This window comes from Theropithecus gelada, chromosome 6 (assembly GCF_003255815.1).
Source record: "Theropithecus gelada isolate Dixy chromosome 6, Tgel_1.0, whole genome shotgun sequence".
NCBI lineage: Eukaryota > Metazoa > Chordata > Mammalia > Primates > Cercopithecidae > Theropithecus > Theropithecus gelada.
The window spans coordinates 153,562,125-153,633,794 of record NC_037673.1 but is presented as its reverse complement, the minus strand read 5'-3'; the positions used below and the strand labels follow the sequence as shown (position 1 = coordinate 153,633,794).

General features: G+C 43.4%; 2 protein-coding genes across 2 annotated transcripts in view; both read left to right on the top strand.

The window, feature by feature from the left end:
• Positions 1-5,839, top strand: part of HAVCR2 (hepatitis A virus cellular receptor 2) — a 21,705-nt gene extending 15,866 nt beyond the window's left edge. The window contains exons 6-7 of the mRNA XM_025387911.1: positions 3,946-3,982; positions 5,633-5,839. Coding sequence (XP_025243696.1) covers positions 3,946-3,982; positions 5,633-5,825 — 230 coding nt within the window. The 3' untranslated portion in view covers positions 5,826-5,839. The remainder of the gene's footprint in view (positions 1-3,945; positions 3,983-5,632) is intronic.
• A 26,394-nt stretch (positions 5,840-32,233) lies between these two features.
• On the top strand, positions 32,234-61,732 carry HAVCR1 (hepatitis A virus cellular receptor 1). The gene is made up of 8 exons (XM_025388586.1): positions 32,234-32,564; positions 36,331-36,663; positions 39,210-39,566; positions 43,140-43,247; positions 49,003-49,058; positions 54,194-54,308; positions 58,494-58,527; positions 61,588-61,732. The coding sequence occupies exons 1-8, from the start codon at positions 32,519-32,521 to the stop codon at positions 61,730-61,732; spliced, it is 1,194 nt and encodes a 397-aa protein (XP_025244371.1). The 5' UTR covers positions 32,234-32,518.
• The last annotated feature ends 9,938 nt before the right edge of the window (positions 61,733-71,670 follow it).

Sequence of the window (71,670 nt, the reverse complement as noted above, 5' to 3'; positions counted from 1 at the left end):
TCTCAAAAAAAAAAAAAAACAAAACAAAACACTGAGTCATGATTGGGGTTACAGAATGTTTTCCTCCATCATGGTACGTAGCACATAGCTTTTTCTAAGTACTTGTCCTTAAAAAAAAAAACCCACAAAAACAGAAAAACAACAACAACAACAAAAAAAAACAGGCCCTGCGTGGTGGCTTACGCCTGTAATCCCAGCACTTTGGGAGACTGAGGCAGGTGGATCATTTGAGGTCAGGAGTTCAAGACCAGCTTGGCCAACATGGTGAGACCCCATCTCTACTAAAAATACAAAATTAATCGGGTGTGGTGGCGCATGCCTATAATCCCAGCTACGCGGGAGGCTGAGGCAGGGGAATCACTTGAACCTGGCAGGTAGAGGTTGAAGTGAGCTCAGATCATGCTACTGCATGCCAGCCTGGGCGAAAGAGTGAGACTCTGTCTTAAAAAAATAATAGTAATAAAATATAAATAAATAAGCAAATAAATAAATAAATAAATACAATGGCCGGGTGCAGTGGCTCATGCCTGTAATTTCAACACTTTCGGAGGCTGAGGTGAGAGGATCAGTTGAGCCCAGGTGTTTGAGACCAAGATCAGCATGGGCAGCAAAGCAGGATGCTGTCTGTACACAGTAATAATAATAATAACGAGGTGAGCATGGTGGCACACACCTGTAGTCCCATTTACTCAGGAGGCTGAGGTGGGAGGATCACTTGAGCCCAGGAGGCTGCAGTGAGCTGTGATTGCATCTTTGCAGTCCAGCCTGGGCCACAGAGTGAGACAGTCTCCAAAAAAAAAAAAAAAGTGTGTTCAAGTTGATGAATTTTGATGAAGAATTACAGTAGGAAGCCATCACCACAATCAAGATCTAAATAATACTTCCATTACCCCCAAAACCTCGCACACTTTTCTTTCTTTCTTTCTCTTTCTTTCTTTCTTTCTTTCTTTCTTTCTTTCTTTCTTTCTTTCTTTCTTTCTTTCTTTCTTTCTTTCTTTCTTTCTTTCTTTCTTTCTTTCTTTCGATGGAGGCTGGAGTGCAGTGGCGCGATCTCAGCTCACTGCAACCTCCGCCTCCTGGGTTCAAGTGTTTCTCCTGACTCAGCTTCCACAGTAGCTGTGACAACAGGTGCGTACCACCAGGCCCCAGAGTGTAATACAACATAGCAGCCTTTCTTACTAATACGCAAACAGGGACTGTCCGTGTGGAGTGAGCAATCACCTCAGACTGGCTTAAGACTAAAGGGTGTTCCTAAGACGTGTGAGACTTCTAGAGCTAAAACTGGAACAGCCCAAGAAAAACAGGGATGAGTTGGTCACCCCACTAACTGTGGACTGAAGCTGCTAAGTGCTTTACGTGCATTAAATTCTCGTAACTACCCTATGTTTCTAATGGAGAATCAGCATGCTAAAAGGTTAGGTCACTTGCCTGCATTACACAGTTAATTGATAGATATAGGAATTGAAACCAGGACTGTCCTGCTCCTCACCGTTATGGTTTCTGCCACTCTTGTTGCCCAGGCTGGAGTGTAATGGTGCAATCTTGACTCACTGTAACCTCCACCTCCTGGATTCAAGTGATTCTTCCACCTCAGCCTTCTGAGTAGCTGGGATTTCAGGCATGCACCACTACTCCTGGCTAACTTTGTATTTTTAGTAGATGGGGGTTTCACCATGTTGGCCAGGCTGGTCTCAAACTCTTGACCTCAGGTGATCCACCCACCTTGGCCTCCCAAAGTGCTGGGATTATAGGCGTGAGCCACCGTTCCCAGCCTGATACCTTTATCTTTATTATAGTCAGCCTTTTAAGTTGATCACTCATTCTGGAAAGTCGTCCTTCTCTTGGCTTCTGAAATGACATTCTCCTATTTGATCCATTGCTTTTCAGTTCTTCTGCCTGATCCTTAGATGTTGAGATTCCTTAGGGCTGGGTATGGTGGTGGACGCCTATAGTCCCAGCTACTCAGGAGCCTGAAGCAGGAGGATCACTTGAGCCCAGGAGTTTGAGGCTGTGAACTAGGATCTTGCTGTTGCATTCCAGCCTGGGTGACACAGGGAGACTCCGTCTCAAAGAAAAACAACAACAAAAGATTCCTGCAGTCTTCCTCCAACATATATCTAAAGTAGTTTCATTGTTCTGCATCTCTTTTGGCCATTACCTTACTCCAAGGCATCATTATCTCTACTTAATTTATCTTCTCATTTCTTTATTCCTCCTTCTAATCCAATATTAAAACCCAAATCAATATCTGAGCACAATGGTTCATGCCTATAATCCTAAGACTTGGGGAGGCCAAGACAGGAGAGTCAGTTGAGGCCAGGAGTTTGAGACTAGCCTGGGCAACATATTGAGATTCACCCAGGCTGCACTGCAGTGGTGCGATCCCAGCTCACTCTACCTCCCGAGTTCGAGTGACCCACCTGCCTCCGCCTCCAAGTAGCTTGGACCACAGGCATGTGCCAGCACACCTGGCTAGTTTTTGTATTTTTAGTAGAGATGAGGTTTTGCCATGTTGCCCAGGCTGGTCTCGAACTCCCAAGCTCAAGAAATCTGCCTGCCTTGCCTCCCAAAGTGTTAGGATCACAGGCGTGAGCCACTGCATCTAGCTCAAAAACATTTAAAAAATTATCCAGCTGTGGTGGTGTGCACCTATATTCTAGCTATTCAGAAGCTGAGATGGGTAGAACCCTTGAGCCCAGGAGTTCAAAGTTGCAATTGGATATGATCTTGCCACTGCATTCCAGCCTGGCCAATAAAGCACGACCCTGTCTCCAAAAAAAAAAAAAAAAAAAAAAGAGAAAAAGAAAAATTTTCAGTTTCAAATATTTGAAACTGCATCCCCGGAAGATACCTTGAAAGAGATCATGAAAGACCTTGATCCAGAGGTACCCAGTAAGCCACACCTGAATTCCTGACGCACAACATGGAAATTATGAGATAAGGAAGTTGTTTTCAGCGGCTAAAAGAAACCCAAGACAAATAAGGATCACATCTCTGCCCTTTAAGGAAATCTAAGTTTCCTACAGGTCTTAGAATCGAATACAGATTCCTGATTATGGCTGGAAAGGTCTTGTTAGACCTAGCCCCAGCCTACCTTTCAGACCTTATCTTGGGCCCCTCCCTTAGTCCAGCCATGTTTTCAGTTTCAGGCATTCAGCAAGATCTTTACAGAGGGTTCCCTCGTCCTGGAATGCTCCTTCTGGCTCTCTACTTGGCTGACTCATTTCAGAAGTGAGCTTAAAGGTCATCTCTGAGGTTCCTTCCCTGACCACCCTCTCTATTATCTGTTTCAATATGATGTTGGTTTCCTTTATAATACATCATAATTTGAAATTTTTTTTTTTTTTCCTTTTTACTTTTTCCCTTTTTTTTTTTTTTTTTTTTTTCTGAGATGGAGTTTCGCTCTTGTTGCCCAGGCTGGAGTGCAATGGCTCATTCTTGGTTCACCGCAACCTCCGCCTCCCGGGTTCATGCGATTCTCCTGCCTCAGCCTCCCGAATAGCTGGGATTACAAGCATGGGCCACCACACCCGGCTAATTTTGTATTTTTAGTAGAGACGGGGTTTCTCCATGTTGGTCAGGCTGGTCTTGGGTCTGGGGTACTGTTTTCTTTTACTTCTTTGGTCTCCCACAGGAGAACGTAAGCTTCATGAAATTAGGGCTCACAATTCACTTTTACGTTCCTGTGTTCCTCATGCCAAGCAAACTGCCAGACACATAGTAGAGGCCTCATAATTGTTAAATAAGAAAAATGCATCTTTATTATTATTTTCTAGCCAGTCCATATAATTATCTAAGGCACATATTGAGAGTTTCATTCAACTCAATCTAAGGTGAGACCAGATTTCCCTGAACAATGCATGCCTCCAGTGAGCCTGTTTGATTTCTTGTCTCATTTATTTTATGAAGGCATTTTTATTGACTTTTCTTTCCCCCTTTATCTAGGGTATTCTCATAGCAAAGAGAAGACACAGAATTTAAGGTAAGAATAATGGAATGGGGTTGGGGAAAGGTGAGAATCTTGGCAGTCCATACTCTTAACATGTCTGATCTTTACTCTGAGAAGTCCTGTCCTGGGGCTTTGAGATCTGAGTTTATACTTCCTTTTTCCTCTAGGTCTAGTTATGAAGAGAAAATGTAACATACTGCTGTGTTTACTTCCTGATACCTTTAGCTTCTTTAGTTCTAAAGTTAAGGTATACAATTTATCTCCCTAATAATACAACATGCTTATTCATCTCGATATTAATGGTTTTTCCAATGAACTGAAACATCAACGGATTGAGCTCCTATTATATCCAGGGTCTGGGCTGAACTTTGGCATTAGAGAAGTGAGCAAGACACCCAGTATCTGTTCTCAGCATTTCTGTAAACCAGCCCAGGCATTTTCAACTTTGGTTTCCTATTAGAATCACCCGGGCACCGAAGTGTACTAATGCAGGGCCAACCCCAGAGCAACAGAGTCAGAATCTCTGGGGATGAAGCCTAAGCATAGATAATGTACTAAAAGCTCTCCAGGTGATTCTAATGAACAGTCAGGGTTAAGAACTGCTAGTCTATTACAGACTCCTGTCTTAACCTTCATTCCTGATTATGCACACACACACATCCCTTTCAAATAGGTATGGCTTACGTAACTTACTAGATTTTAGACTTTTAGTGATGTTTGGCACACGAATGGGATGCAATATATTTGGATTACAAAAATGACTCTGGGCCAGGTGCTGTGGCTTACACTTATAAGCCCAGGACTTTGGGAGGCTGAGGTGGGAGGATCACATGAGCCCAGGAGTTCGAGACCAGCCTGGGCAACATAATGAGACCTCTTCTTTACAAAAAATAGAAAAATTAGGTGGAAAGATTGCTGGAGCACAGGAGATGAAGGCTGCAATGAGCCATGATTGTGCCACTACACTCCCACTTGGGTGACAGAGAAAGACCCGTATCAAATAAAACAAAACAAAAACTTCTGAACATTGAATGCTATCTAAAGCATTAATAATTTTTTTTTTTTTTTTTTTTTGAGACAGGGTCTTGCTGTGTCACCCAGGCTGGAGTGCAGTAGTGTGATCTCTGCTTACTGTAACCTCTGCCTCCTGGGTTCAAGTGATTCTCTGCATCAGCCTCCCGAGTGGCTGGGATTACAAGTGCACGCCACCACGCTGGCTAATTTTTTTGTATCTTTAGTAGAGGTGGGGTTTCACCATGTTGGCCAGGCTGGTCTCGAACTCCTGACCTCGTGATCCACCCACCTCAGCCTCCCAAAGTGCTAGGATTACAGGCGTGAGCCATGGTGCCAAGCCCATTTTAAAAAAATCTAAATGTGTACATAATTGCAGACATCTTGACACTTCACCTAAACTTCAGCGTGCAACTCCTAGAAATAAAGATATTCTCTGAGCTATCACAATGCTATTATTATACCTAAGAAAATTAAAATTAATGGGAATTTTCTCAATTGTTTCCCCATAGTATTTTATTGCTGTTTCTTGGCTTTTCCCCTTGTTCAGCATCTGATCAAAGATCATGCACTGTATTTAGTTGCTGTCTCTTTGGGAAAGCCTATTCTCTTAACTCGATTCCGTGTTACCTGGGAAATGCTTAACTCAGCTTCAACACTTTATTTCCACAGCCTCATCTCTTTGGCCAACATCCCTCCCTCAGGATTGGCAAATGCAGTAGCAGAGGGAATTCGCTCAGAAGAAAACATCTATACCATTGAGGAGGACGTATATGAAGTGGAGGAGCCCAATGAGTATTACTGCTATGTCAGCAGTGGGCAGCAACCCTCACAACCTTCGGGTTGTCGCTTTGCAATGCCATAGATCCAACCACCTTATTTTTGAGCTTTGTATTGTCTTTTTCAGAAACTGTGGGCTGTGTCAGCTGACTGGTTTTGGAGGTTCTGTCCCCTGCCATGGAGCAGAGTTTTCCCATTTTCGGAAGATAATGAGTCACATGGGAATTGAACTGGGACCTGCCCTGAACTTAAACAGGCATGTCATTGCCTCTGTATTTAAACCAACAGAGTTACCCAACCCAGAGACTGTTAATCATGGATGTTAGAGCTCAAACGGGCTTTTATATACACTAGGAATTCTTGACGTGGGGTCTCTGGAGCTCCGGGAAATTAGGGCACATCTTATGTCCATGAAACTTCAGATAAACTAGGGAAAACTAGGTGCTGGGGTGAATGCATAACTTTTTTGGCACAGAAAGTCTAAAGGGGCCACTGATTTTCAAAGAGATCTGTGATCCATTTTTTTTTGTTGTTTTTTTGAGACGGAGTCTCGCTGTGTTGCCCAGGCTGGAGTGCAATGGCACAATCTTGGCTCACTGCGACCTCTGCCTCCTGGGTTCAAGTGATTCTGCTGCCTCAGCCTCCCCAGTAGCTGGGATTACAGGCATGCACTAACACACCCAACTAATTTTTTGTATTTTTAGTAGAGACAGGGTTTCACCATGTTGGACAGGCTGGTCTCGAACTTCTGACCTCGTGATCCACCCGCCTGAGCCTCCCAAAGCACTGGGATTACAGGCGTGAGCCACTGCATCCGGCCAGGTCTACCTTGATCTTGAAGATTCCTTCAGAATATTGAGGTTTAGGCTTCTTTGAGCACTACCTGTCCAACTGTCAGTGGCAGTGCACAACCCTTCTTTTGCCTCCCTTATGAAGACTGCCCTGCAGGGCTGAGATGTGGCAGGAGCTCCCGGGGAAAAAGGAAGTGCATTCAATTAGTGTGTATTGCCAAGTTTTACTTGTTGTGCTCTTGAAAGAAAATATCTCTGACCAACTTCTGTATTTGTGGACCAAACTGAAGCTATATTTTTTGCAGAAGAAGAAGCAGTGACTGGGACACAAATTCTGTTGTCTGGTGGAAAGAAGGCAAAGGCCTTCAGCAATCTATACTGCCAGCGCCGGATCCTTTGATAGAGAGTGGTCCTTAAACTTAAATTTTAAGGTGGTAAAGACTTGGTCTGTCTTGCTTATTGTTGCTCCCAGTGCCTGGCACATTGTGACACACAATTGGAACTTACTAAAAAATTTTTTTACTGTTTTTTGTTTGTTTGTTTGTTTTTTGAGATAGAATCTCACTCCGTCGCCCAGGCTGGAGTGCAGTGGCATGATCTTCATTCACTGCAGCCTTGACCTCCTGGGTACAATTCATTCTTTGGCCTCAGCCTCCCCAGTAGCTGGGACTATAGCCATGCACCACCACGCTAGGCTAATTTGCACAGTTTTGGAAGAGACAAGGTTTCACCATGTTGGCTAGGCTGGTCTCAAATTCCTGGGCTCAAGCGATCCCCCCTGCCTCAACTTCCCAAAGTGCTGAGATTTTAGGTGTGAGCCACCATGCCCGGCCTAAATATTTCTGGAGCAAAAAAATTAATCAGAAAGGTAACTTTCTGGAAGACTTCCATTAGAGTGCTCAGAGTGTGACTCTGCAAGTTCACTTCTTAGAGAACTCACAAATACCCGGAAGCTTCCATATTCACTCTTTGTTTTGAGACAGAGTCTCACTCTGTTGCCCAGGCTGTAGTGCAGTGGCACAAGCTCGGCTCACTGCAACCTGCGCCTCCTGGGTTCAAGAAATTCTCCTGCCTCAGCCTCCTGAGTAGCGGGGACTACAGGCGTGCACCACCACACCCAGCTAATTTTTGTATTTTTATTAGAGATGGGGTTCACTATGTTGGCCAGGCTGGTCCCAAATTCCTGAATGCGTGATCCTCCCACCTCGACCTCCCAAAGTGCTGGGATTACAGTTGTGACCCACTGCTCTCAGACCCACATTAACTCTCATCCAGGCCAAAGTGGCCTTTGTTTTTCAACATTGTTCAGCTCAGGCCTTTGTTGGGGTCTTACTCTTTTGTCTAGTTCCCTTTTTCTGCTGAGCCATCCTCAGCACATAGGAATGAATTAACAATGTGGGCCTATCACCGCCTAAAAACTGCTCCTCCCCAGGTGATGACTAAGCTGTGATTGTGTTGTATGCAGAAGATGTTGGCCAGCAAGGCTGTAGCCAGCCTGCTTGTTTCTGGAAGTCTTTCTGACAGTCTTGTGTGAATTAGAGTGTCGGGCTGCATCTAGATAGTTTTGGGAGGGACTGGCATTCTGTAGGGAGATACGTAAGGGAGATCATTTTACAAAATTAATTATAGGGAGCAGCTCATACAGGCTAAAAAATTAATCTTAAGTGTCTTTTTAATTTTTTTGACATAGAGTCTTGCTCTGTCACCCAGGCTGGAGTGCAATGGTATAATCTCGGCTCACTGCAACCTCCACCTCCTGAGTTCAAGCGATTCTCCTACCTAAGCCTCCCGGATAGCTGGGATTACAGGTACATATCACCACACTCAGTTAATTTTTTGTATTTTTAGTAGAGATGGAGTTTACCCTGTTGGCCAGGCTGGTCTCGAAGTCATGACCTCAGGTGATCCACTCGCCTCTGCCTCCCAAAGTGCTGGGATTACAGGCGTGAGTTATCGTGCCCAGCCCATAAGTGTCTTAAGGTTGTGAAATTCTAGTGAGAAGAAACTTCAGGACACATTTGAAGCAGATCGATGGTCCCTCTCAAAAGACATTCTTATCCTACCAAAATCCTTAAATAAGGGTATGTGTACAAGGCCGATCATTGCAATGGTGTTTGCGGAGATTTTTACAATCAATAAGGGAATCATTGATTATAGTGTTATGTCAATACACTGGTGCAAGTAAAAAGAATTAGGTTGCTTTGTCATTATGCTTTTTTGCTAATTCAACAAATACTTATTAAGTGCTTACTATGTGCAAAGCACTATGTACTTCTTTTTTTTTTCCTGTCAGATCAACTAGGAGTTCCATGGAACCAGGAATGTGTCTATTGGGTCCCCTTCTGTTTTGTTTTGTTTTTGTTTTTTTATTTTTATTTTTTTTTGAGACAGAGTCTCACTCTGTTGCTCAGGCTGGAGTGCAGTGGTGCAATCTTGGCTCACTGCAGCCTTCGCCTCCTGGGTTTAAGCGATTCTCCTGCCCAGATGCTCACTGGAGTAGCTGGAATTACAGGCGTGCACCACCGTGACTGGCTAATTTTTGTGTTTTTAATAGAGACAGGGTTTCACCACGTTGGTCAGGCTGATCTTGAACTCCTGGCCTCAAGTGACCTGCTCGCCTTGGCCTCTCAAAGTGCTAGGATTCCAGCCGTGAGCCACCACGCCCAGCGCATTCAGTGAATATTTATTGGCACCTACTTTATGCCAAACACTATTCTGGTCTCCAGAAATATAGCAGTGAATGAAGCAGTCAAAATCCTTGCTGTCATGGAACTTACTTATCAGAGAATGCTATGTAGTTAAGTTCAAAGGAAAAAAAAAAAGGTTCCATAATGGTATATATAACTGTTGAATTTGATTTTGCCTTAGAATATACCCAAATGAATATGGTTACCAATGGAGACAAATAGTGAAGACTCACTTTTCCCTTTTTCATGTTTCTGCTATAGTTTGAATTATTTTCTCCATTTTCTTTTGTAATAAAAAAAAAATTTTAAGCACTATAGCAATGTTTTTCTGTCCGCCCTCCTCATCAAAGAAATAAATGAAGAAAGGTCAAGGTCAAGATCAAGGTCATCAGTAGAGTGTGGCAGCAAACCAGGACTGGAACCCTGGTTTTCAAGGTGGAATCTCCCTTTACATCAACTATTTGGAATGCGAAAGATGGACACAGAAAAACAAAAAAGGGAGGGGAATTACTACAAAGGGCCCAGGAGATGGCAAATGATAACTTAGAGAATTAAAAACAGCCGGGCGAGGTGGCTCACGCCTGTAACCCCAGCACTTTGGGAGGTCGAGGTGAGTGGATCACCTGAGGCCAGGAGTTCGAGACCAGCCTGGCCAGCATGATGAAACCCCATCTCTATTAAAAGATACAAAAATTAGCCAGGCATGGTGGCAGGCACCTTAATTCCAGCTACTTGGGAGGCTGAGGCAGGAGAATCACTTGAACCTGACAGGCGGAGGCTGCAGTGAGCCAAGATCATGCCATTGCACTCTAGCCTGGGGACAAGAGCAAAACTGTCTCAAAAAAAAAAAAACAAAAAAACAAAAAAACAAAACAAAAAAAAGAATTAGAGACAGTGCAATATAGACCAGCATTGGGGAGCCATGTATACGCTGCCTCAGGCCACACCCGGTGTTCTGCACAGCAGTTCCCAAGCATGTGAGACAGATACAGTCTAAGGGAAGAGGCCCATGTGCCTGTCTTTTGCTGTATAAGCAAGGCTCTTCTAGCAATACTAGATCCCACTGAGAAACTCCCACCCTGGCATCTGAGCTCCTGATAGGCTGCTGGAGCTCCTGATTTGACAAAGGAGCTTGCCTTCTTTGAATGACCTAGAGCACAGGGAGGAACTTGTCCATTAATTTGGCACTGTGTTCTTCATAAAGACTGCGGCAAGCAAGTGCCGTGAAATAACATCTTAGTCCCTTCGTGTGTGTGTGTGTGTGTGTTTTTTAATATATTTTGAGAATAAAACTTCATATAACATTAAAATAAAAAAACAATGCGTTAAAATTGGATGTGTGGTTTGCTCTTAGAAATGCCTTAGGATTTTTCTTCCAGAGCTGCCCACAGAAAGCCCACAGGCTCTGGAAAGGGGGAGAGTCCCCGATCTTTTTAGACTGAAAAAAGTAAAGTCGACTGTGTTTTATCTGCCCATGGCTTCTAGATTTAGAATTCCTAAGGCAGAAATTCCAAGCAGGTCAATTGCTCAGTAATCGATTCAGATAACATCAAATCAATTTATATAAATGAAAATTGTTTTCTTTTTTTTAATGTTATGAGCGAATGTATATATGGAAATCAGTTATTGAATTTTTGTTTTTATTAATTTTATTCATTCTGCAGTCATGCGGATAAATTTTTAAACAGGTACAATTTACATACAATAAAATGCTCTCTTTTTTTCCTTTTTTCTTTGAGACAGAGTTTCCCTCTGTCTCTGAGGCTAGAGTGCAGTGGCTAATTTCTGTATTTTAGTATAGACAGGGTTTTGCCATGTTGGCCAGGTTGGTCTCAAACTCCTGGCCTCAAGTGATCTGCCCACCTTGGCCTCCCAAAGTGCTGGGATTATAGTCATGAGCCACCACACCTGGCCAAAATGTTCTCATTTTAAGCAGACAATTTAAATTACGCAAATAGGCCAGGCGCAGTGGCTCATGCCTATAATCCCTGCACTTTGGGAGGCCGAGGTGGGAGGATCACCTGAGGTCAGGAGTTCGAGACCAGCCTGGCCAACATGGTGAAACTCTGTCTCTACTAAAAATACAAAAATTAGCCGGGCGTGGTGGCAGGCGATTGTAATCCCAGCTACTCGGGAGGCTGACGCAGGAGAACTTCTTGAACTCAGGAGGTGGAGGTTGCAGTGAGCCGAGATCGTACCATTGCACTCCAGCCTGGGGGACAAAAGCGACACTTCATCTCAAAAGAAATACATAAATAAATAAATAAAATAAATTCCACAAATATACACCTATGTTAATATCACCCCAAGCAAGATATAAAACATTTCCACCATCTCGAAATATATTTGGAAGTTCAAAGGGTCCTCCTGTCTACTTCCAATGATAATGTATTGATTTAAAAAATTAAACTGAACACAAATTAATTTTGTCTCCTGATTTCTATTGAAAAAGTCTGGATGCTTCTAGAGATAAGTAGAGATGCCCTAGAGCAGTCACTTTTGAGATTTTCTATCATCATTTTCTGGAACTCAGTTGGAAAGTGGGACAAAGGAGACAGGCAGCTACCCAGTTTGCTGGGAGGTTCTTAAGCTTTAGGAGGGCTTGGATTTTGCTTGATTTTTAGTGGAAAAGCGGTGCAAGGGAGAGTATCAATCAGAAATGTTAATTTTAGGCTTCTATTAGGTTGGTGCAAAAAGTACTGCAGTTTTTGCCATCGAAAGTAATGGCAAAAACCGTAATAACTTTTGCACCAACCTAATAGAGCCTCTGTATCTTTTCCTCAGCCATATAGACTGCATTTGCAAAGGTTATTCCAAGTCACTCACCTACTCATAGTCATGAATCTCTTGTGAATTAACATTCCAATTTCTTCTGCTTAAGGTGTGACTCTTTTTACAAAAAGAGCAGTGAGATTGAAAAAAATAAAAGGCTATTTAAACTATTCACATGTGGTGGTGGTGGTATGAGCTCATCTATTTAAATGTGCATATTATTATTATTACTTAATTTTAATTTTTTTTTTGAGACAGAGTCTTGCTTTATCACCCAGGCTGGAGTGCAGTGGTGGGATTCGGCTCACCGTATCCTCCACCTCCTGGGTTCAAGCATTTCTCCTGCCTCAGCCTCCTGAGTAGCTGGGATTACAGGCACGCGCCACCCCACACCCAGCTAATTTTTGTATTTTTAGTAGAGACGGGATTTCACCATGCTGGTCAGGGTGGTCTCAAACTCCTGACTTTGTGATCCGCCTGCCTAGACCTCCCAAAGTGCTGGGATTACAGGTGTGAGCCACTGCACCTGGCCGTGAAATTAATTTTAAGAATATATTTTATTTAACTCCATTCATCTAAACTATTATCATTACAACATGGAATAAAGATAAAAATAATTAATGAGGGCTGGGCGTGATGGTGCACACCTGTGATCCCAGCACTTTGGGAGCCTGAGATGAGCAGACTGCTTGAATCCAGGAGTTTGAGACCAGCCTGGGCAGCATGGCAAAACCCCATCTCTACAAAAATACAAAAATTAGCCTGGTATGGTGATATGTGCCTCTAGTTTCAGCTACCTGAGCGACTGAGAGGTAGGAGGATTGCTTGAGCCTGGGAGGTCAAGGCTGCAGTGAGCCAAGATCGCGCCATTGCACTCCAACCTTGGTGACACAGGAAGACCCTGTCTCAAAAAAGAAAATGGGGGAGAGAGTTTATGTTCTTTCATTGTAAGTTTTCAGAATTCAGTAAAAATTCAGTATGCACTTTACGTTTAAAGCACATCTCAGTTCTGACTAGCTGCATTTTAAGTGCTCGGTAGCGACGTGTGGCTAGTGGTTACGGTATTAGCGCAGATCTGCACCATTCTCTATTCTCACTCTCTCTCACTCTCTCTCTCATTTATTTATTATTATTATTTTTTGAGACGGAGTCTCCCTCTGTTGCCCAGGCTGGAGTGCAATGGTGCGATCTTGGCTCTCTGCAATCTTTGCCTACCAGGTTCAAGTGATTCTCCTGTCTCAGCCTCCCAAGTAGTTGGAATTACAGGCACCTGCCACCACACCTGGATAATTTTTATATTTTTAGCAGGGACAGGGTTTCAACATGTTGGCCAGGCTGGTCTCAAACTCCTGACCTCAAGTGATCCTCCCACCTCGGCTTCCTAAAGTGCTGGTATTACAGGCGTGAGTCACTGCACCTGGCCCTGTTTTTTAAAAATAGAGATGGGGGTCTCACTATGTTGCTTAGGATGGCCTTTAACTCCTGGGCTCAAGCAGTTCTCCCACCTCAGCCTCTTAAAATACTGAGATTGCATAGTAGCTCTTGGGTAGAAGTTAAAAAAGCCAAACCAAAACCAGAACCTCCAAAAATAACAAAGTGCTGGATTACAGGCATGAGTCACAGTGAACCACGATGCCCAGTCTCTCTCTCTCACACACACACATACACACAAACAAATATAGGTTGTAACGTACTTTTTTTTTTTTTAAGAGACGGAGCCTCACCCTATCACCCAGGCTGGAGTGCAGTGGTGCGATCTCGGCTCACTGCAAGCTCCGCCTCCTGGGTTCACACCATTCTCCTGCCTCAGCCTCCCGAGTAGCTGGGACCACAGGCACCTGCCACCGCACCCAGCTAATTTTTTGTATTTTTAGTAGAGGCGGGGTTTCACTGTGTTCGTCAGAATGGTCTCGATCTCCTGACCTTGTGATCCGCCTGCCTTGGCCTCCCGAAGTGCTGGAATTACAGGTGTGAGCCACTGAGCCCGGCCTTTTTTTTTTTTTTTTTTTTTAACTATTTGTGGAAGGCTATTAGTCTATGTCAGAATATTTGGGAGAATACCTTTTACTTAGATAGCTATATAGTATTGAGTAGAATAAACATATATGTTCTATTAAATCATTTCCCTATTGAAAGATATTTATTGTCTTTCTTTGTTTCAAATAAGGCTACAAGGAACATCCTTTATACAGAAACTTACGTGCATTTGTGTATTTTCAAGGTATAGAGTTCTAGATATAGAATTGCTTTGTCAAAGGTTATGATGCTGGTAGAAGCATTATGACTATAAAACAGTAATATATATTTTAAACCAATATGCCAGCAAGTGTATAGCTAAATATATACCATCTGTTTCAAGGTAATCATTTTAGAAAACCACATTTTAATTCCAGCATGTTCCTTCACTAAAAATAATTTGATTTTGCTTTTTGAAATTTGACTTAAAAACCAGTTTAAGCTAAAAAATCTAGGTCAAGTGACTGTCATGAGGCTTGCTCTTTTGTTATTTTTATTTTTTGAGGCAAGATCTTGCTCTATGACTCAGGCTGGAGTGCAGGGGCTTGATCATGGCTTACTGCAAACTCCACCTCCTGGGCTCAGGCAATCCTCCAGCCTCAGCCTCCTAAGTAGCTGAGACTACAGGTACTCACCACCATGCCTGGCTAATTTTTGTATTTTTTGTAAAGACAGGGTTTGCCATGTTGGCCAGGCTTGTCCTGAACTCCTAAACTCAAGTAATCCACTCACCTCAGCTTCCAAAAGTGCTGGGATTACAGGTGTGAGCCACCGGGCCCAACCTGTAATCAGTTATTTTTGTCTCTCATTCATTCATCTGTTTCTTTCTTTCCTCCCTTCTCTCTTTCCTTCCTTCCTTCCTTCCTTCCTTCCTTCCTTCCTTCCTTCCTTCCTTCCTTCCTTCCTTCCTTCCTTCCTTCCTTCCTTCCTTCCTTCCTTCCATTTGTCCATGGATCCATCCAAGAAATGGCTTCCTAATTGGTAGTCACCTAGTCCACTTTTGCTCTCTTGGTAGTTCATTCTCTTCACACAGTAGCCTAAGTATTTTCTTTTTCGTTTTCATTTTTCTTTTTTTTTTTTGACAAAGTCTCACTCTGTCTCCTAGGCTGAAGTGTAGTGGCACCATCTCTGCTCACTGCAAGCTACGCCTCCCAGGTTCAAGCGATTCTCCTGCCTCAGCCTCCTGAATAACTGGGACTACAGGCACACACCTCCATACCCAGCTAATTTTTGTATTTTTAGTAGAGATGGTGTTTCACTATGTTGGCCAGGCTGGTCTCGTACTCCTGACCTCGTGATCTGCCTGCCTAGGCCTTGCAAAGTGTTGGGATTACAGGCGTGAGCCACCGTGCCTGTCGTTCTTTTTCTTTCTTAAATCATTAACTGGATTCAATTACTCTTATTTAAAACCTTTCAATAGCTTGCCATTGAACTGAAATTCTGCTGACCTCACCAACCACTCCTTACTCTCTGTTTCAGCCACACTGATGTTTCTGCTTCTAGAACAGCCCAAGTTCTTTCTGATTCCAGCCCCTTTTCAACGGCCATTTCCTCTCTTCGGAATACTTCTCTCAGACTGTAAAAAACTTCCCCTTTATCATCTTTTGGTTTCTAGTTTAAATTTCTTTTTTTTTTTTTTTTATTTTTTGTATTTTTAATAGAGATGGGGTTTCCCCGTGTTGCCCAGGCTGGTCTCGAACTCCTTGCCTCAAGTGATCTGCCCGCCTCGGCCTCCCAAAGTGCTGGAGTTACAGGTGTGAGCCACTGTGCCCAACCTAAATTTCATCTAAGAGCGTTTCCCCAACCACCAAATCTAAGTAACTATCTTCCCATCTCTAATTCAGTTTATTTCCTACATAGCTTGTTCCAATCTAAAATTCTCTTGCTTAGATTTTTCTATGTGTGTGATGTATCCACCCCAACCCTCAACTGGAAAGTAAACTCTATCATTCATGTCCTATCCCAGGGGCCTAGTACAATGCTTGCCTCACCGCGGGTGTGGAATAAGTATCTGTAGACTAAATGAATGAATGAACATATGCCTGCTGTATTGCAGACACAAGCTGTGACACAGGCACCACAAAAAGGTTTACGTTTTTCCTTCAAGGAAGTCAGAATATAGCAGGGCAGCCTGATCCCCAAGAATATAGTTATAATAAAAGGCAATAAACCTATAGCAGACCCACACGCTGATTCTAAATGATACAGAAAAGGGCTTTTTGGTGATGTCTTTAAATAAAAATTTCTGGAAATACAAATCCTTAGCTTTACCACTTTGCCTAACTTAACTCTGTAAAACTGCAAATGAGTCTCATAGAATAAGGTTGCCTGGCACATAGCAAGTGTTCAGTAAATATAAATGGGTGAATGCATAAAGTGACAGAGGTGACGCAGATTCTAACAGCAGTCCCTGAAATAAATATACATAGTTGACTCTTGAACAATATGGGGGCTAGTGGCACCAATCCCCTGTGCAGTTGAAAATATGCATATAACTTTTTTTTCTCTCTCTCTTTTTGAGATGGTCTCACTCTCTTGCTCAGGCTGGAGTGCGGTGGGATGATCACTGCTTACTGCAGGCTTGACCTCCCTGGGCTCAAGCAATTTTCCTACCTCACCCTCTTTAGTAGCTGAAACTATAGGTGTGTGTCACCATGCTTGGCTAATTGTTGTTTTTTTTGTAGAGATAGGGTTTTGCCATGTTGCCGAGGCTGGTCTTAAACACCTAGGCTCGCCGGGCGCGGTGGCTCAAGCCTGTAATCCCAGCACTTTGGGAGGCCGAGACGGGCGGATCACGAGGTCAGGAGATCGAGACCATCCTGGCTAACATGGTGAAACCCCGTCTCTACTAAAAATACAAAAAACTAGCTGGGCGAGGTGGCGGCGCCTGTAGTCCCAGCTACTCGGGAGGCTGAGGCAGGAGCATGGCGTGAACCCGGGAGGCGGAGCTTGCAGTGAGCTGAGATCCAGCCACTGCACTCCAGCAGCCTGGGCGACAGAGCGAGACTCCGTCTCAAAAAAGAAAAAAAACAAAAACAAAAACAAAAACAAAAACAAAACACCTAGGCTCAAGTGATCTTCCTGCCTTGGCCTCCCAAAGTGCTGGGACTACAGGCATGAACCATTGTGCCCAGGCTGCATATAACTTTTGACTCTCCAAAAATTTGCTAACAGCCTACTGTTGACAGGAAGCTTTACAGATAATGTAAACAGCCTATTAAAACACATTTTTGTATATTTTATATATTATATGCTATATTCTTAAAGTAAGCTAGAGAAAAGAAAATATTACTAAGAAATCCTCTGGAAGATGAAATATATTTACTGCTCATCATCAGGATCATCCTCATCATCTTTCCACTGAGTAAACTCAATGTGAAGGAGGAGGAGGAAGGGGAGGAGTCGGTCTTGCTGTCCCAGAGGGAGTAGAGGTGAAAGACGTAGAGATGGAAGGTGAGGCAGGAAAGGCAGGCACACTTGGTATAACTTTTATTGAAAAAAGTCTGAGAATAAGTGGACCCCTGCAGTTCGAAGCCATGTTGTTCAAGGGTCAACTATAGTGAGCCAATGTATTTTCTTTGTAGAAGAACATGTGCTTTGTGGTGTAGCGCTTCTATGTTTATTAAAGCATTATTTCATAATCTTCCGTTTTTCTAGATGCTTGGTGATGTCCAAGTCTAGCTTCTGGCAACTTCAGTTGCTATCTTTTCTCTCTGTCTTTCTGGGTTAAAGAAAAGGATGATTGTAGTTAGGCTGTGAAAAATGAAGTATATTATGTGAATGTAAAAGAACTTCCACTGATGGTTGGGCGTGGTAGCTCACACCTGTAATCCCAGCACTTTGGGAGGCCAAGACAGGAGGATTGCTTGAGCTTGAGCCCAGGAGTTTCAGAACAGCCTGGGCAACATAGTGGGACCTTGTCTCTACAAAATATAAAAAAATTAGCAGAGTGTGGTGGCTGGTGGCATGTGCCTGTCCTTCCAGCTACTCAGGAGGTTGAGGTGGGAGAATTGGTTGAGCCCAGGAAGTCGAGGCCACAGTGAGCCATGTTTGTGTCACTGCACTCCACCCTGGGTGACAGACAAATACCCTGTCTCAGAAAAAAAAAAAAAAAAAAAAAAAAAGATCTCTACTTTTGCAAGAATGTACAGTTTTGGGATTGGGTTTTGCTTTTTGTTGTTGTTGTTAAAACACTTTGCATGCATTATAGTATATAAACAGTACATAGTTTATACTATATAAACAGTATATAAACAGTAAACAGTTTATAGTATATAAACAGTACATAGTATATAAACAAGAATGTAAAATACTGAAATGGTACATAAATGGCTGGGCCCGGTGGCTCACACCTGTAATCCCAGCACTTTGAGAAGCCAAGGTGGGCGGATCACCTGAGGTCGGGAGTTTGAGACCAGCCTGATCACATGGAGAAACCCCGTCTCTACTAAAAATACAAAATTAGCCGGGTTGCGGCAGAGGTTGCGTGAGGTGAGATCGTGCTATGGCACTCCAGCCTAGGCAACAAGAGTGAAACTCCATCTCAAAACAAACAAACAAATAAATATATAGCCTCAAACTGAAAGTTCCTCTTTTCTCAGCCTGCTACTCTACCAGATAGGATATGCTGACCTGACTAGTTTCGTAGATTCTTTCCCGTAACTTTTCCACATAGGTACATATGCATATATACATACATATGCTGTCACTTCATTGTAGTGTTTTTGCAAAAATGGATTCCTATAAAATAGGTGGTGGTGGTGGTGGTGGTGGTTGTGTGTGTGTGTGTTTTAAATTGTGTTTTCCTCTCACCTCAGCCTCTCAAGTATCTGGGACTACAGGCACACGCCACCACACCCAGCTAATTTTTGTTTATTTTTCGTAGATGCAAAGTCTCACTGCATTGCCCTGGTTGGTCTCAAACTCCTGGACTCAGTGATCTTCCCACCTCAGCCTCCTAAAGTGCTGAGATAACAGGCAGGAGCCACCGTGTTGTTGTTTTTGATCTAATATTTCCTTTTTTTGTTTGTTTTTGTATTTTTTGGAGACAGGGTCTCCCTCTGTCACCCAGGCTGGAGTGCAGTGGTGCAATAACAGCTCACTGCAGCCTCAACCTGTTGGGCTCAAGCGATCCTCCTGCCTCCGCCTCTCTAGTAGCTGGGACTACAGACACATGCCACCATGCCCGGCCTAATTTAATATTTCCTGGAAATACTTCTTTTCTTTTTCTTTTTAAACAGAGTCTCACTCTGTCACCCAGGCTGTAGTGTAGTGGTGCAATCTTGGCTCATTGCAACCTTGCCTCCTGGGTTCAAACAATTTTTGTGGCTCAGCCTTCAGAGTAACTGGAATTACAGTCATGTGGCACAACTGTCGGCTATTTTTCTTCTTTTTTTTAGTAGTGTCTAAAATACTAAATACTGGCCGGGCCCAGTGGCTCATACCTGTAATCCCAGCACTTTGGAAGGCTGAGGTGGGTGGAACACCTGAGATTAGGAGTTAGAGACCAGCCTGGCCAACATGGTGAAACCCCATCTTTACTAAAAATATTCAAATTAGCCAGGTGTGGTGGCAAAAGCCTGTAGTTCCAGCTACTTGGGAGGCTGAGGCAGGAGAATCGCTTGAACGTGGGAGGCAGAGGTTGTAGTGAGCCGAAATTGTGTCACTGCACTCCAGCCTAGGTGACAGAGTTACACTTTGTCTCAAAAATAAATAAAATAAAATAAAATAAAATAAAATAAAATAAAATAAAATAAAATACTAAATACTAAGTTCATCATGTTGGCCAGGCTGGACTCGAACTCTTGGTTTCAAGTGATCCTCCCACCTTAGCCTCCAAAGTTCTGGGATTACAGGTGTGAACCACCGCACCCAGCCATATGTTTTGAAAATATTTCTATGTCTAAGTTCCCAATAAAAAGCTGGCATTTTATTAACATATATCATTATTAAGCAGAATCAACATTTTTAAAAGCCACAATGCCTACCACTAGCACAATGTTTTGATAGAACTCAGCATACATTTTATATAGTCGTTACTTAATGTCATAGGCAGTTCAACACGGTGTCCAGGTCCTGTGGTGGTCTTGGTTTGGGAGTGTACAGAGTTCTTTAAAAAAACTTCTCTAATCCCATCTGGTAAAAGCTGCATGCCACAACCTACGGTGAATTCATTTTCGACAAAGGTGCCAAGAACATGCACCCTGTTCTTGGGGGTGAGAATGCTTAATGGGTTAAAAAAAAAATAGAAAGAATGAATAAGAAGGCTGGACATGGTGGCTCACACGCATAATCCCAGAACTTTAGGAGGCCAAGGTGGGATGAGTGCTTGAGCTACTCAGGAGACTGAGGCAGAAGGATCGCTTGAGCTGGGGTAGTCAAGGCTGCAGTGAACCATGAATGTGCCACTGCACTCCAGCTTGGGCAACAGAACAAGACCCTGTCTCAATAAATAAATAAATAAATAAAAGAAAGAAAGAAAGAAAAGAAAAATCAAAATGTTCCATTCTTCGCATGGGGTGCTCAATAAATATTTATTGAAGTACTGTTTGTTGTGTAACAAGAACAGTGGAATAGGAAAAGTTAACCTGGCTTTTACTTCTGCCTCTGCCTCCAGTGGCTTCTATGGGTCCCACACTCTATTCCACTGTTTGGACCTTGGTTTATTCACTATAAATTGAGGAAACTTGGCCTCAGGTAGTTTAAAGTCCTTTCCTACACCAGCGTTCACAAAATCTGTATCGTTTTTCAATCCTGGAGTCTGACCTAACATCCAGATCTTAGCTGAATCTTTAAAAATAGCCCAGCAGAGTGTGGTGGCTCCCGCCTGTAATCCCAGAACTTTGGGAGGTCAAGGAGGGTGGATCACTGGAGGTCAGGAGTTAGTGACCAGCCTGGCCAACATGGTGAAACCCTGACTCTACTAAAAATACAAAAATTAGCCAGGCATGGTAGCGAGTGCCTATAGTCCCAGCTACTTGGGAGGCTGAGGCAGGAGAATCACTTGAATCCGGGAGGCGGAGGTTGCAGTGAGTGGAGATTGCACCACTGCACTCCAATCTGGGCGACGGAGCAAGACTCTGTCTCAAAAAAAAAAAAAAACAAAAAAAAACAAAAAACCAACCAACCAAACAAAAAAACCCCAAAAAACAAAACAAAACAAATGCCCAGTAGAGAACAAGTACTGTAACAATCTCCCTGTAATCTGTTTAAATTTGTAAGTGGATCAAGTCCAGTAAAAAATCAGCCAACTGGAGAAATGTAATGTTCAAACGTGCTTCCCAGTATTCTTATGTGAGGGTGTGGCAAAGAGATAAAGAATGGAATTCTGGGTGAATGTAGTCTTAATCTAGAAAGATCTTTGGAGCAGGGCTACAAACAGACTAGGAGGAGGGAGGAGAAGCTGGGAAACTGCCTTCTAACTAACTGGTAAGTGCGGTCCTCTGGAAACTTATGACAAAGAGAAAACCAGGATATAATTGCTCGGACTTTCGCAGTTTTAAATGAGAGGTAAGGACAATAATGATTGAGCCAAGAAATTTAAGGGAAATTTACATAAAATAGAGTTTTTTGGATTTCCTGAGAAATTGACTTTTATTTAAATGGAATCATGGACTGCAATAGTGGCCTTATTTAAACTTTACCTGCGCAAGTTTAGTGTGAGAAATAGGATGAAGAAATAAAACTGCAGAAAATTGTGTGGTACATTTGTGTCAAGCCATATGTATTCAGGCTGACTTGAAACTGTGACTTTAGGTGCAACACATACTTTTGGTGAGCCTCTCCTTATCTGTAAAATGGGTATTATGCAATAATGTGGAACTGCTGAGGGCATAGCTCTGTTAGTAGTTTTATGATTTGTAAAGTAAAAATATTAGGGGGCGTGGTGGCTCATGCCTGTAATCCCAACGCGCTGGGAGGCTGAAGCAGGGGGATTGCTTGAGCCCAGGAATCCGAGACTAGCCTAGTTAACACAGGGAGATCTATCTGAAAAATAATAGAAAAATTTGCTGAGTGTGGTGGCACATGCTTGCAGTCTCAGTTACTGGAGAGGCTGAGGCAGGAGGATGGATTGAGCCTGGGAGGTGGAGGATGAAGTGAGCCATAAAAGTCTGTCTCAAAAAAAATTGTAAAAAAAAAAAAAACCCATATAAAGATAATGTTCAGTAAAGCAGAAGCTTAGTACTGGCTGCTGACTTTTGTGACAGTCTTGCTTTGTCACACAGGCTGGAGTGTGGTGGCTCAATCATAGCTCACTGTAACCTTGAACTCTTGAGCCTAAGCTATCCTCCCACCCCAACCTCCTGAGTAGCTGGGACTACTTGAGTGCATCACCATGCCCAGCTAATTTTTATAACTTTTTTTTTTTTTTTTTTGAGATGGAGTCTTGCTCTGTCGCCCAGGCTGGAGTGCAGTGGCCGGATCTCAGCTCACTGCAAGCTCCGCCTCCCAGGTTTATGCCATTCTCCTGCCTCAGCCTCCCGAGTAGCTGGGACTACAGGCGCCCGCCACCTCGCCCGGCTAGTTTTTTTTTTTTTTGTATTTTTTAGTAGAGACGGGGTTTCACCGAGTTAGCCAGGATGGTCTCGATCTCCTGACCTTGTGATCCGCCTGTCTCGGCCTCCCAAAGTGCTGGGATTACAGGCTTGAGCCACCGCGCCCGGCCTTACAACTTTTTTTATAGAGATATGGTTTCACTATGTTGCCCAGGCTGGTCTCAAACTTATGGGCTCAAGCGATCCACTTGCCTTGGCCTCCCAAAGGGCTGGGCCTACAGGCGTGAGCCACAGCACCCAGCCTTGCTGCTGACTTTTTGTTTTGTTTTGTTTTTTTGACAGTCTTGCTCTGTTGCCCAGGCTGGGGTGGAATGGCTCCATCTCAGCTCACTGCAACCTCTGCCTCCTGGGTTCAAGCGATTCTCCTGCCTCAGCCTCCTGAGTAGCTAGGACTACAGGCGCCTGCCACCATGCCTGGCTAATTGTTTTTTGTATGTTTAGTAGAGACAGGGTTTCACCATGTTGGCCAGGCTGGTCTGGAACTCCTGATCTCAAGTGATCTGTCTACCTTGGCCTCCCAAAGTGCTGGGATTACACGCCCGGCTGTTCTGTTTTGTTTTGAGAAAGGGTCTTGCTCACCGGGCATGGTGGCTCATGCCTGTAATCCCAACACTTTGGGAGGCCGAGGTAGGCAGATCACCTGAGGTTGGGAGATGGAGACCATCCTGGCTAACATGGTGAAACCCTGCCTCTACTAAAAATACAAAAAATTAGTTGTGCATGGTGGCACATGCCAGTAATCCCAGCTACTTGGGAAGCTGACACAGGAGAATTGCTTTAACCTGGGAGGTGGAGGTTGCAGTGGGCCGAGATCGAGCCATTGCACTCCAGCCTGGGCAACAACAGTGAAACTCCATCTCAAAAAATAAAAATAAAGAAAAGAAAAAGAGAGAGAGAGAGAGAGAGAGAGAGAGAGAGAGAGAGAGAGAAAGGGTCTTGCTCTGCTGCCCAGGCTGGAATGCAGTGGTACAATCACAGCTCCTTGCAGCCTTGACCCAGGCTCAATTGGTCCTTCAACCTCAGCCTTCCAAATACTTGAGACCACACACTTGTGCAATCATGCACAGCTAATTTTTTTTTTTTTTTCATAGAGATGGGGACTCATTCTGTTGCCCAGGCTGGGTTTCTGATTTTTGAAGGCTTGTAGTAGTTTCATGTGTTAGAAATTATTAAGCTTGCAAAGATTAGTGAGTATAAGCAATTTGGTTTGTTTGGAACTTTGTGAGGCTTAGAGTGACAGGGTGTGACCAGCCTGGGAAGGTGGGCAGCTTTTAGAGTATGGACTTTGCCTTAAAGGCACTGGCAAATGCCTTTGAAGGGGAAATGATGTTTAGAGAAATACTTGGGAAGATTAAGAAGTTATCTGCTGATGTGTGTCCTCTTCGTTCCCCATTGCCTGCAGCTGCAGGTAGCTACAGAGCATCAACCTCATGACCTCCTACTTCCAGTGATAACCTGAGTGCTGCCAGGTGGTGGAACATTTGTCCCTACTTCATTTGCTCTCCTAAAGCTGTCTTCAAATTCCCCAAACCTCTTCCCCATCCTTACTGCTAACTTTTTTTTTTTTTTGAGACGGAGTTTTGATCTTGTTGCCCAGACTGGAGTGCAATGGTGCAATCTCAGTTTACTACAACCTCCGCCTCCTGAGTTCAAGTGATTCTCATGCCTCAGCCTCCCGAGTAGCTGGGATTACAGGCATGTACCACTATGCCCGGCTAATTTTGTATTTTTAGTAGAGACGGTGTTTCTCTGTGTTGGTCAGGCTAGTCTTGAACTCCTGACCTCTGGTGATCCGCCCGCCTCGGCCTCCCAAAGTGCTGGGATTACAGGCGTGAGCCACCGCGCCCGGCCCTTACTGCTAACTTTTAACTGTTTCCTACTTCACTGAGGAAGCAGTCAACCTGGAGCTTCCCCAGACATATGTGTTTGCTTAGCGTGTGCACCAACAAGATATTCCTGGTTGTGAATTAGAACCTTCTAACTGGGCAAAGGATCACACTCTTCTGTTGACTTGTTGCCGCAGCAAATTTTCCCTTTCTTCCTCTTGATTGTCTCCAGATCATACAAACATGGTGTTATCTTTATCACTTAAAAAAACACCCAGGATTTTCTCCTTCCATTTTTGCAAAACTCTTTTTTTTTTTTTTTTTGAAGACAGGGACTCACAGGATATAGAGCTACCATATCTCACTGCAGCCTCAAACTCCTGGGCTCAAGTGATCCCTCCCCGTTAGCCTCCCAAATGGCTGAGACTATAGGCACTCATGTCCAACTACTTTTTTCAGTGCAAACTCCTTGAAAGCGTTCCCTGTATTCAATTATCTCCTGATTTTCCTCCTTGTAATCTTTTTACTGCAGTATAAAGTACTGTGCTCACTGATAATCTCCAGCTTGCTCAGTCTATGACAAATCTTATCCCTTTCCTTTGCAGCATTTGACTCATGATTGCTGCCTGTTCTTTGATGCATTTGCTTCACTTGGCTTCCAGGACCTTTTTGCTTTTTCTCTTACCTCCTTGGGCTGCTTCCATTTCTGTGTTGGTGCCTCTTCCACCTCAGCCTTTAAAAAAATTTTTTCAATTAATTATTATTATTATTATTATTATTACTATTTTGAGACGGAGTCTTGCTCTGTCACCCAAGCTGGAGTGCAGTGGCATGATCTCGGCTTATTGCGACCTCTGCTTCCCAGGTTCAAGCAATTCTCCTGCCTCAGCCTCCTGAGTAGCTGGGATTACAGGCATGCGCCACCACGCCCGGCTAATTTTTGTATTTTTAGTAGAGACGGAGTTTCACCATGCTGGCCAGGCTGGCCTGGAGCTCCTGACCTCAAATGATCAGCCCACCTTGGCCTCCCAAAGTGCTAAGATTGCAGGCATGAGTCACCACGCCCGGCCTTAAAATTTATTTTTATGTAGAGATGGTGTTTCACCACGTTGGCCAGGCTGTCCTGGAACTCCTCACCTTAAGTTATCAGCCTGCCCCAGTCTCCCGAAGTGTTGGGATTACTGGCATGAGTCAACATGCTTGGCCCCATTTTAACCTTTTAATGCTGGAAGTCCCCAGGATCTAGTCCTTAGCATCAAGCATTCCTTTGAATCTCATCCTTTGAATTCCTACCTCATTCAGGCTCCTGGCTTTAAAATACCGTTTCTAAGCCAATAACTCGTAACTGCATCTTTAGTTCAGACCTCCCTCCTGAACTCCAGCAGTCTCCACATGGGTCTAAGACATGTCAAACTCAACATACTTAAAACCCTGAATATTTCCTCTAAAACCTGTGGTCATGCAGGGTTTTTTTTTTTTTTTGAGACAGAGTCTTGCTATGTTGCCCAGGCTAGAGTGCAGTGTCATGATCTTGGCTCACTCCAACCTCTGCCTCCTGGGTTCAATCCATTCTCCTGCTTCAGCCTCCTGAGTAGCTGGGATTACAGGCACCCACCACCATGCCTGGCTAATTTTTTGTATTTTTAGTAGAGACAGGGTTTTGCCATGTTGGCCAGGTTGGTCTTGAATTCCTGACCTCAGGTGATCCGCCCGCTTTGGCCTCCCAAGGTGTTAGGATTACAGGTGCGAGCCACTGAGCCCAGCCTTTGCAGCTTTCCTTGTCTCAATTGGTTAGCACCTCCAGCTGTTCCAGTGGCTCAGGCCGAAACCCTTGGAGTCATCTTAGGCCCTTTCTCCTCATATCCTACAGGAAATCCTGTTTGCTCCACCTTCTGCACCTCCTTGGCTCAAGCCATTCTCCTGCCTCAGCCTCCTCTTTAGTAGCTGGGACTACAAGTTGCATGCCAGCATGCCTGGCTAATTTTTCTTTTTCTTTTTCTTTTTCTTTTTTTTGTAGAAATGAGGTCTCGCTATGTTGCCCTGGCTGGTCTGAGCTCCTGGGCTCAAGCAATCCTCCCACCTTGGCCTTCCAAAGTCCCGGGATTACAGCTGTGAGCCATCACATCTGGCTACTCTAGCTTGAGCGAGGAAAGTTCATTGACCACTTCCACTGCTAACCCATCTCTTCTGGAATCTTGCCATAGTCTCCTGATAGGTCTCCCTGCTTCTCAATCTAGCAGCCACAGTGGTCCTTGTCAAACGAAGTTAGATCTTATCACCCTATGCCCCTGCAGTGGTGCTTCCTTTCATGTGGGATGAAAGCCTATGTCCTCAGAAAATGGTTCCTAAGCCCCACGTGTTTGTGCTGTGCCCTCACTCCTCTGTGATCCCTGTCCCTCGCTCAGTTGCAGTCACGCTGGCCTCTCTTGCTCTATGAACACACCAGGCACCCTCCTGCTTTAGGACCTTTGCCCTTCCTGCCTGTCTCCATGGAAAGCTTTTCCTGTCTTGGCTAACTCCCTTGTTCTTTGTCTTAGTTCAAATAATCAACTTCTTGGTGAAAGTAGTAGACACGATTCAAACCTGACCACCTTAAAATTGCAACTCAGTGCCTCCTCAACCCTCCACTCCCAACCACCTTCACCCTGCTTTTGCGTATCCTTTTGCCTTTTTTGCATTAGCATTCATCAACTTGTAATATGCTGATAAATTACATTTTAGTGATGTTTTAAAAATCTGTATATTTATTTTTCAGTTAAATGTAAGTTACATGAGGCCAGGCGTGGTGGCTCACACCTATAATCCCAGCACTTTGGGAGGCCAAGGCAGGTGGATCACTTGAGGTCAGGAGTTCGTGACCAGCGTGTCTAATATGGTAAAACCCCGTCTCTACTAATATTACAAAAATTAGCTGGTGTGGTGGTGCATGCCTGTAATCCCAGCTTCTTGGGAGGCTGAGGCAGGAGAATCGCTTGAAGCCGGGAGGCAGAGGTTGCAGTGAGCTGAGATCGTGCCATTGCCCTCCAGCCTGGGCAACAAGAGCGAAACTCCATCTTAAAAAAAAAAAAAGGTAAGTTACATGAAGCCAGGGGTCTTTGGTTCATTGGTACATTCCAGAAAAATAGGATCATTTCTAACATATTGCAGATCATCAACAAATAATTGTTAAACGAGTACACTTTTGGTATTTTTATAGTTTTTTTTTTCTTTTTTTTTGAGACAGAATGTCACTCTGTCACCCAGGCTGGAATGCAGTGGTGTGATCTCAGCTCACTGCAGCCTCCATCTCTCAGGTTCAAGCGATTTTCTTGCCTCAGCCTCCCTAGTATCTGAGACTACAGGCATGAGCCACCATGCCTGGCTAATTTTTGTAGTTTTAGTAGAGACGGGGTTTGCCATGTTGGCCAGGCTGGTCTTGAACTCCTGACCTCAAGTGATCTTCCTGCCTTGGCCTCCCAAAGTGCTGGGATTGCAGGTGTGAGCCACCATGCCTGGCCTTTTTTATGTTTTCTATGGTAAACATAGGTACCTTGTAATTTTTATATCTTTGTAAAAGATATATAAAAAAGAAGCATCATATTACTTGTTATGAAATCAGAGGAGTAAGTGAAGGAAAATAACTAGCTTAGGGCAGTGGGCAGGGGAGGAAGAGAAGGGAAAGGTAGGAAGACAGTTTTGGAGGGAATTGTAGAAGTCTGGATTATGGAGGCCTAATATAAAGTGATGGGGATGAGGAAGAGCCTTACAGGTACAATGACGTGGAGTTGGTGAGTCCGTAGTTGTGGAGGGGGCCTAAGAAGATCTTGCTGTGGTGAAAGCATGGGGAATATGAGCAGCTGAAGTGTCTTGCAGGAGGCCGGAGCTGGAGGTAAGGCGTGCGCTGAGATAGCAGGGAAGTAATGGTGGTTGCAGGAAAGAACAGTGAATTATTTTCCTTTCTGAGTTCTTTCTCTTTTTTTGAGACAGGGAGTCAGTCTGTTGTCCAGGCTGGAGTGCAGTGGCACAATCTCGGCTCACTGCACCCTCCGCCTCCCAGGTTCAAGCAATTCTCCTGCCTCAGCCTCCCGAGTAGCTGGGATTATAGGCACCTGCCACCACGCCCAGCCCATGTTCTGAATCATTTCAATTCACTGCCATTAATCTTGGTTTACACAGATGCAGCTCTCTAGTGAGCAGCCGGAAATTCAGCGTTGGTGCCAAAGTATTGTCACCTCCAGCTTTACCCCACAACTGGGATGCATCCTTCAGGGGGTCATGAAGTTTGCCCTAAAGAGTAGTGATTCATGGAGGTTGTATAGCTCATAAAAAAAAAACCCACTGTGCTGTATTATTTGGGAGTCTTTAGAACACAGGCGTCTCTCATGGGAGATGGTCGTGTGTCAGAAAATTCAATCCTATGGAATGTACAGTTAAGTAACATCTCAGAGTCTTGGCTCTCTCTGGCTCCTCATTTCCTCTACTTGAAACACCCTCCACCCATTCTTCTCACCCCCCACACCCCATCGTCAAAATGAATGGTCTTTCTCTATGGGTTTGTGTTTCCATTTGTTTATCTATTCAATTAATAACTTTGTTTTTTTTTTTAGAAGTCTCACTCTGTGGCCCAGGCCAGAGTGCAGTGGCATGATCTCGGCTCACGGCAACCTCCTCCTCTCGGGTTCAGGTGATTCTCCTCTCTCAGCCTCCTGAGTAGCTGGGATTACAGGCACCTGCAACCATGCCTGGCTAATTTTTGCATTTTTAGTAGAGATGGGGTTTCACCATGTTGGCCAGGCTGGTTTGGAACTCCTGACCTCAAGTGATCCTCCTGCCTCAGCCTCCTTTGGGAGGATTACAGGTGTGAGCAACCATGCCCGGTCTCAAGTAATACTTAAATTGCCTTAAAGGAGTTTATAGTCTGGAGTTGGGTGCCATGCAACACAGTTGCTATGTGTGACAATTTAAATTTTATTTTTTTATTTTTAATTAATTAATTTTTTTGAAAGCTCTGTCATCTAAGGCTTGAGTGTAGTGGTGCCATCTCAGCTCCCCGAAGACTGTCTCCTGGGCTCAAGCAATCTGAAATTTTAATTAAAATGAAATTAAATAAAAAATTTTAAGCCAGGCATGGCGGCTCATACCTGTAATCCCAGCACTTTTGGAAGTTGAGGTGAGGGGATCACTTGAGGCCAGGAGTTTGAGCCCAGCCTGGCCAACATGGTAAAACCCCACCTCTGCTAAAAATACAAAAATTAGCCAGGCATGGTGGCGTACGTCTGTAGTCCCAGCTACTCAGGAGACTGCGGCAAGAGAATCGCTTAAACCCAGGAGATGGAGGTTGCACTGAGCCGAGTTGTGACACTGCACTCCAGCCTGGGTGACACAGTCAGACTCTGTCTTGGGAAAAAACAAAAAACAAAAAACATTAAAAATGCCTTCATTGCCCTAGCCACATTTCAAGTGCTTAATAGTTATATGTGGCTAGTGGCTGCTGTAGTGCACGACACACAGAATAATTCCGTTACCAATATTCTACTGGAGACAGACTCGATCCTGTGGAATTCAAATTCAAATCTTATGGAATTGTACAGTTATGTAACATCTCAGAGCCTTGGCTCCGTATCCCTGTCTTGACTCTCTTTGGTTCATCAGTTCCAGAATAACTCCGTTACCAGAATAACTCCATTACCAAAATTCTACTGGGCAGCACTCTACAGGAGGGACTATAGTCAGACACCACATATACTGCACATACAGATAAAATGGAATAAGGGAAATAAGGTAATAATAGTAAGAGGGACTGCTTGGCTACTTTAGATTGAAGGACCAGTGAAATGTCCAGGGAGGTAACATTCAAGCCAGGATAAAAATGAAAAAGAAAAAAGTGAAAATGGTGGGACTGGGGTGCTAGCTGGAGAACACAGTCATGGAAAAGGCCTTAGGGTTGAGGCAAGTTGGAAAGAAAGCTCCAGTGGCTGGGGCTGAGTCAGCAGGGGAGAGAGTGGTAGAAGAAATCTGTGGGGTAGGTCAGGGCCAGATCACCAGGGCTTCAGTAATTTGAGTAAAGATTTAGGAATTATTATTATTATTTTTTCTGAGAGAGGTATGAGAGGGTTATAAGTGGGGGAATGACGTAATCTGATTATATATTTACCTTTACCTCACTCATCCTGATTTCATTAGTTGCTTACTTGCCCATGTCCCTGCCCGATTGCACAATTCTGGATTTTTCACGTCCTTAGTATATTGAGTCATGTCCCATCAACTCAATGTGTTAGTAATGACTGGTTGAATTGAATTAGCTTAATTTTTTGTTAAATCTTTTTTTTCCTTAAGAAACAGGGTCTTGCTCTGTCACCCAGGCTGGTATGCAGTGGCACAATCATAGCCTCCAACTGCTGGGCTCAAAAAATCCTCCTGCCTCAGCCTCCTGAGTAGCTGGGACTACAGTCATGTACACCAGGCCTGACTATTATTTTTTGTTTCTTGTTTTTTTTGCAGAGAGGGAGTCTTGCTATGTTGCCCAGGTTGGTCTCAAACTCCTGACCTCAGGTGATCCACTCGCCTTGGCCTCCCAAAGTGTTGGGATTACAGGCGTGAGCCACTGTGCCTGGCAAGAAATGAATTTTTATTTTTATTTTTGAGATGGAGTTTTGCTCTTGTCGCCCAGGCTAGAGTGCAATGGCTTGATCTCACTGCAACCTCCACCTTCCAGGTTCAAGCAATTCTTCTGCCTCAGCCTCCTAAGTAGCTGGGATTACAGACACCCGCCACCACGCCCAGCTAATGTTTGTATTTTTAGTAGAGACGGGGTTTCACCACGTTAGCCAGGCTGGTCTTGAACTCCCGACCTCAGGTGATTGGCCTACCTCGGCCTCCCAAAGTGCTGGCGTTACAGGGGCAAGCCACCGCGCCTGGTCAAGAAATGAATTTTTAAACGCTGCCATACAAAACGCTTGTAGGCCAAATAGTGTCTGGGTCACCAGTTAGTAGCATCAGACATCATGTCAGAGTACAGAGGCTGCTGGCTGCTGGAGTCAGGGGTTCCCACTCCTGGGAGCCTGTGACCCATGGCCACAGTAAGCCAAGACTACTTCCCCCATGAACCCTGTCATGAGATGCAAGATACAGAGCACCACTGCCTCCTTGGAAGTTACCGAAATCTCAGACCAGAAGAGGAGTTAATGAAGTACTAGGCAAGCTTACTTACGTTTGCATGGTTTAATGATTAAGAGCAGAAGTCAACAGCCTGATTTAACGCATGTGGGTGCTTGACACAGAGCCTGCTATATAGTATTCTCCAAAAACCTTAGCTAGTGCTGTTAGTGCCTACGTAGGTTTAGTTTTCGAAGTTCTTCCATGGCCCTTTTTGCTTATTATATCAATCCTTGGTGGGACACAGAGGAAGCATTTTTAGTGCTATTTTACAACTGAGGAAATAGAGGTTTGAAGAGAACTCAGGAAGGCTCAGGGTTATCCAGCATTGTGAGTGACAGAGCTTGGATCTGAACGTAAGTCTGCTCCAGACTTCTGTTTCCTGAAGCTTTCTCTTGAAATCCCATGGTAAGGAGCTGCAGTCTCAATCACGCTGTCCACGGGCATGAAAGGTTAGGCACAGTGATTCATATTCACTGTCAATTCCTCTTGCTAACGGCAAACTTGGCAATGTCACTGTTAAGGCTGGAGATGAATCGTTGTAGCCACTGAGCAGGAAAAGCCCCACGTCCACCAGAGGCCCAGTTTACTCTGAAAAGCAAGTGCAGCTCTGCCACTGGAAGGCTGGCCTTTGCTCTTGTGCTGCCATTGAGCCACGCTGGTTCTCTGCTTCCAGTTTCCTTTTTGTTTGTTCCCCGATCCCCTGTATCAGGACCAGGAGTCAGTTTGGAGCCTATGTGTGGGGAAGAAGCTGGGAAGTCAGGGGCTGTTTCTGTGGACCGCTTTCCTGGTCCTTTGGAAGGCACAGAGCTCTTAGCCGCAGGGAACTAACAGAGCTCGGAAGCTGTTGTATGTGGTCTCTCATTTCCATCAGAGCAGGCTCACATGAATCATCCAAAGATAAGTTGCAATCTGAGAATTAGGACTTGATCAGATACCATCTGGTGGGGTGTACCAACCAGCCTGTCTGCTCATTTTCCTTCAGGCTGATCCTATAATGCATCCTCAAGTGGTCATCTTAAGCCTCATCCTACATCTGGCAGGTAAGTGAGTAGGTGCCCTGGGCGGGAAGAAGGGAATAGAGGGGGGTTAGAAGCCCAGAGAATGGGGTAGGGGAAGGGGAGGGGATGGTGGTGGTGGATGAAAGTAGATGTTCTTTGTGCACTGTTGTATGGCTATGAATTAACCAGTGAGCAGGACCAGAATAGAGTTTTAGGCCAAAGAAATTGCTTAACTGCTATGAATTACAATATTCATGGCTAAATGAACAAGGCAAGATGCAGCACAGTGTGTCACATGCTGCCATTTGTGTTTAAACAAAAAGGGACTGGTTAGATGTATATGCATAGACACATGTATATAGGAAATAGTGACAGTGGGTACTGCGGGATGGGGGCGGAGGGTGGGAGGTGGAGGGAGGGTTAATCTTTATTGTATTCTTTTGTGCCATTCGATTTTTTCAGCCACATTCAATTCTTTCTTTCCTTCCTCCTTCCTTCCTTCCTTCCTTCCTTCCTTCCTTCCTTCCTTCCTTCCTTCCTTCCTTCCTTCCTTCCTTCCTTTTCTTTCTCTCTCTCTCTTCATGAGGTCTCACTCTGGAGTGCAGTTGGGGAATCTTTTTTTTTTTTTGAGACAGAGTCTCGCTGTGTTGCCCAGGTTAGAGTGCAGTGGTGTGATCTTGGCTCACTGCAACCTCTGCCCCCTAGGTTCAAGCAATTCTCTCTCAGTCTCCTGAGTAGCTGGGATTACAGGTACCTGCCACCACACCCAGCTAATTTTTTTGTATTTTTAGTAGAGACAAGCTTTCACCATCTTGACCAAGCTGATCTTGAACTCCTGACCTTGTGATCCACCTGTCTTGGCCTCCCAAAGTGCTGGGATTCCAGGTGTGAGTCACCGCGCCTGGCCTAGTTGGGCAATCTTGATTCACTGCAGCCTCCGCCTCCTGGGCTCAAGTGATCCTCCCACCTGAGTCTCCCAAAGTGCTGGCATTATAGGCGTGAGCCACCACACCTGGCCTAAGTATTTTATTTTGAAATAAACACTTTAATTCAAAACATTCTATGAGATAAGGAAAGATTGAAATAGGTATATCCTAAATTTTAAACACAAATTTCTGGAGTGATATGTGTCTTTGGGATTATGGGGGAAAGATAACCTCTCATTATATACTTCTATAACCAAATTGTAATAGCATGCATTGTATGTGTAATCAAAAAAAAAAAAAATGATACTAGTATTAGGCAAAAGTAAATAAGAATTTATTGGCGGCCAGGTGCGGTGGCTCATGCCTGTAATCCCAGCACTTTGGGAGGCTGAGGTGGGAGGATCATGAGGTCAGGAGATCGAGACCATTCTGGCTAACATGGTGAAACTCCACTACTAAAAATACAAAAAATTAGCCGGGTGTGGTGGCGGGCACCTGTAGTCCCGGCTACTCAGGAGGCTGAGGCAGGAGAATGGCGTGAACCCAGGAGGTGGAGCTTGCAGTGAGCCGAGATTGCACCACTGCACTCCAGCCTGGGCAACAGAGTGAGACTCCGTCTCAAAAAATAAATAAATAAATAAATAACTCGGCACTTTGGGAGGCTGAGGTGGGAGGATCACAGGTTCAGGAGTTCAAGATCAGCTTGGCCAAGATGGTGAAACCTTGTCTCTACGAAAAATACAAAAAATAATTTCTTTTTTTTTTTTGAGACGGAGTCTCCCTCTGTTGTCCAAACTGGAGGGCAATGTGCAATGGCATGATCTCACTCACTGCAACCTCTGCCTCCCAGGTTCAAGTGATCCTCCTGCCTCAGACTCCCGAGTAGCTGGGATTACAGGCATGCACCACCATGTCCAGCTAATTTTTTTTGTATTTTTTTTTTTTTTTTTTTTAGTAGAGACAGGGCTTACTATGTTGGCCAGGCTGGTCTGGAGCCCCTGACCTGAAGTGAGTGATCTGCCCGCCTTGGCCTCCCAAACTGCTGGGATTACAGGCGTAAGCCGCTGTGCCTGGACTAAGTTTTGTATTTTTAGTAGAGACAGGGTTTCACCATGTTGGCCAGGCTGGTCTCGAACTCCTGACCTCCAGTGATCCGCCTGCCTCAGCCTTCCAAAGTGCTGGGATTACAGGCATGAGCCACCGTGCCTGGCTGAAAATTAAAAATTTGAAATGTAAATGCAAATTTTAAAAAAAACTTTATTTTCTCTTTCCTTTTCTTTTTGGACATAAGGTCTTGCTCTGTCGTTCAGGCTGGAGTTCAGTGGGGCATTCTTGGCTCACTGCAACCTTGACCTCTCCAGGGCCCAAATGATCTCCCTACTTCAGCCTCCCAAATAGCTGGGATAAACTTCTGGGCTCAAGAGATCCTCCCACAGGCCTCTCAAAGTGCTGGGATTGCAGGGGTGAGACACTGTGCCCATCAAAAAGCTGTTTTCAACTAATGCAGCAATTGGATCTAGTAGAGCAGACTGGGGACTGGAGTGGGAGGGGGACTTTTCACTGTATGTCCTTTGGTGCTGTTTCATTTTGAAAAGCCACATGCATTTCTTACCTATTGAAAAATCAATGGTAAGCAGATATCTAACAAACACAGGGTGAAATACACACTCACATTACTTGAATGTTATTTGGTTCAAACCTTTTGGAAAGGATTTTGGCCATATTTATGAAAAAATGGAAAATGTTCCTGCGCTTTATACTGATAATCTCAGAATTATATCCTATTAAGAAAACTAAATGCAAAAAGTTTTGTGTAGAAAGGTTATGTGAAGTTATTTACACTGGTAAAAATGAGAAACAGCTTGAATATCACACAGTACAATAAAATGTTTTACTTGTAAATATATCCCCTGAGCAATACTGTTGGAGAATATGCTAAGCCAGGTGCAGCAGTTTATGCTTGTAATCCCAGCAACTCCAGAGGATCACTTGAGGCCAGGAGTTCAAGCAACATAGCAAGACTTTGTTTAAAAAAAAAAAAAAAAAAAAAAAATTAAAAGGATGGTAACATAAAAAAAATGCTTGTAATCTCAAATTTAAAACATTCCAGCTATATCAGCTAACTTGGAAAAAGGGGGAAAAAATTCCAGCTATAAAGTCAATTTACAAGGCTGGGCTTGGCAGCTCACGCCTGTGATCACAGCACTTTGGGAGGCTCAGATGGGCGGATCACTTGAGGTCAGAAGTTCAAGACCAGCCTGGCCAACATAGTGAAACCCTGTCTCTACTAAAAATACAAAAATTAGCCAGGCGTGGTGGCACATGCCTGTAATTCCAGTCACTCGGGAAGCTGATGCATGAGAATTTCTTCAACTTGGGAGGCGGGGGTAGCAGTGAGCCAAGATCTTTGCGCCACTGTACTACAACCTGGGTGACAGAGCAAGACTCTGTCTCTAAAAAATAAACAATTAAAAAATGAATAAAATATTTTTTTAAAGAAAGTAAAACAGGTAAAAAAATTTCAGAGAAAAAATTTTTTTGGGGGGGTGGGAGGACAGAGTCTGCTCTGTCGCCCAAGCTGGAGTGTAGTGGTGCGAGCTCAGCTTGCTGCAACCTCCGCCTCCTGGGTTCAAGCACTTCCCCCTGCCTCAGCCTCCTGAGTAGCTGGGATTCCACCACCACACCCCACTAATTTTTGTATTTTTTTTTTTTTGGTAGAGATTGGGTTTTGCCATGTTGGTTAGGCTGGTCTTGAACTCCTGACCTCGGTTGATCCGCCCGCCTTGGCCTCCCAAAGTTCTTGGATTACAGGCATGAGCCACCGTGCCCAGCCAAGAGGAAATGTTAAGGCTCATTCTCAGTTTGTCTTTTCTTCATTGCAGATTCTGTAGCTGATTCTGTAAATGTTGATGGAGTGGCAGGTCTACCTATCACACTGCCCTGCCGCTACAGCGGAGCTATCACATCCATGTGCTGGAATAGAGGCACATGTTCTGTTTTCTCATGCCCAGATGGCATTGTCTGGACCAATGGAACCCACGTCACCTATCGGAAGGAGACACGCTATACGCTATTGGGGAACCTTTCACGCAGGGATGTCTCTTTGACTATAGCAAATACAGCTGTGTCTGACAGTGGCATATATTGTTGCCGTGTTCAGCACAAGGGATGGTTCAATGACATGAAAATCACCATATCATTGAAGATTGGGCCACGTAAGTTTTTCTTTGACATTTCTTGCTAGTTAATTGAATTTTCTGTTTGGTAGTAATTTTCTTTTTTCTTATTAGGGAAAGAGGAGGTTCCTGTAAGTCCTGTTTTAAAATAAACTCTTGTTCTTGGGAAATAGAATAATTTTTGTGTAGATGAAGTTACAAGGCCAAGCATAATTCAAGGTCAGGCTAGAGTCAGCAAACTAGCTCCTAAAACAGTACAATTGTTCCTTGATATCCATGGGAAACTGGTTCCAGGACCCCCTTGATACCAAAATCTGCAGATGCTCAAGTCCCTTATGTAAAATGGTGCAGTATTTGCATGTAAACTATGCACATAGTCCCATATGCTTTAAATCACCTCTAGATTACTTATAACCCCTAATACAATGTAAATACTATGCAATTGGTTGTTATACTGCATTATTTAGGGAATAACGACCAACAAAAAAGTCCATATATGTTCAGTACAGCAGACAACATATCCTTCTTTTTCCCCTGTACATTTTCCCTCCAAAGTCTTGGTTGTATCTACGGATGTAGAACCCACAAATATGGAGGGCCGAATGTACTTCAAACAGAGTAATTGGTCCAAGAAATAGCATTTGCTGTTCCGTAGTAAAATACAGTGAATATTTTTATCAAGCTGAATTTATTCACCTTAAAGAACTGTCCTTTTTAATTAATTAATTTATTTTTTGAGACAGAGTCTCGCTGTTGCCCAGGCTGAAGTGCAGTGGCACAATTATGGCTCACTGCAACCCTCTGCCTCCCAGGTTCAAGCAATTCTCCTGCCTCAGCCTCCCGAGTAGCTGGGATTACAGGCAGGCGCCACCACACCCAGCTAATTTTTGTATTTTGTATTAGTAGAGATGGGTTTTCACCATGTTGGCCAGGCTGGTCTCGAACTCCTGACCTCAAATGATCCACCTGCCTCAGCCTCCCAAAGTGCTGGGATTATAGGCGTAAGCCACCACGCTGGGCTTTTTTTTTTTTTTTTTTCTCTTTTTGAGACGGAGTCTCACTCTGTTGCCCAGGTAGCAGGCTGGAGTGCAGTGGTGTGATTGCTACTCACTGCAACCCCCGCCTGCTGAGTTCAAGTGATTCTCCTGCCTCAACCTCCTGAGTAGCTGGGACTACAGGGGTGCCTCACCATGCCCGGCTAATTTTGAAAATTTTTTTTGTAGAGGTATGGTTTCACTGTGTTGCCCAGGTTGGTCTCAAACTTATGGGCTCAAGCGATCCACTTGTCTTGGCCTCCCAAAGGGCTGGGCCTACAGGCGTGAGCCACAGCACCCAGCCTTACTGCTGATTTTTTGTTTTGTTTTTTTTGAGACAGAGTCTTGCTCTGTCGCCCAGGCTGGGGTACAGTGGCTTCATCTCAGCTCACTGCAACCTCCAGCTCCTGGGTTCAAGCAATTCTCCTGCCTCGGCCTCCAGAGTAGCTGGACTACAGGCGCATGCCACCACGCCTGGCTAATTTTTGTATTTTTAGTAAAGATGGGGTTTCACCATGTTGGCCAGGCTGGTCTCAAACTTCTGACCTCAGGCGTTCTACCCGCCTTGGCTTCCCAAAGCGCTGGGATTACAGGCGTGAGCCACCGCGCCCAGCCATTGCTTTTTCTTAATAAATCTTCTTTCACTAAGGTCTTACAATGATAATAGAACCCAATACCTATGACCTTAATAAGCTATGTCTCTATTTTCGTTTTAAGTAAGAGGAACTTTAATTTGCAGTCTCTTAGCTTTTGGACTTGGATTGTTTCCTTCATAAGGGTGAGCAAGATAAGGTCAATTCTTTTTTTTTTTTTTGAAATAGGGTCTTGCTCTGTTTCTCAGGCTGGAGTGCAGTGGCCCAGTCTCTACTCACTGCAATCTCCACCTCTGGGGTTCAATCAATTCTTGTGCTTCAGTCTTTCAAGTAGCTGAGATTACAGGCATGTGTCACCACACTTGGCTATTTTTTGTAGAGATGTGGTTTCGCCCTGTTGCCCAGACTGGTCTTGAACTCTGAACTCCTGAGCTGAAGTAGTCCACCCACCTTGGCCCCACAAAGTGCTGGCGTTACAGGCATGAGCCACCATGCCCAGCCTCTACAAAAAAAGTTTTGTTTTTTTTTTTTAAATTAGCCAGGTGTGGTGATGCCTGCATGTAGTCCCAGCTACTTGGGAATCTGACACAGGAGGATTGCTTGAGCCTGGGAGTTCAAGGCAGCAGTGAGCTGATCATGCCACTACAGTCCAGCCTGGATGACAGAGTGAGACCCTGACCCCAGAAAAGTGCTTCAGTGCAAATATGAGGCATCTGTTCTTATTTCTGAATATGCATGCACCGTTCAATATATCTGCTCTTCTTTTGGAAGAAGGGGCATGTCTCCAAAGCCCTCTCCTGTCACAGTTTCTAGCTGGGCAATGACCAAGATAGAGAGTTCAGGAAGTTAATTCCATCTTGGGACAGTCTGTCATTGGTGTGCTAGGGTACGGTTCCAGCCTGAGGCTCTTGTTTCTTGTTTGACTCATGCTCATTCTCATGTTGATTTCTGACTCCAGCCAGGGTCACAACTACTCCAATTGTCAGAACTGTTCGAACACGCACCACTGTTCCAACGACAACGACCCTTCCAACAACAACAACTCTTCCAACGACAACGACCCTTCCAACGACAACAGCTCTTCCAACGACAACGACTCTTCCAACGACAACGACTCTTCCAACGACAACAACCCTTCCAATGACGACTTTTCCAACGACAATGACTCTTCCAACGACAACGACCCTTCCAACGACAACGACAACGACTCTTCCAATGACAACAACTCTTCCAACGACAACAACTCTGCCAACGACAACAATGGTCTCTACCTTTGTTCCTCCAACGCCATTGCCCATGCAGAACCATGAACCAGGTAAAACAGATGTGTTTGGGAGCCCAAAGACCTTCCAACGAGGAGCTGCGAACCATCCAGGGCATTGTATCAAGGTAGAAGGACGGTCTAGAGTGAGAGGTCTTACCTGGGTTTCAATCAGGGTCTCCTCAGGATTTGTGATCCTCCCCAACTCCCAAGTTACATGCATCTTTTGCACCAATAAGCATTTTTGGAGTGAGGGGACCCATTGCTTTTTGTCAGATTCTCAAAGAAATTGATTATTAACCGAAAATAGCTGGACCATTTATTGTAGGACATCTAACAGGGATAGTGTGGATCTGATTCAGCTACGTATGGTTTTATGATGAAAACACAGGGAATGCCAGAGAACCAAAGGTCAGATAAATGAGATTCTGTCCTCATGAAGAGCTCTGAAGAGAGATCATTTAGTCCATTCTGAAAGCAGACCTTGATTTCAAAGAAGTTAACATTTACTGTTTTCTATTTACGAGGCACCATGCTTCATGCATTTAATTGTTAGGATAATTATATTGACTGTAGGTGTGGTTTATAATTGTGAGAACTGAGACAGAATCTAAAAGCTTATTGTTGAAAGTTACACAGATAGAAGCCAGGTGTGGTGGCTCATGACTGTAATTTTAGTCCAGGAGTTCAAAACCAGCCTGGGCAACATAGTGAGACCCTGTCTCTGCATGGTGGTGTATGCCTCTAGTCCCAGCTACTTGGGAGGCTGAGGTGGAGGAATCGCTTGGGGCCAGGAGGTCAAGGCTGCAGTGAGCCATGATGGCACCACTGTACTCTCTAGCCTGGGTAACAGAGTGAAAAAGAAAGAAAAGAGAAAGAAAAAATAAATTTACACAGATACAAAGTTGTTGAGTCAGGTTTTGATCTCTGTTAGCTTGAATTGGGGCCAGTACTTTTAACTACTGGATCATGCCTCCTATTATGAGCACTGAGTTTTATGTTTGGATGAGTTTGCCCTGATCTAACATTTTTACTGAAAAAAAACCAAAAAAAAACCAAAAAAACCCTTAAACAACCATGCTGTTTTTTCAGGGCAGTCAATAACTTACACATTTTTGGCCGGGCGCGGTGGCTCAAGCCTGTAATCCCAGCACTTTGGGAGGCTGAGACGGGCGGATCACGAGGTCAGGAGATCGAGACCATCCTGGCTAACACGGTGAAACCCCGTCTCTATTAAGAAATACAAAAAAAAAACTAGCCGGGCGAGGTGGCGGGCGCCTGTAGTCCCAGCTACTCAGGAGGCTGAGGCCGGAGAATGGCGTGAACCCGGGAGGCGGAGCTTGCAGTGAGCTGAGATCCGGCCACTGCAGTCCAGCCTGGGTGACAGAGCGAGACTCCGTCTCAAAAAAAAAAAAAAAAAAAAAAAAAAACTTACACATTTTTACTTCAAAGGTCCTTTAATTTATTTATGTACAGTGGAAATTGCGAAAGGTGTGATTTATACTTAGGAAAAAGTAACACTGGATTTAAGGGTTTTAGGGATTTGGAATGTACATGTTTATTTATTTATTTTTTCCAGTTCAGGCCATATAGTTGATACTTCAAATTCCCTGTAAATAAGATATTAGATTTAATATAAATGGAGGATAACTTGACTTATAGGTGGGGAAATAGCTTGTCATTCTGAGGACAAGTATAGGTTCAAATCTTCCATTTCCGGGATTTAAAAGATAACTTTTAGTGGAGATTCTCAAAGCCCTCAAAAACCCATTGACCCCTTAGGGTGGCTCTGGATTCTGAGGAGTAACAAATGTCACAACCTCTTAGCTGGAAAAATCTGATGGAACATATTGATTTCCCTTGACTCTCATTGAATTGTGTGTGTATTTAACCAGGAGGGATCTGAAGGATTGGGCTAGTAGCTCAGTTTGGAAGAGAGGGTGTTAGTTAGGTCATAGCTTGGATTTTAGAGCCATAAAAGTTTATAAGAAAAACAGTTTTGTTCCAGGCAGTCGCACACACTAGAGAGTCTGTTAGACTTTCTCAATGTTGATTTCACTTTTTAATACTTAGCTTGTGTCTGCTAAGGTGGATGGATTAGCGGACTTGTTTTGGAGAACATCCCCAAGTCATTGACTTCATTTAAAGCCGAGATTGGGGAGAAAGTTGCCTTTCTCCTAAGAGTTGGTTTTTATGGCTATAACCTGGAGGATGGTATCAATTGAGCTTTTTCTTATCTGGATGGTTTTCTAAAGAGTTTGCATGAGTTGAACATTACAGTCCAAGAATGAGAGAACCCTGGAGCGAATGGAATGCAGGGACATTTATCTTTGCATCCAATCCGCCCTGCTCAGTGTCCCTATTACCTGCTCGCTGCCTAAATCATCCATGGAACAATTGTATGTATGGTCGTAGGAGCAGCGGAGAAAAGAAAGATGCCATAAAGACCCAAACTTAGGAAAGAAGTTAAGCTGAAGAGGTCTTTTGCACAGAACTCAATTGGGCACAGACTGCCCACATGACTCTCCTGTGTTATTCTGGTTTTTGTTCCGAAAGAGAGCCACATCCTCTTACGGGTTTGAGCACTAGAGGAAAACAGGAAAACAGTCGAGAACAGGAGAAAGAGTGATGTTGAAAAGTGAAGTTATGGAGACTGTGGTGGGGAAGGAGAAACAGACCAGTGAGAGGCAATAAGGAAAGCCCAGGTTTTGGAATTCATCCAGTCACCGTCACTAATTGACTCTAAATTTCTGTGGTGCTCTAAGAGAAGGGAATCATGTAAATGCTTTGTAAAGAGGCAAGTGATCAACTTTGCAAATAAGGAAATAAAGGAGAGATTTCAGGAAAGGAAAGGAGAATGTAGCCCTATGCTGGAGAATTCCTAATGGAAGCTTTCCAGTGAGAAGTGGAAGATGAGTCAGAAAACACAGGAAATCACCCTTAAAGGAATGACTAGAATGCAGATGCGGAAGGAGCTGGGGTCAGGGTCTGCCAGGAACCTTACCTTTAGGGTTGCAAATCATTACCAAGGCTGACGTTGGGCAATATTGTCAGCTTTTAGAGACCTCAAGGAATTAATATTGTATCTGTTCTGTTAGTTACTGGATGTGTGGATAATTGAACTTCAGTAAGACCAGGAAATCCAGAATGGGGCTGTTTTGAAGGGGTTAGAGCATGTTAGTGCAAATTCCCAAGCCCCCCCCTCCCTGTTTTCTGAAAGTGAAATACTTGTATGAATAAAATAAAAGTTTAATTGGGTGTTCTGCATAAAATGCCCTGTTGTTGACTTTGTGTATTTAGAGAGAACCTGGGGGTATAGAAAGTGTGAGATAATCTTATATATTGATAAGAGTAGCTAGAATATTATCTAGATCGCATTTCCTTGTGTTAATGAAATAACTAGACAGCAGGGCAATGCCTGAAGGCCATCTTGGAATACATTTCTAAGAGGAGCTGAAAGGTTCAGAAGTGGGTGGGTAGGAGCCCTGCATGCCCACTGTGGAAGGCCAGGAGAAGGGCCCGTGGAAAGGTGATGGTAATTCCTGATTCTAGTTTTGTTCTTTATTTTTCTTGGGGTGCACATTTTCCTCCACAAATGGAACAATTCTTCCATTCTTTTCATTCCAGTAGCCACTTCACCATCTTCACCTCAGCCAGCAGAAACCCACCCTGTGACACTGCTGGGAGCAACAAGGACACAACCCACCAGCTCACCATTGTACTCTTATGCAACAGGTAACTGCGTTCTCTTTCCTGAACAGCTGGGATCATTCAAACCTTGATAACCATTGACTTTGTTGAGAGCGCATGCTCTGGAATATGACTGATCTGACTTGAGTGCCAACACCAGCCACATAGCCGAGTCATTTGACTTGTACAAATATCTACCCTTTCTGAATGCTTTGTCATTTGTGTGTGCGGTTTTTTTTTTTTTCCCCCTGAGATGGAGTCTCGCATTGTTGCCCAGGCTGAAGTGCAATGGCGCGATCTCGGCTCACTGCAAGCTCCGCCTCCCGGGTTCACGCCATTCTCCTGCTTCAGGCTCCCGAGTAGCTGTAATTTTTTGTATTTTTAGTAGAGACGGAGTTTCACCATGTTAGTCAGGATAGTCTCGATATCCTGACCTCGTGATCCACCTGCCTCCACGTCCCAAAGTGCTGGGATTAGAAGCGTGAGCCACCGCACCCTGCCTTTTTCTTTCTTTTTTTTTTTTTTTGAGACTGAGTCTCACTCTGTCGCCCAGACGGGAGTGCAGTGGCGCCATCTCGGTTCACTGCAACCTCCGCCTCCTGAGTTCAACCCATTCTCCTGCCTCAGCCTCCGGAGTAGCTGGGATTACAGGTATGCACCACCATGTCCGGCTAATTTTGTATTTTCAGGAGAGAGGGGGTTTCACCATGTTGACCAGGCTGGTCTCAAACTCCCCAGCTCAAGAAACCCGCCTGCCTTGTCCTCCTAAAGTGCTGGTATTATAGGCATGAGCCACCGTGCCCAGCTGTTTTGTCATTTGTAAAAAGGATGTAATACCATGATCTTGCAGAATGCTTGTGAGAATCAAATGGGATGAAAGATTTGGGACATAGTTACAGGGGGTAAGTGATAAATCTAATAGCAGCTATTATTATTATTCCTTAGAACATCAAGAATCCAAATGCCTGACTGGCACAGGCAGCTTATGTGATTTGGAAACATCCACAGGCATATTACTTTGTTTTTAGAAATCAGATCAACCAGTCTTGAATCTGAACATATTATTTTGACTTGATTCCTTGGGCCAGGGCCTTAAAACAATTAGATCCAGCCCTCTGGTGTTTAGCTCAAACACCAGACCCTATGCTTCTGACAAGTCCCAGACCTTAAAAAGTACCGGGAGGCTTCCACTGATTCATCAGATTTCTATTTACATGAGCATTCTCAGATGGTGCTATGATTTGAAAGTTTGTGTCCTCGCTATTAAGGGAAAACTCCCAAACTGGGTTTTCTCTCTGTTCTCACACCACCTCAACGACAATCATCAACTCAGATGAAGACTTCCGTGACTGAATGTGGGGAGTTTTTTCCCCATACACTAAGCAGTGGACACCGGCTGTGTGTTCAATTCAATTCTCACACTATCTACCCGGAGAGAGGGTCAGATCCCACAGGTTAGGGGCTCAGTCCCCAGTACTGCCCCTCCCACCCCCACCACACACACCAGTTACAAGTTTGGGCCTCTGAAACTTCTGACCTCGTTTCAAGTTGGGGTTCCCACAACCCTCTCTTTGGGTTCTATTAATTTCCTGGAGTGGCTTCCAGAACTCAGGGAAACACTTATGTTTACCAGATTATTGTAAAGGATATTGCAAAGGATACAGATGATGAGATGCACAGGACGAGGTATATGGGAAAGGGTTCATGCCCTTCCTTGGGAACTCTACCTTCTAGTAACCTCCAAGTGTTTAGCTATCTGGAAGCTCTCCAAACCTAGTCTTCTTTTATCTTTCTTTTTTTCGAGACGGAGTCTTGCTCTGTCATCACCCAGGCTGGAGTGCAGTGGTATAATCTCGGCTCACCGCAACCTCTGCTCCCAAGTTCAAGTGATTCTCCTGCTGCAGCCTTCCAAGTAGCTGGTATTACAGGCATGCACCATCACACCTGGCTAATTTTGTATTTTTAGTAGAGATGGGGTTTCATCATGTTGTCCAGGCTGGTCTTGAACTCCTGACCTCAGGTGATCCGCCCACCTCAGCCTCCCAAAGTGCTGAGATTACAGGTGTGAACCACCACACCCAGCCCTTTTGGGTTTTTATGGAAACTTCAAGTCATCAACATTCCATCCCCCAGGGGCACAGGGAAGGACTCTCTCTGGGAAGTGTCTTATGATCCACAATCAGAAAGGCAGGGGAAATTAAAGTTGTGCCTTGTCAGGTGAAAGGAGAGCAGGAGAAAGTCAAAGATTGTTTCCTAAGGTCAAACATACTTATTATAACAAAAGACTGTAATTAGGGATATGGGAGTTATGAGCCAGAAACCATGCACGGACACCTATCTATCTATATATAATCTCATAACACCACACCCCTAAATTCATGTTGATAGCTAATTCCCAATGCAAGTCTTAAGAACTGGAGCCTTCGGAGCATGATTAGGTCATGAGAGCCCTGCCTTCGTGAATGGAATCAATGCTCTTATAAAAGGCCGAAGGTACATTTTCTTGATGGTAGAGAAACAATAAATTAATTAATTAAACAAAAGGAGGCCCAAGGGAGCTTGTTTGCTCCTTCCCCCATATGAGAACAAATAGAAGACACCATCCACAGGGAAGAGGACCCTCACTAGATTGAGTAATCAGCCTGTGCCTTGATCTTGGACTACCCAGCCTCCAGAACTGTAAGCAATACATTTCTGTTTAAATTACCCAATCTAAGCTATCTTATCATAGCAGCCTGAACAGACCCAGACAGATGGGTTGAGGACACCCACACCAACATCAGAGAGGTATGCCCCTCTGAGATCCTGCTACTCTGCTCCAAGCAATCCTTACTATTCTTCCAAGTCTGAACAGGCCCCTTAGAGTCTCTGCTCCTTGGAAATGTAGAATTGACCTGTCTTTCCCTGTAATGGAGAAAGGTGATGCTGAAACCTGTCATCTTTCCCAGCTAACTCTCCTTGTTCCCCTTAGTGGTAAGTTATGGGAGTGCCCTGTGCTGAGTGCCTCTGTGATGCTGAGCTGGCTCTGTGTCCTTGTGTGGCATCCAAGCAAGGTCATGCCTTGCAGGCCTCCTTGTGTGTATGACTCATTGTACTCAGCAGTTGCCAATCTGTAGGCAGCTGCTTCCCAGCCTGCATGGCCTACCTTTTTTGCCAATCATTCCTGGTAGCTGGTTAATTTAAAATGGACCTGCAGTGTGATTCACATAGGGACTCATTCAATTGGGATTAGATAATGGTGACATTGCGTTTTGAAAGTGTAATCCTTAGCTCAAACTGTTTCCAGGCACAAAAACAAAATGAAAATAGATAAAAACACAAAGTCACAGCAGTAGGAGCAACTGCACCCCACTCTTTGAGAGTGTAAGGAGGAAGAAAGTAGGAGTGGGGAATCATTCTCTGAAATACCATGTCAGCAAAACCTGGTCAGGGTAGAGTTTTCCAGGGTGGAACAGACAGTGGAGCAGCTGTATCCCCAGGATTTGTGTGGCTGCTGCCATTTTGGCCGTGTATCCAAGGCTCATGGGCCAAGTTCTTACTGTGCCTGAGTTGGCCTTCAGTTGCCTAAAGCCTCATGGAAGCAAGGAATATTAGGTCTGGAAAGGATTGGAGCTGTCATATGGCCCACTACCCACCTTTGACAGATGGATATGCCAGGAAATGGATATATTATCTTGTTTAATTCTTTCAAGGCAGGCCATATTTAATGCTATTGCCAGATTGAGGAGGCCCTATAAATCTGCTTTGGAAACACACAACTCCCATTTCAGCTACGAGCTACTAGTTTTGTGCCCACAGGAAAATTGTTGAACATTCCTCTTTGGATGAGTAGAGAGTATATGATATTTGGAAATTGCATTGCATAATATCTATCCCTCCCCTCTTCCCACTCCTCTTCCCATTATATAATAATAATAGCTTAGTGCCAACCACTTTACATGCATCATCTAATTTAATTGTAACAACTTGATGGGCTGTGTACTATTAATAGGTTGTAGTTCATGCATACTCTAGCTAGAAATATATATATATAGTAGTTTTCCCCTTATCTGCAGTTTTGCTTTTCTGTAGCAGTCAACTATGTTCCTAAACTACTAAGATATTTTGAGAGACTAAATTCCCATAGATTTTATTACAGTTTATTTCTATAATTGTTCTAGTATATTATTTATTTGTTGTTAATCTCTTTCTGTGCCTAATTTGTAAATTGAACTTTATCATAGGTATGTATATATAGGAAAAACGTGGTATCTGTAGGGTTTGGTACTATTCTTGGTTTCATGCATCTACTTGAGGGTCTTGGAACATATGCCCTGTGGGTTAGGGGGCACTACTATATACACACATACACACACACCCCTTTATATACCTATACGTACATACATACATACCTGTGTGTGTGAAAAGGACTTTGAGTATCAAAGTTACATTGCTAACAGACATTGTCAGCATTGAACTCAAATTTTATCTGACTCCAGTCCATGCTGTTTTTCTGCATCACCCCATCCTCTTCCTGAAACTGTTACTTAAGGTCGTAATACCTGTCACAAACAGACCTGAGATTCTATATATTGCATAAACCTACATCTGTCTCTGTCTCCCTTTCCTTTCCTTTCCTTTCCTTTCCTTTCCTTTCCTTTCCTTTCCTTTCCTTTCCTTTCCTTTCCTTTCCTTTCCTTTCCTTTCCTTTCCTTTCCTTTCCTTTCCTTTCCCTTCCTTTCCTTTCCTTTCCTTTCCTTTCCTTTCCTTTCCTTTCCTTTCCTTTCCTTTCCTTTCTTTACCTTTCCTTCCTTCTTTCTTTCCTTCTGTCTTTCTTTCCTTCTTTCTTTCTCAGTCTCGTTTTGTTGCCCAGGCTGGAGTGCAGTGGCGTAATCTTGGCTCACTGCAATCTCCACCCCCTGAGTTCAAGCAATTCTTGTGTCTCAGCCTCCCAAGTAGCTGGAATTACAGACGTGTACCATATCACTGGCTACTTTTTTATATTTTTAGTAGAGATGGGGTTTCACCATGTTGGCCAGGCTGGTCTTGATCTCCTGACCTCAAGTGATCCGCCTGCCTTGGACTCCCAAAGGACTTGGGTTTATAGGCATGAGCCACCCGTGCCTGGCTGAGAATACACTGTCTATTACAAAGCAGATATTTTAAAACATGTTGAAATTTTTAAATGTTCAACTCTAAGAGAAATGTATCATATATTACATAAAATCTTAATCCTCATATGGCATAATATGCATTGATCTGGTGGCTGATATATTTTCGAAAGCACTTCTAGATCAAAGCATAAGCACATTGGCAACAACACAGGAGTTATATGCCACCTGTTTTTGATATTATGGCATATTTTACTCATTCTGAACATAAAACCAATATGATGTCCCTTTTGATGAGGGTGGTTCTGGTTTTGGATGTACATGCCTCTGACCATTCATTTACAGCTGTTTAGATAGCATAAAAGTATTGATTGCCTTTAAATGGCATTCTTAACCTGGTTCCATGAATGGGCTTCTGTGATTACCCTGAAATAGTAGATACAATTCGTGTACACATGCATTATTTTTTTAATAAAAAAAAAAGAGTCAATTTTCAAAGAGCCTGTGACAGAAAAGTTAAGAAATACAACTTTCCAGGAGAAATTAATACAACATTAATAACTTGGTATGACTCTTGCAATGCCTGTAGCATTTGATCATATTATCATTCAACTTTTCATCACCAGAAGGCGATGTGAATATATTTAGTGTCTGCAGTGAAAATTCAATATTTTTTGTAATTCTAATTAAATTTCCTTCTTGTTGAGTAGATGGGAGTGACACCGTGACAGAGTCTTCAGATGGCCTTTGGAATAACAATCAAACTGTAAGCATATTCGCCCCTATTTGATTAGCCAGATTCAGTTGTATATCTCCCTGGAAGCAAGTTACATTTAAAGACTATTTCTGTAAGACTAACCCACAGATTTTTTTTTTCTTATTAAAAAACAGACGAAAAAAATAATTTGACTCTTAAATAGGATGCTTTAATTTGAAAAGTTCATTTAGGTGACCCAGTTTGTTAGGGATGCCCAAAGAGCCATATGTTACTGAATAGCATACTTAGATACATAGTACATACACTTTCTGCTGGGCAAAAATAGGGGAAGAAAGAATTTTTTGAGACAGAGCATCACTGTCTCCTAGGCTGGAGTGCAGTGGCGCAATCTCGGCTCACTGCAACCTCCGCCTCCTGGGTTCAAGCAATTCTCCTGCCTCAGCCTCCCGAGTAGCTGGGACTACAGGCGCACACCACCACGCCCGGCTAATTTTTGTATTTTTAGTAGAGATGGGGTTTCACCGTGTTGGCCGGGCTGCTCTCAAACTCCTGACCTCAGGCAATCTACCTATCTCGGCCTCCCAAAGTGCTGGAATTACAAGCATGAGCCACCATGCTGGGCCGAATGAGCTAATTTAAGGAGAACAAGTTAAGATAACATGCCAAGGAGGAATTCAGTTATCAATAGAGAAACAGAATGCTTTGATGGGGTGGAGTAGAGGCCACCCCAAACAAAAGTAAAATGTAAGTGAAACTAACATGTTTATTCCCTAATATATTTCCCCTACCTAATGACTATTTTATGTAGAAATTTTAAAACTTCTATTGATTTTTTTTCTATACAAAAACCTCCCCATGGGATGACTCTTTCTTTCTTTCTTTCTTTCTTTCTTTCTTTCTTTCTTTCTTTCTTTCTTTCTTTCTTTCTTTCTTTCTTTCTTTCCTTCTTTCCTTCTTTCCTTCTTTCCTTCTTTCTTTTCTTTTCTTTTCTTTTCTTTTCTTTTCTTTTCTTTTCTTTTCTTTTCTTTTTGACAGAGTCTTGCTCTGTCACCCGGGCTGGAGTGCACTGGCGCCATCCCAGCTCACTGCAACTTCCTCCTCTTGGGTTCAAGTGATTCTCCTGCCTCAGCCTTCCAAGTAGCTGGGATTACAGGCGCCCACCATCATATCTGGCTAATTTTTGTGTTTTTAGTAAAGATGAGGTTTCGCCATGTTGACCAGGCTGGTCTTGAACTTCTGATCTCAAGTGATCCTCCCACCTTGGCCTCCTACAAGTGCTGGGATTACAGGCGTGAGCCACCATGCCCGGCCCAGGATGACTTTTTAAGATAACAAAGTTCTAAATAATAACTTTGATTCTGTAAAATGTTCCCATACCTTTTTTCTCAGTGAACTTGAGAAAAATTTAAGGGATCTAGTCTTACGATGCTCATCAATGTCTTCTGTGTCCATGTAAGTTAGATAGATTTATTAATGAGATCTTTTCTTTTGGCTCCTGCAAGAAACAACCTGCCTTTTAATAGGTGCAAGTAACTTTTTGAAGCAACAAACAAAAAAAGTCTGAGGTTATGAGAATAATCCTTCTGAGGGTTTTTTTTTTTTTTTTTTTTTTTTTTTTTTTTTTTGAGACAGGGTTTCACTTTTGTCACCCAAGCTGGGGTGCAGTTTCTCAGTCTCAGCTTACTGCAACCTCCACCTCCCATGTTCAAGTGATTCTTGTGCCTCAGCCTCCCAAGTAGCTTGGATTACAGGCACGCACCACCACACCCAACTAATTTTTGTATTTTTAGTAGAGATGGGGTTTCACCATATTGGCCAGGCTGGTCTCAAACTCCTGACCTCAAGTGATCTGCCTGCCTCAGCCTCCCAAACTGCTGGGATTACAGGCATGAGCCACCGCACCTGGCCTGAGAATAATCTTTCCGATAGCCAGTTGTAAGAAATGACAGCATGGTCATTGTATAAAAAATTCAAAATGATCAAAGCGGGGCTATTTAGTGTAGAGCCAAATGACCTTATGCTATATACCTTAGTGACATTGTGAATGCCACTACATAGGAGTAACATTTAAAAATTTAGGAACTTGTATGGCATGCACTGATTGATCCGACCTACTGGCGAAATATCAGAACTGCCACGATGTACATGTTTAATGTGTTGACATATGGCTAGACTTGTGCTGGATTTAAAAAACCCCTCAGAATAGTGGGGTTATTCTTGGTCTCAGTTACCTACAGAATAGGTCTGTTTAGAAGCAAGGGAAAACAATTTAGAGGCAGGTTCAAGGTTGGCAGTAGCAGAAACTTGGGCTTTCTGTGCCTTGACTGAAGATGTCAAGATGTCTTCTCCCAGGTATCTTGAAAACACGCAGAATACATTTTGGCCCAGTAGGTCATCTTCCTGGGCTCTATCTTAAGGAAAAAATTGAACTAATATATAAAAATGTATGAGGAGAATGTTCATTGTTAATATTTATAATCATGAAAATATTATAAACAACCTAAATGTTTAATAGTAAGAGATTACTTAGTTAAGCATGTCCATGTATTGGCATAAAGAATGTAGTCATTGGCAAGGCATGATGACTCACGCCTGTAATTCCAGCACTTTGGGAGACTGAGGCAGGTGGATCACCTGAGGTCAGGAGTTCCAGACCAGCCTGACCAACATAGTGAAACCTCATCTCTACTAAAAATAGAAAAATTAGCTGGGTGTGGTAGCAGGCGCCTGTAATCCCAGCTACTTGGGAGGCTGAGGCAGGAGAATCACTTCAACCTGGGAGATGGAGATTGCAGTGAGCCGAGATCGCACCACTGCACTCCAGCCTGGGCGACAGAGCATAAGAACATAGTCATTGCAGTGCATTTACTGACATAGGTTATAGCATGTTATAATATGTTGGTTATAACACATTATTAAATGAAAGAAGCAACTTTTAAAATAGGATACAATTATGATATACTAATTCATATAGAATATAGTAATTATTTCTGTTAAGAAAAAATCCTAGGAGGATAAAATTCTAGAAAAGTATATAAAGCAAAATGGCAAAAGTACTCATTTCTGGATGTTAAAGTTATGGTTTATTTATTTATTCGAGACAGAGTCTCACTCCATTGTCCAGGCTGGAGTGCAGTAGCACGATCATAGCTCACTGCAGACTCATCCTCCCAGGCTCAAGTGATCCTCCCACCCCAAGCCTCCCAAGTAGCTGGGACCACAGGCACGCATCACCACACCTGGCTAATTTTATTTTTTTCTGGAGGCAGGGGCTCACCAAACTGGTCTCAAACTCCTGGGCTTGGGCTATCTTCCTGCCTTAGCCTCCCAAAGTGCTGAGATTATGGGTGTGAGCCACTGTCCCTGACCTGGTTATGGATTTTTTTAGTTTTCCTTTTTTATGCTTAGCTGTACATTCTAAAATGAGCATGCAGTATTTGTGTATTGTAATTAAAAACTGAAAGCAAATCCTGGCTCCTGAAACCCCATTCTCCATCTACGCACATTACATTTCCCTCCCACCCCATAGGTAAAGTAATAACAACGTAATTTTGCACTCCCAGACTCTAGCTATGCCACTTCTTAGCAAGCATGGCTCAAATGCTGTTACTCTACTATATTCATAGTGTTTACCAGGAAGTACCTAAAAGTACCCTTGCAAAGAACCCTATTGAATCTACTGTTGCTAGACATAGAAATAGGTCCAGAGAGGCTAAACAGCTTGTCCATGGGCACATAGTGACTAAGTAGAGGACCTGGGATTCTTTTTGTTGTTGTTGTTGTGATGGAGTCTCGCTCTGTCACCGAGGCTGGAGTACAGTGGCTGTCTTGGCTCACTGCAAGCTCTGCTTCCCAGGTTCACGCCATTTTCCTGCCTCAGCTGCCCAAGTAGCTGGGACTACAGGCACCTGCCACCACGCCCAGCTAATTTTTTATATTTTTAGTAGAGATGGGGTTTCACCACGTTAGCTAGGATGGTCTCGATCTCCTGACCTCGTGATCCGCCTGCCTCGGCCTCCCAAAGTGCTGGGATTACAGGCGTGAGCCACCGCGCCCGGCCAAGACCTGGGATTCTAACTCCAGAGATTAAGCTTTTGTAAAGGAGAAGACTTGGCCTTCACTCAGATTCTCCCCTTTCCTTCTATTAAAATACCTACCCGGTGGACTCTCTTTAGGATTAGAACTAAGCCATGAAAGGGGGACTAGCATGACGCCTGGCACATTTCAGGCCTATTCCAGGAGGTAATGATCTCTTGTGATAGGCACCAGAAGACTTAGACAATTCTACATTTCTGCATGATTGTATAGCATTGAATTGTTAATCATAGCCATGTCTGCGTGCACCTACTCTCAAATCTATTTATATAGATAGAGACAGAATCTTCAATTACAGGTAAAAAGACAAGTAAGGACTATAATCAAGGACAAAATTCAATAACTGAGCACATTAAGATAACATCACATCAAGTCAATTTATATAAACAAATTTTTTTCTTTTTCTTTTTTCTTTTTTTTTTGAGATGGAGTCTCACTCTGTTGCCCAGGCTGGAGTGCAGGTGCAGTGGCGAAATCTTGGCTCACTGCAACCTCTGCCTCCTGGGTTCAAGCAATTTTTCCTGCCTCAGCCTCCCAAGTAGCTGGGATTACAGGCATGCACCACCACGCCCAGCTAATTTTTGTATTTTTAGTAGAGATGGGGTTTCACCATGTTGCCCAGGCTGGTCTCGAACACCTGACCTCAGGTGATCCACCTGCCTGGGCTCCCAAAGTGCTGGGATTACAGACATGAGCCACCACGCCCGACATTTTTTCTTTTTAATATCACAAGAGGATGTATTTATGGATATAACCTATTGACTTTCAAAACAGCAAATTAAAAAATTTACATACAAACCCATTTTAAGCATACAGTTTTAGTTTTGACAAATGTGTGCACCTATGTAAATATGACCTCAAGCAAGCTAGAAAACACCCCCATCATTGTAAAATATGTTTTGAATTTCAAATTGTCCTAGATTTTCACCATAGGGTTATAAACTCAGATCATTTGGTCTTACCCTTATGTTCCAGAAGTCCCCAAGCACCAATACAAGTAAATACGGCTGGGTAAGTGATTCTGGGAAACGTTTTCTCTTCATAACTTTCTAACAAGATGCTTTTTTGATCTGTTGTTGTTTCCTTAGCAGTTGTCCCCAGAACATAGTCCACAGATGGTCAACACCACTGAAGGAATCTATGCTGGAGTCTCTATTTCTGTCTTGGTGCTTCTTGCTGTTTTGGGTGTCGTCATTGCCAAAAGTAAGTCATTTCAAGATTGTTCCTAAGGGACTAGAGCAAGGGATGTACAGCCAATTTGCCTGGGTTCACTAGTTTCATAAGCCACATGATTTTGACTTCACACGACTTCCCTTTGTCCCCAAATCCTCATTTGTAAAAGGCACATGGTAATACCATCTACCTCAAGGGGGAAGGCAAATGAAGTTTAAATGCATTAGGACCTACAAAGCACTAAGAATGGGAGGTCATATGCCTGTAATCCTAGCTACTTGGGAGGCTGAGTGAGGCAGGAGGATTGGTTGAGCCCAGGAGTTCAAGACTAGCCTGGGCAACATGGTGGGACCCCATCTCGTTAAAAAAACATGAAAAAACAAACAAACAAAAAAAAACACCACCAGCCAGGACCAGTGGCTCATGTCTGTAATCCCAGCATTTTGGGAGGCTGAGGCAGGAGGATTGCTTGAGCCCAGGAGTTCAAAACCAGCCTGGACAACAGAGTGAGACATTGTCTCTAAAATAAAAGGAAAAGAACGAGAAGAAAAAGCACTGAGAATGGTTCCTGGCACATGACAAGGGCACAGCAATCTTAAACTGTAATCGTAGTTAGAAAGATCCTTTTGCCATAAATCTTTATAAAATCTCATGGAACTTACATTCTAGTGGAGTTTTCACTTAAAACCACTATTTTTTAAACTTGTTATTTTTCAATTATTATTCCCCTATGGAAAAAATTTAATTCTATAAGAATTTTTTTGAGACAGAGTTTCTCTCTTGTCTCACAGGCTGTAGTGCAATGGCACGATCTTGGCTCACTGCAACCTCCACCTCCTGCCTCTGCCTCCCAAGTAGTTGGGACTACAGGCGCCTGCCACCACGCCTGGCTAATTTTTTGTATTTTTTAGTAGAGACGGGGTTTCACTGTGTTAGTCACCATGGTCTTGATCTCCTGACCTCGTGATCCGCCCACATCGGCCTCCCAAAGTGCTGTGATTACAGGCCTGAGTCACAATGCCAGGCCAAGAAAAATTAAATACAGATGTTCCTAAGTACCATTGGGGGATTGGTTCCAGAGCTCCTCGATTCCAAAATCTGCAGATGCTCAAGTCCCTTATAAAATAGTGTAGTATTTGCACATAGCCTGCTCACTTCCTCCAGTATACTTTAAATCTTTTCTAGATTACTTAGAACACCTAATATACAGGGTAAATGTCAGGTAAATAGTTGTTACATTGTATTGTTTTTATCTGTATTATTATTGTTGTGTATTATTTTTATTTTATTTTATTTTATTTATTTATTTATTTTTTTTTAAAATTTTCAATTTGTGAGTGGTTGAAACTGAGGATGCCAAACCTGTGGCTATCGAGGGCCAACTGTATCAAGAAATAGGAGTTTATTGGGTAGTGTTGAGATCTGGAAGTCAACACACCATTGTGATATATAAGATTTAGTCTCTCCGCCCTACGAGATCTAATTTTTGTCACTGTGGGGGTGATATTGTTAAAATTTTACAACACTCGTTTAGCAGAAGAGGCACATGAGACATTGGGTGGGGAAACTGATAGCGAGACAAAGACTAAAAAAGTAAAACAAAAGTTTTCAAAAAGCAACCACTTCATGTCTTCATGTCTCCCTTCTGCTAATTGTGTGTGTGTGTTTGTCTCAGTATAACCTGCCTCCGGTAAAAGAACCCTAGTTAGCTGTTTTGCAAGATGTGGTATTTGAAGCCATAACTGATCTAGTTCATGGATCTGGGCAGAGGACAATCAGAAAATTAAGAGTATGTTTGACAAATTTGAGGAAGTTTTTACATAATTATTTTGGAGCTTGGGTAGTCAAAGTGATTATTTAGAAATTGGGTAAAATACCTTTCAGGGAAGTTCAAACTTTCCCTCTGAAAGTACCTGAGTACGTACTTGAGTACGCTGAAAAAAATAGATTATTAGGAGATTAACAGGAGAAAAGGAATACATATTTATTATGTGTACAGAAGCCACACAAAATATGAGATGGAAGAAAGGGCCAGATGACTGGAGCTTAAATACCCTTTTCTTTCCTTCTTTTTGAGGCAGAGTCTCTCACTCTGTCACACAGGCTGGAGTGCAGTGGTGTGATCTCAGTTCTGTGGGCGAAAGAAAGAGAGATCAGACTGTTACTGTGTCTATGTAGAAAGAAGAAGACATAAGAAACTCCGTTTTGTTCTGTACTAATAAAAATTCTTCTGCCTTGAGATGCTGTTAATCTGTAACCCTAACCCCAGCCCTGTGCTCGCAGAAAGATGTGCTGCGTTGACTCAAGGTTTAATGGATTTAGGGCTGTGCAGGATGTGCTTTGTTAAACATGTGTTTGCAGGCAGTATGCTTGGTAAAAGTCATCGCCATTCTCCAGTCTCGAGTACCCAGGGACACAATGCAATGCGGAAGGCCACAGGGACCTCTGCCCAAGAAAGCCTGGGTATTGTCCAAGGTTTCTCCCCACTGAGACAGTCTGAGATATGGCCTCGTGGGAAGGGAAAGACCTGACCGTCCCCCAGCCTGACAACCATAAAGGGTCTGTGCTGAGGAGGATTAGTGGAAGAGGAAGGCCTTTGCATTTGAGATAAGAGGAAGGCATCTGTCTCCTGCTTGTCCCTGGGAATGGAATGTCTCGATGTAAAACCCGATTGTACGTTCTGTTTACTGAGATAGGAGAAAACGGCCTTATAGCTGGAGGTGAGACATGCTGGTGGCAATACTGCTCTTTACTGCACTGAGATGTTTGTGTAAAGTCTAACTGGCCTATGTGCACATCAAGGCACAGCACTTTTCCTTAAACTTATTTATGACACAGAGACCTTTGCTCACATGTTTTCCTGCTGACCCTCTCCCCACAATTACCCTATAGTCCTGCCACGTCCCCCTCACTGAGATAGTAGAGATAGTGATCAATAAATTCTGAGAGAACTCAGAGACCAGTGCCAGCGTGTGTCCTCCATATGCTGAGCGCCGGTCCCCTGGGCCCACTGTTCTTTCTCCATACTTTGTGTCTTATTTCTTTTCTCAGTCTCTCATCCCACCTGATGAGAAATACCCACAGGTGTGGAGGGGCTGGCTCCCTTCAAGCTCACTGCAGTCTCTGCCTCCCAGGTTCAAGCAATTCTCCTGCCTCAGCCTCCTGAGTAGCTGGGTTTACTGGCGCATGCCCCCACACCCGGATAATTTTTGTATTTTTAGTAGAGATGGGGTTTCACCATGTTGGTCAGGCTGGTCTTGAACTCCTGACATCGTGATCCACCCGCCTCCACCTCCCAAAGTGCTGGGATTACAGGCATGAGCCACTGCACCCGGCCTTAAATACTCCTTTCTTAGGGGAGAGAAAAGTGATGGATGTGGGCAATTTTAGAGGAAGAGTAAATGATTTTTAGGGGAGATGAATGGGCCCAAAGAACAGACTACAGGGCAGGACAAATTCCTCTGGACTCTGGATGTGTTGTCAGCTCTAGTCTTCTCCCTGTGATGTGCATCAATTCCCCGCCCCCATCCCCCCCAACCCTGCCACCATTGATGAGATATCTGGGGAAAGGATTCACAACAACAGAGTATCTTCTGGAGGATCTGGCCTTTAGCTAGATAGGGGAGCTTCAGAGAAAGCCCTTCCCTGCATATGCTCCTCCCCAGGTACTCTCACTTTGAAGTCCAAAGAAGCCTGTTTGAGGGTTTTATATTCTGAACCCTAATGACCTCAAAATATGCTTTCCTCCTTAAGCAAAAATAACTCATTATTTCCTTCTTTAGGAGAGAGATGATTGGTAGTACAAACTCTTGCAAAGGTATCCTTTGATAGAGGTGACTTTTAAAGTATATGGCCTTGTGACCCAGTTCATCTAAAACAAATCTTGGTTGATGCCTGTTGTTTAGCAGCCTATCAGAAGGATCTTGGACTTACTCATTTTTTAAAAATGAAAGATAATTTAAGAAGTGCGTTAAAGTTAGGGAGGATATGTGGATGAATACACCAAAGCATTAATGAAATTGAGATACTGGATGGTAAATGGCTTGTTTGGGTCCTACAGAATCAAAAGGGACATGGGAAGGAGATACCTCAAGGTACCAGGGACAAGTCCAAGTAATAACAGAAATAATACACTTGATTGAAAAAATATTATAAACTCTTGCTGAGATGTTTAATTTTCTCTTCAACTCCTCTCTCCCCGCCCCTTTAATTTAGAGTATTTCTTCAAAAAAGAGATTCAACAACTAAGGTAAGCTTGAAAGTATTTCTATCAATACTTTTGAGGTTCCTACTCTGGTAAAATAAAAACAGATTTCTGTCTCTCTCCTAAACTCTCCATCATATACCTTGGATCCTGATGGTCTACTTTAATGAGCAATTCTATTATTTACACCTTCCAGTGATATCTGTAGCTTTGTGTATTTCCCTGGAGTTGTGACAGAGCTGGTACAGAGGGAGCATCTCAGTCCTAAGCAAACCCCGTAGGGCAAGATAACTAAATTGCAAGATTTGCTCGACGGGACTAAACATTGAATGAGTTGTTGCTTTAGTTTGCTCTTTTATTTCGTTTAATGCTTTGTCTTTTTTTTTTTTTTTTTTTTTTTGAGACCAAGTTTCGGTCTTGTTGCCCAGGCTGGAGTGCAATGGCACCATCTTGGCTCACCACAACCTCTGCCTCCCGGGTTCAAGTGATTCTCCTGCCTCAGTCTCCCGAGTAGCTGGGATTACAGGCATGTACCACCACACCCAGCTAATTTTGTATTTTTAGTAGAGACGGGGTTTCTCCATGTTGGTCAGGCTGGTTTCAAACTCCTGACCTCTGGTGATCTGCCTGCCTCGGCCTCCCAAAGTGCTGGGATTACAGGCATGAGCCACTGCACCGAGCCATTTTTGCGTATTTTTAATAGAGATGGGGTTTCACCATATTCAATGCTTTGTCTTACTGAGTGTTTATTGACTATTATATTCCAAAAAGATGAATAAAACAGACAAAAACCATGTAAGCAAATAAGCATGGTTCTTTTACGTCCTTACAGATAAACAGCATGGGGACTATAGAACAGGATGAGGGTCTGTTTGAGCACCAGGAAAGCAGCTAATTTGGAGGAAGATAACTCCTGGCTGCAGGGGCAGTGAGTGCAAAGGTACTGAGGTAGGGCAAGTGCCTCCAGTTTTCTACAGCTTCCATCATTCCCTGCTGCTCCCTACCCAGCCTGCTCCACTGATCTATATTAGCTGTCTAGCCTTGCAGGCTCTTGAATTTGCTTTTAAAGACCTTTCATTCTATCCTGCTGCCCAGTTACTTTTTTTTTTTTTTTTGAGACACCCAGGCTGGAGTGCAATGGTGCGATCTGCAACCTCCACCTCTTGAATTTAAGCAATTCTCCAGACTTAGCCTGCTGAGTAGCTGGGATCACAGGCACCTGCCACCATGCCCGGCTAATTTTTTTATTTTTAGTAGAGACGGGGTTTTGCCATGTTAGTCAGGCTGGTCTCGAACTCCTCACCCCAGGTGACCTGCTTACCTTGGCCTCCCAAAGTGCTGGGATTACAGGCGTGAGCCACTGCGCCCGGTGCCAGTTGCAATTTAAATACCCTTTACTGCATCTATGCCCCGAGGCCATCTGCCCCATTGCCTGTAATGGTAGGAGACAACTACCTAGTTCTAAAGCCATCCAGCCTGCTTCATTTGATACAGGTTGAGTTTTAAGCAAGGACTTTCTTTAATTCAGAATCCCATCCCTCTTACTTAGGCTTCCATCTATTAAGCCTAGGTCTCCTTCACTGGATGCTTGTACACAGACTTTCCTGAGTCTGAGTTAATTACCCAAGCGAATCCACAGAACCTGTCTGAACAGTGACCAGCATATTGTAAGTGCTTAATATACATCGACTTTTGTTATTGCAATCAAGCCCTTTACAGCAATAAACTGTGAGAGAGGCACTATTCTCATTTTACAGATTGGAAAACAGTTTCAGAAATGTTGAGTGACATCTAAGGTCACATCACATAGCATATAAAGGACTCAATCTCAGGAATCCATGCTCATAAATATTTCTGGAATGACAGAGAAATGTGTAAAGTATAAAAAAAGCAAAAAAAAAAAAACACACACTAACAAATTATGAACATTTCCTCATAACATTATATTCTTGGCAGTTCTATCACACTGAGTCATTTGAGCTCATTGACACTTAAACTAAGTGTCTTCACACATGGATGACTGACCTGTTGAGGGACCACAGTGGAGCTTTGTTTTTCATGGTTCTTTAAATGTGTGGACATGTGTTTCATCTGCAGCTGAATGAAGACAAGGTCCATACTTTGGGGGCAGGCTTTGTTAACAAATAGTCACTATATACAAATATATTATATAAAAATAAGCAGTTACATCAAACGCTACACATAAGTTAAAATTAAGTCCACCTTCATCCCTCACTAGTATTTCCACTCTTTCTACTGATTTCTTTTTTTGAGACAGAGTCTCATTCTGTTGCCCAGGCTGGAGTGCAGTGGTGTGATCTCGGCTCACTGCAACCTCCACCTCCCAGGTTTAAGTGATTCTCCTGTCTCAGCCTCCCGAGTAGCCAGGATTATAGGCACAAGCCACCACATCTGGCTAATTAAAAAAAATTTTCGTAGAGATGGGGCCTCGCTATGTTGCTCACGCTGGCCTCAAGCTCCTGGCCTCAAGGGATCCTCCTGCCATAGCCTCCCAAAGTGCTGGGATTAGAGGCATGAGCTACTGCACCCAGCACAGGAAGATTTTTAACACTATGATCCAGTGTACACTTGTGAAACAGTACAATTTAACTATATGCAATGTTTCTCTATTCTGTTTTTATCTTGAATATAGGATGTAGATTGCTAAGTAGATTTAACAACCCTCTCTAAAGGATCACAAGCCACAGTTGGAAAAACACCAGTCACCCAATTCTTAGCCACATTTGAAAATGTGCATCTTGATTCAGCCACTTAGTTTGATGTCACAGCTCTGTATTTTTAGATTTTCCATTTTTGTATTCTATTATGTGAGTTTCAAAGAGACCAGTCTGAGTTTTTCAATACTTCTTAGGTTGTCTATCTAGCTGCTTATTAAACAGACTTTTCTTCAACTTAATAATAAGAGCCCCACTTTTTACAACTCTAGAAAAGCACTATTTATTTTATTCTTTGTGTGAACCAGGCTCCTATAGTCTCGAATACCTGATATTGCCTGATCATAAACAAAAGTGCAGCTCATATGTGAGAAGTGGTCTGCTTTTTTTTTTTCTTACTCATGTTATTCTTCAACAACTCTTTCTACAGTGTTTCATTTAGGAGCCATCAAATTAAAACTTTGCAAAATGCAGTTAAAAAGGAAGTCCATGCAGAAGACAATATCTACATTGAGAATAATCTTTATGCCATGAACCAAGACCCAGTGGTGCTCTTTGAGAGTTTACGCCCATGACTGCAGAAGACTGAACATATCGGACGTCTTTTAGACTCCAAGACAATTTTTCTGTTTCAGTTTCATCTGGCATTCCAACACGTCAGTGACACTGGGTAGAGTAACTCTCTCGTTCCAAACTGTGTATAGTCAGCCTTATCATTAATGTAGTCCTAATTTTTTGTGCTAAAACAGGCTCAATCAATCCTTCTGATCATTGTAGAGTTCTCTGTCAAACATGATCACTTTAGAATTGTATGTTCTCTTTAGACCCCATAAATCCTGTATCCATCAGAGAGAATAGTCACTGGAAACATAGCAAATGAACTTCTATCTTGGCCATCAGAGCTGTGCAGAAGAGGGAAATCTGTCTTAAAAATCAGCAAATCCAATGTGATACTTCATTTGGAAGCATTACATGATAATCTCTTGTTTCTATATTATACTTCCAAATGTTGCATTTCCTGTGTTTTCCGAAGGTTTCAAATCATGGGTTTTAATTTCCTCCATGGGGAAATAAAGTGAGTTTAATTCACCCTAACAGGTATGGCTGTTTTTTCATGACTCTGGAAATGTGATGCATTAAGTACTGGATCTCTGAATTGGGGTAGCTATTTTACCAGTTAAAAGAGGTGACAATAGTATGGAACACGTAGACACCAGGGAAAGAAAATCATTTGCCAGGTGATTCAACACATTTATGCAATTTTTTTTTTTTTTTTTTTTTTTAGATGAAGCTTTGCTCTTGTTGCCCAGGCTACAGTGCAATGGCGAAATCTTGGCTCACTGTAACGTCCATCTCCCGGGTTCAAGCGATTCTCTTGCCTCAGCCTCACAAGTAGCTGGGATTATAGGTGTCTGCCACTATGCTCAGCTAATTTTTTGTATTTTTTTTAGTAGAGACAGGGTTTCACCATGTTGGCCAGAATGATCTCGAACTCCTGACTTCAGGTGATCCAGCCGCCTTGGCCTTCCAAAGTGCTGGGATTACAGGCATGAGCCACCATGCCCAGCCCATTTATGCAATTTTTATCACATGTGTGTCACGGTGCTAAGCATTTAAACAACCACCAGGCTTTCTGAACAAATTTTTAGAACCAAGAAGGTCAGAAATAAAAGCAAAAAAAAAAAAAAAAAGGCTGGAGTGGGGAAAGGGCTGCCTTTTCTGCCTTACAAGTTACATTGCAGATACAAGTGTTTGAAACCCACTAGTTTTGACCCAAATTTTAAATTGTCTCCAAACCACTTTTATGTTTAAAATTGTTTTGGAGGCTAGTGCCGTGGCTCATTCCTGTAATCCCAGCACTTTGGGAAGCCAAGGTGGGCAGATAGCTTGAGCCCAGAAGTTTGAGACCGGCCTGGGCAACATGGCAAGACCCCCTCTCTATTAAGAAAAAAAAAAAAAAGATAAAATTGTTTTGGAAAGGCAAAGTGTCTTTCTCATATCTAATCAATTCCTGTATTTTTTTTTTTTTTTGACAATTCAGTTAGGCTTATTGTAATGATATCTTTAGTCAATATAAAAAACAATATAAAAAAACAATTATACTAAACCAGTATAATTGTTTAGAAGTATATATTTGCCGGCCAGGCACGGTAGCTCACACCTGTAATCCCAACACTTTGGAAGGCTGAGGCAGGTGGATCACCAGAGGATGGGAGTTCGAGACCAGCCTGACCAACATAGAGAAACCCCATCTCTACTAGAAATACAAAATTAGCCGGGCACGGTGGTACATGCCTGTAATCACAGCTACTTGGGAGGCTGAGGCAGGAGAATCACTTGAACACAGGAGGTGGAGGTTGTGGTGAACTGAGATAGTGCCACTGCATCCAGCCTGGGCAACAGGAGCAAAACTCCATCTTAAAACAAAACAAAACAAAACAAAAGTATAGATTTGCAAGGGCTAGATTTGTCAGAAAAAAAATATTTCTACATGAATAGTTAAGGCTGGGTATTAATTTCAATTTCAGTTTGAGTAAACTCTGAAATAATTCGTGGTTGAGGTTCAGAGCTACCCATACCATAGTTGTCTGGGACAACAGGATGCTTGCTTTCAGAGGAAGCTTTTTGTTTCTGTTTTTTTGAGATGGAGTTTTTTCCTTGTCACCCAGGCTGAAATGCAATGGTGCAATCTTAGCTCACTGCAACCTCCGCCTCCCAGGTTCAAGTGATTCTCCTGCCTCAGCCTCCTGAGTAGCTGGGATTACAGATGCCCACCACCATGCCCGGCTTATTTTTTTATTTTTAGTAGAGACGGGGTTTCACCATATTGGCCAGGCTGGCCTCCAACTCCTGACCTCAGGTGAGCCACCCACCTTGGCCTCCCAAAAGTGTTGGGATTACAGGCATCAGCCACCGTGCCCAGCCAGAGGCAACATTTTTAACACTGTTATCGTTCTAGGAAATTATAGGTCCTTTGAAGGAAAATTCTGTGGGCAAATAAGATAGTGATGTATGGTATTTCAGTTTTCCCAAATGTGGCTGGCCTGATCTGGTCAAAAATTTTATTTTATTTTTTAAACTGTAGTGTCTTTTTTTTCCCCTCAAATTTAAGGCAACATGCACAAAACTGGAGATTCGAAATTAAAGCCCAGATTTGTAGCTTCTCTGGAAAGACCTGGCAAGATTGGACTGGATTGCTATGTGACCAGGACCCCACTAGATGGCCCTCTAATCCCCAAGTCCTTACTGCATGCTCACCTTTGTTACCTGGCTGGCAGGTGTGGGGCTTTTAACTTTTTGGCACCTGCTCTATTCTCTGGATCCTTCCTGGGGATTTATGATGCATGATAAAGACTCCGGGAATCTGGTTAGCTTTGCTTAACACAACATTTCCAAAACTTGTTGGAATGCATGAGCACAGTGACTAGTAGCATTCTGTGAAGTACAATGTATGGGGGCTTAGGAGTTTAGGGTAGTATACAGAATTAGGAATAGGATTTAAGTCTAATCCTAACTCTTAGCAGTTACACTGGATGACATTAGAGCAAAAGGTTCTTTATGTCTACATTTTCTTCATCTGTTAGATGTAATAATTTCCATATAAACTATGACATACAGTGGTAATTCCAATGAAATGTTACATGTGAGAAGTCTTTGAAATGTAAAATACACTACAGATACTGAAGCAGTTTGGAGAATTAAAAAACACTACAAAAACACAGCTTGGTAAATAATTTTTTTTTTTCTTTTGAGACAGAATCTGGCTCTGTCATCCAGGCTAGAGTGTAGTGGCACAATCTTGGCTCACTGCAACCTCCGCCTCCCGGGCTCAAGCAATTCTCCTGCCTCAGCCTCCTGAGTAGCTGGGATAGCCACCATGTCCACTTAATTTTTGTATTTTTAGTAGAGACAGAGTTCCACCATATTGGCCAGGGTGGTCTTGAACTCCTGACCTCAAGTGATCTGCCTGCCTCAGCCTCCCAAAGTATTGGAATTGCAGGTGTGAGCCACCGTGCCCGGCCAGGGCTTAGTAAATAATTTCAGTGGTGTTACACCTATAAGTCTCTTGCTGTATGGTATCTTTTAAAATAACATTTCTGTTTTGAAACGGTTGATACTGGGTAATTTGGCTATCGTCATATACTGTAGAAAAAAATTGTCAAGTGAGAAGGAGAATAGGTAAGAAGGAAGAAAGGGGAGGAATTTAGTGAATGAACTATTTTCCTTTAAATATATTAATCTTGTAGATTACATTGAATTTATTATTATTATTATTTAAGGTATTGTTGAGATTCCATTACCTACAATCAGTTTTGGGACATTAGAACACTGGTATGATTAAGACTGTATTTTTAGAGCTGGGCGCGGTGGCTCAAGCCTGTAATCCTGGCACTTTGGGAGGCTGAGACGGGCGGATCACGAGATTAGGAGATCGAGACCATCCTGGCTAACACGGTGAAACCCCGTCTCTACTAAAAAATACAAAAAAACTAGCTGGGCGAGGTGGCGGGCGCCTGTAGTCCCAGCTACTCGGGAGGATGAGGCAGGAGAATGGCGTGAATCCGGGAGGCGCAGCTTGCAGTGAGCTGAGATCCGGCCACTGCACTCCAGCCTGTGCCACACAGCGAGACTTCGTCTCAAAAAAAAAAAAAAAAAAAAGAAAGACTGTATGTTTAAATTGAGAAATTTTGCACAACTTTAACAAGCAGCAGAACTAATCCTTCACTGATGGCTTTAAAGATGAAATAATTCTGTGGATACGTGAAACTGTGAGGGACTCTTGGTGGTTGTCTAGGTTTATTTGTATGCGTGCTCATTAATAAAAGTTGTTTTTGTTTGTCTCTTGAAAACAAAACAGCTTTGTTTTAACAAAACAATGGAGCAAATTTGAAAACCAACTTGACATTTTCTCTGGCTCATCCTTTAGTCTGGGTCAGGCATCTGCAACTTGCCGTGAGTTCTAGTCAAAGTGGATCAATCTGTGGCAAGTCACATAGGTGTCAGGTGCTCTTCACGAAACAACCCTAAACTCCAGGTTCTAAGGAGCTTAGGGAAGAAATACAAAACCCATGACTTCTGATACTGTTTATTACTAAGAGAAATAATCTTGTGATAGAGACTGACTTCTCAACTATGGCATTTGGGGACAGAAATCTCTGTTGTAGGGGGCTATCCTGTGCATTCTAAGGTATTTAGCGTCATCCCTGGCCTCCACCCACTAGATGCCAGTCACATACTCCAGTGGTGACAACCAACAACGTCCCCTCGGGCACAGTTGAGAACTACTGAGGTAGAGGTGTTTGTTGGGGGATAGGAAGTGGTGTAGCTTTAGCTGGTTGGTCAGCGGCTGCTTATAGGAAAGAGGTCACATTTAAGCTGAAACCAAGAGAAATGTGTAGGTGCCAGCCACATGAAAATCTAGTGGAAGGAAAACAAATGCAAAGGCTGTGGGGCAGCAGGAAGCTTGTGTATTAAAAGAGAGGACGTTGTGTTCCAATGATTAAAAAACTAGCGAGTGAGGAGAGATGAAGAGAAGCGAGGCTGAAGAGATGCGCAAGGTGTCTGGATGAAAAGGAATCTATAGGTCAGGCACGGTGGCTCACACCTGTAATCTTAGGGGGCCAAGGCTGGAGGATCACTTGAGCCCAGGAGTTCGAGGCCCGCCTGGGCAACAAAGTGAGCCTCCATCTCTATTAAAAATTTAAAAAGAAAGGAAAAGGGCTCTACAAACATGTCTACTTGGAAAAGAGTCCCACTCTTAGAAAACCACTTTTGCATATTAAAGACTAAACCTGCTACCCATCACCAAATTACATGCTAACATTCACTAACATGCTTCAGTGACACTATTCTAAGTCAGGTATAGCTCAAGAGTCAGGTTTGTTGGGGTGACAGAAGGATATAGGCAGGGGAAAAAGAGGGGGAGAAGGGAACCTCTTGGCAGCAAGGGGCTTTCCACAGGGCTGTGAGACATCCCCAGGCCTAGCAAGCGGGGTTGTGAAAAAAGAGGGAAATGGCACCGATGTTTGGCTTTAATTGATTTGGGCCCAAACTTGCCGCTTTGGGAAGCAGTAGTGGGGTGGTACGGGAGCTGATTTTATTCAGTCCACAAATGGATTTTTAAAATAGTTTTTTGATGTGTATTTTTAAAGATGCATCAAACCCATGATTTAATGGATATTGATTAGGATGAGTAAAATGTTAAAGTTAATTAATCTAAAATAATTTGAGTGAATAATAGCAACAAAGCAATGTGAACAGGGCAAAGGTTATGTAGATGCCTGAAGTCAGAGAGTCAATAGGTGAAATCAGCTGGGAGCTTGTTAAAATACACATTTCTCGGCCCTATTTCTAGACATTCTGGTTTAGCAGTACAGATGGGACCTGATAATTTTTGTTTGTTTAAGTGACAGAAGACAAGCTACTATAAAATATTTTACATTTCAATAAAAGCATTCAGACTTCATGAGAGAATGTGTGGAAATAAGAGCATAAAATCATCCTTTACTTCTACTTATTTCACATGTAAATCTCAGGAAATGAACACAAATTCTTTCTTGCAGGGGACTTTGGGTATTGCACTACCACTTTTGTTTATTTAGTTACTTTTTGAGACGGAGTTTTGCTCTTGTTGCCCAGGCTGGAGTGCAATGGCTCATTCTCGGCTCACTGCAACCTCTGCCTCCTGGGTTCAAGCCATTCTCCTGCCTCAGTCTCCCAAGTAGTTGGGATTACAGGCGCCTGCCACCACGCCTGGTGAATTTTTGTATTTTTAGTAGAGATGGGGTTTCACCATATTGGCCAGGCTGGTCTTGAACTCCTGACCTCAGGTGATCCGCCCACCTCTACCTTCCAAAGTGCTGGGATTACAGGCGTGAGCCACCATGCCCAACTTTGCACTGTCAGTTCTGAGGCTAAATAAAATTACTTGGAGTCTCCAAAATATAGGAAGACCCAAAAAATGTAGGGGAAGCTTATTTACACTCTGGTTTTCATGGTTTAGTTTGTGGATGTTTCTTACAGGTTCGTAGCTCTCTGGAAGGAAAGGAATTAACAGTTAGTCATTTGATCTCCTTCTGATTAAGGGTTTCTTTTGTCGTTGATTTCCTTTTGCTTTTTTTTTTTTTTCCTTTGAGACAGGGTCTTGCTCTGTCACCCAGGCTAGAGTACAGTGGTGTGATCATAGCTCATTGCAGCCTTGAAGTCCTGGGCTCAAGTATCCTCCCACCTCAACCTCCCAAGTAGCTGGGACCACAGATGTGCACCACCTTGCCCAGCTAATTTTTGTGATTTTTGTAGAGATGTAGTTTCACCATGTTACCCAGGCTAGTCTCAAACTCCTGGGCTCACTCAAGCAGTCTGTCCACCTCAGCCTCCCAAAGTGCTGGGATTGCAGGCATGAGCCACTGCACCTGGCCCTTTTGCCATTAATTGTAAACAGTTTTGGAGGGTCTCAGAAGTCATATCCTCTTAAAGCCACCATGCCCTGCTAATTTTTTTTTTTTTTAAGTAGAGATTAGGTCTTGCTGTGTTGCCAGGCTGAATTGCAATGGTGTGATCATGGCTAACCCTAACAGCAGCCTCAAACTCTTGAGCTCAAGCGATTCTCCTACCTCAGTCTCCTGGGCAGCTGGGATTACAGGCATGTGCCACCATGCCTGGCTCATTTTTGTATTTTTGTAGAGACAGAGTCTCCCTGTGTTGCCCAGGCTCTCTCAAAACTTTATTTCTTTGACTATTGATTGCATTAGATTGTCTAAGGATACATACACAAGGCTGTTGCTCTACCCACTGCAAAAGTAATGATAGCCAACCAGAAGACATGAGGGTGCCCTTGGTAGCCTAGACACAGAATGTGAGCACAGCATGGATGAGGCTGAGGGAGAAACAGTCTATAACTCAGAACTCCTGGGAATCTAATTGTAGTGTTTCCTTGGGGATTCTCATGGCTACTAAGTACCTTTCCAACTCTTACTTGGAGTCTTGGGTGGCTACTTGTGCCTTACCCTAGTTGCTCCTGAGTCCTTCCTCTGCAGGGCCACCAGCATAATCTGTTTGCATTACATCTTAGCTGGAAATCCTTCAACTGCTCCCAATTTGGTAAAATTCTCAACTCCACAGCAAGCCCTCCACTGCTTATCCCCAACTCACTTTGCCTGCTTCATGGGGTCCCTTCCTGCTATGTTTCAAAGGCTATAAATGCCTCAGATATCCACTCTCTGCTCCGTGGGTCATCCCACCTGCCAGGAATGCTTGTCCTCTGGTTCTCCAAGGGGCATGTCATTCCTCAAAGTCCTGCTCCAGCGTCACTGCTTCAGCCCTTCTGGTCCTAATCCTCCTGGACAGAATCCCCTCTTCTGAATACTTCTGGGCAGCCCTTTTTAACTATTCAATAAACATGGAAAAATAGAGTACCTCTCATATTCTAGGCATGGTGCTAGTACCTAGCTGAGATTATTCTGCATGAGGCCAGGGTTTCGTCTAGCCTTTGGGGCATCTTAGGGTAAATTACAAAGAGGCCTTCCTCTTCTTTCTGGCTGACACAGCCCTGAGTCAGGACAGAGCTTGTAAAAAGGAGTGTGACTTAGGATTTTTGTGCTGTGCAAACTAAAACCATAAGTGGTGATCCTATAACTTTGTCCCTTGTATTAGAGATATTTACATTGATGGTGCTTTTTTTTACTCAACATTTCGAGGGAAGTGTCTGTATTTTCTCAGCACCTAGCTTATACTTAGTAGGTGTTCGAGATATATATGTCTATTAAAATTAGTTAATAAATGGATAGGGCCAGGTGCAGCAGCTCACCCATGTAATCCCAGCACCTTGGGAGGCTAAGGGGGGCAGATCACTTGAGGTCAGGAGTTCCAGACCAGCATGACCAACATGGTGAAACCCTGTCTCTACTGAAAATACAAAAATTTGCCAGGTGTGGTGGCTCACGCCTGTAATCCTAGCTAGTTTCAGGAGGCTAAGGCAGGAGAATCGCTTGACCCCAGGAGGCTGAGGTTACAGTGAGCTGAGATTGTGCCACTGCACTCCATCCTGAGTGACAGAGTGAGACTCTGTCTCAAACAAACAAACAAACAAATAAAAATAAAAAGTAAATTGATAAAAGAATGTTTCTTAGAACCTTCCTGTGTACTCTAGGGATGGGATAGAGCAGGGAAGAGTGTCTTTAAAACTCTTTTACAAGTCTATTTATATTACTGGCTGGAGCCAGTGTGAATCTCAATGACTCTCTGAGATCAGTAATTTGCAACCTTAGCTGCGTATTAGAATCATCTAGGAAGGTTGAGAAACTACCCATGCCTAGATCAATTAAATCAGAATGTCAGGAGGTGGGTCGCAGGTATTATAATTTTTTCAATCTCCCCAGATTTTTTATGTTTTTGAGACAGATTCTTGCTGTGTTGTCCAGGCTGGAGGGCAGTGGTGTGATCAAGGCTCACTGCAGCTTCAAACTCCTGGGCTCAAGCAATCCTCCTGTCTCTGCCTCCGAGCAGCTAGGACTACAGGCACACCACCATGCCCAACTAATTTTTTTATTTGTAGACACTGGGTCTTGTTATGTTGCCCAGGCTGTTCTTGAACTCTTGGGCTCAAGAGATCCTCCCATCTCAGCCTTTCAAAGTGCTGGGATTCCAGGCATGAGCCCCGTGACCAGCCTTCCCTGGGAGATTTGAGCATGTAGCTGAGATTGAGAACCACCGACCTTGAGAGACTTGGGAAGGGGAGATGACATCCTGTTTCCATGTCGTGTGTCAAGCGCTCTGGAAGGACATAAGACACAGAATTAAACAGGAAAATGTCCACAATAGGCTAGATCAGATGAAAAACCAAGTAGGAAAAATGGCAAGAGGTTGGTGACCACAGGTGTGTCCTATGTCTAGCACACATTACAAGAGCATGATGTTGGTGGCACCCCTGGGAACAAGACGGCCGAATGCTGCCATGCTTTTGGAAAGCTTCCCAGGAAGCTGGCTTACAGCTGTTCAGCTGACTTTGTCCCTGGGCCTCCTAGGAACTAAATGTTTCCCCTACAAACTGGTAAAAATAAATAAGAAAGTCCCCTTTGGACTGCGAGGAAATGCTCTAGGGTAACCTCTATTTTGTGCTGTGGACAGCTGAGATGGGGCTTGCTCTGCCTGTAAGTCCCTGCACCTGCTTGAGCCTAAAAATACTTAAAAAAATTTTAGGAACGAGGTCTTGCAATATTGCCTGGGCTAGAGTGCAGTGGCTATTCACAGGCATGATTTTAGTGCACTACAGCCTTGAAATCCTGGCCTGAAGCGATCCTCTTGCCTCAGCCTCCAGAGTAGCTGGGACTCCAGGTGAGCATCACCGTGGCCAGCTCTAAAAAATACTTTGATGATGACTGATGCATACGTTGCTTAATAGACTTTAATTTTTAGAAAAGTTTTAGGCTAACAGCAAAGTTGAACAGAAGGTACAGAGTTCCCACATAGTCACCTTCCTCACACAATACACACACACATGATTTTGCCACCATTG

What these genes read in the sequence shown, in the direction of transcription:
- HAVCR1 (XM_025388586.1), top strand. Translation starts at nt 32,519, where the DNA reads ATGCATCCTCAAGTGGTCATCTTAAGCCTCATCCTACATCTGGCAG. An exon ending in CATGCAGAACCATGAACCAG is followed by an intron (nt 39,567 to 43,139) that starts GTAAAACAGATG and finishes TTTTCATTCCAG; the next exon opens with TAGCCACTTCACCATCTTCA. An exon ending in TTTGGAATAACAATCAAACT is followed by an intron (nt 49,059 to 54,193) that starts GTAAGCATATTC and finishes TTGTTTCCTTAG; the next exon opens with CAGTTGTCCCCAGAACATAG.